The sequence below is a fragment of the Neodiprion lecontei genome, chromosome 6, assembly GCF_021901455.1.
Source record: "Neodiprion lecontei isolate iyNeoLeco1 chromosome 6, iyNeoLeco1.1, whole genome shotgun sequence".
NCBI lineage: Eukaryota > Metazoa > Arthropoda > Insecta > Hymenoptera > Diprionidae > Neodiprion > Neodiprion lecontei.
In genome coordinates, this window is record NC_060265.1 from 11,367,101 (window position 1) to 11,424,064 (window position 56,964).

Genomic DNA, 56,964 nt, shown 5'->3' on the forward strand with positions numbered 1-56,964 from the left:
CAGTCTTGAACAGCACGCCGCATTGCCGTGCACCACTCGGATGTTTTCACGAAAATTTTGCTCATTACCGAGGCTAGATGTTACACATTGTTACCGACTATCAATTTACAATGAAAACTTGTAAATTTTTTCTGGTTTTCTCTACTTCTTCTGCATTTTGAACTACATCTCTCTGTATTATAATTGATTATCGTGTGAATTATTGATGCTGCTGATATAGAATAAATCCCAGACAATTATTTTTATTGGAATTCCAAGATTTCTTAAAATTAATTCCATTATAAAAAGTATATGTTTTAGGGGGCTCGCCCTCTACATCCCCACCAGGGCCTGCAGTCCTGTACTCGCTCCCATACGTTAACTACCGCCGACCTACGTCCGTGTATTACTTTTATGCGGTATTTGGATTTCCTCTTCTTTTTTTTGAAGTCAATATTGTGAACATAGTTGAGTCTGAAAATTCTATATGTAACCCAGTAATAAAAGTTGATTATTCCCTTGTTACATAATGTACTGTGACAGTGTTACATCAACTCCATGTAATAATCTGTAGAGGTATAATTGTTATTATTTATCATTGCAAATATCAGGAGACGTTTATCATGTATACATCCTTTATTATAGCAATGCCTGTATTAATTGATACGACGTACCACATACATACATATGTGCGATATATAGTGATAATAATATAATTAAAAAGAATAATAAGCATAATCGTAAAACGTAGTAATGGTAATAATAATAGTAATAATAATCATAAGAATGATAGTTGCCTATAAATAGGTTCCATTGGTCAATACATACAGTATGTATATATGTATACATACCTAGCAATAAATAATACAAAAAAAGTATATATCTATATAAAAAATTGTAAATGCGTATATAATTATGTATATAATATTGATAACATTACCTATGTATGTATAGACTAATATGATGTATATTTATATATGTATAGCAAAATTTACAAATGAATACATCTAGAAATTTAATCTTGTCGGGAGACACTGTCGATTGTGTTGATCTTTATGGTAACCTTGTTACTCAGAACAGCAGCCAACCTTTCGACATTGCTTTGCGTTATAATCGCTGGATTTTCAGCACCGAATCTAGTCGGGGATGCCGCGTTGTTCGATACCGGTCTTGCAGTAGCGTTCTCCTGGAGATCAAATATAATAATTTATGTATTGCATTTTTGAATTTTCCGCTGTTTCATAACAATAAATACAAACTCATTCTAGAACAGAGTCTAGCTATAGGGTAGAGTCTTATTAATTTTAAAACTACATCGTACTTCGAACTTACGACGTAAAGTAAACTTCAGCTAATCATCAAGATTTCCAATATGATGGTAAATCGTACCCAAGATAAGTAAAAATTGAACTTTCTAAAACGAGAATGTTGAAGTAAAAATTTTTCTCGTAGTACAGTTTCCCTTTTGATGCATATGGGAAAATCTTCGTATTAGTTTCTCGAAAGCAAATTTTAAACGTACAGGGATTCGAGACAAGTTGACTTTTCTCATTCCATTCTTACTAAAAACATAGTCCGAATAAATTTCGAAGAAAACTTATATCACAACTTAATCAAAGCAGGTATACCCTGATTGATGGAACTAACCAATGAAGATAAAAAAAGAAATGCGAATTGCTTCCTAGTTTCTAAAAATTCAACAAGTGTAATACATATACGTGTCGTCATACCGGTAGGTCTGAATTTACGCGTGTCAGACTTTCACGACACATTCCCATCTCATTGTTGAGATAAAAATCAAAATTTCGTTAGCTTTGCCCCTGCAGCGGTAAAGAGGTATAATTTAAAAACGTGTAAGTACTTTCTCGCTTGCTACAATGAGCTGAAAATCCCTAACGCGTTTCGTACTAATGAATCAAAATGCTGTATTCCCAAGGCTTGGGGCGTAGTTTCTATCTACTCCGTAAATTACTACACAGCCTGTTGCATCGACACGGAACTGAAAAGTAAACTGTATCAAATTCTTCTCGCAAGCATGCACATTGTACACACTTACTGGTAATCTCGCGGATTAAATTCTCGGTAATTGGAACTTGGTTGAAGATGAACATTAAATTTAATATCCAACGAGCTCTGAAAAGCAGTACAGAGCTAAAATAAAATTACAAATGTGTCTAACAACAGCCATTTCGGATTAGCGCCTGGGTTCAAATCTACCTGATGAATATCCTAAAGAACAATATTTTTCTCTGTAATGCGAACCTGGAACTAACGGACTTTATTTTACGTCAAATATTTTTATAGAAACATTAATTGTTTCATTCGAATGTGCGACAAATATTTTCACACTTCCATGGATTCAATTTGCGGAAATCACTCATACGTCTGTGTTATATGTACTGCAAAAAAAAAGAGTTTGTTTGACTCGTGACTACTAACATCGTCGTAATAATCAGTGTATAAGGAACATGTCTCGCTAATTACCCCGTCAGTCTTTTTTCTTAAATTCGACCTCTGCAGCGTGGCCGCCAATTCGTTTTGAAGACGCGATGCTACCGGCGCCGAATCCGTCGTTTCAACCCCCTTGGCTATCGGCGTCGGCGTCGGAGTACCCGTCGGCGGTTGGCCCCCCAAAAAGTCCAATTTCGACGGTGCCTTCGCCTCGCCCGAGTAAGCACCTATCCTGATGGCAACTTTCCCCTTGCCGACGACGGTGTTGACCGGTGCTGCTGCCCCGTTCGGCATGCTAGGCGCCATCGGCACCGTCGGCTGTTGCTGCTTTTTCGTATCCCCGCTGCCCGTTGGACTTCCGGTTCGTCGAGCGCTGCTGTCTAATTCATCCCGGGATGCCGGGAAGTAGGTTGACGGTGGTTTCGGCGTCGCGACGCTCTGCGGCTCCTTCAATTTGAACGACTCTATGCTCTGCATTTCCACAGCGTCGTCACTCGCGTTTGTTTTTGGTTTTTGAGCTGTTACTCCGCGAGGTGGCGGCGGCGGCGGCGTCGGGGCGCCGGGGTTTTGGCGTCGCACTACGCCGTTGACACGACGTTCCTGCGTAATCGACAGAGAGATCAAAGTTGGTTAATTAGCTGCTAGCCTTATTATACCGTGCATACGTCGTTGAGGAAACTTTTGAATCGTTTCAGGCGATTTCAGAGACGCTGTTTATCGGTTTTACGATTAAGTACACATATTATGGAATATCAATATGTGGTTCGATGTAGAATTTGATGATTCATCTACTATCTGTTAACGTTGAGCATGTTATTGCCTTCGTATCGAAACTGAGAAATATTTGATTTTGGGAAAGATTAATAATTATGTAATGCCTCGCACTCGTTATCATTTAAAGACAATCGCGTATATTATACATGTAGAATACAATATGAACATTCTATGACTGAAAACCACAGAATTACATCGAATGAATTCACTTCTATTCCCTGTAAGCTATTAGACAAATTTTCATTACAATTCGCAAGGAAAGATCCGTTATACATACTCTGGCATAACGAAGAGGAATTTTGAACTGAATATTATTGGTTTAGTTCGAGAACATCGTTATTTTAACATGTTGTTACTCAATTTTAGCTGTCGCTAATCAACGATGTGATCGGTAGAATCGCTTTTACTTTACACTGCCCTTGGCTGCGAGAAGTGACTTCACTTATCACAGGTTCCAACTTTAGCTTTGATTTATTTCGAAATATTAATGGATGAATGCTGCAAGAGAACGTGAGATTTCGAAAAAGTTTTCTGTACATGTACGATGAAATACTGAATAATAATTCGAGTTGAGGTTAAGGATTCCTAGAAAAAATATCTATATTGGAAAAAATATTATAATCGTAGCCTATAAAAATTATTGCTTTGTCGTAAAATTTCGATAATACGTTGGAGATTTGAACCTACGAGCCTACGTATCGATAAACAATCGATAAGATGGGTAAATTAGACATTTGACTCACATTGTAAGGCGTAACTGTGACTAAAACCGATGATTTTCTCGACGGTTCCCCGTTTTTGCTCATCCTCGTACGAAGTAATGTTCCCAACTTTGCAGGCTTATCATTTAAGTAAGACCAGTCGTTTGTTCTCAGTGCGGTATTCATTTGTTTTAACGTCTGTTTGCACTACTTATCTGTATGTACACATTCACCTGTACGTTCTGCGCTTCGCTCTACAAACCAGCAGCCGCTTATACATACACGCACGGACACACACGTTTATTAGCCAAGGCTTGTTTTTCCTCCCAATAAATTACCAATGATCTCTATATAGCTTATTTCACTCTGCGAAGCTTCGTCCGTTTCATAACCACATTATAGGCCCAAAGCTTCGAATGACGCACGAGATTTCATATAATTTGATTAAACTATGTGGCTATAACTTTTTTCCAACGGAGTACCGGTATCGCGTTATTTGTAGTTTGTTACGTTTCCAGGAAATCATCAATTCCGCGGTTATTAAAGCGTGCGTAAACCGCCGCATTAATACATGTATGTACTTACATATACTCTGTATATAATATACGTCGTATTGCGCACCGCCAGTTAAGGTACAGATGTAATATCTAGGCTAGATACGGTCAATGCTTATTCCGGTCGATGAATGAAATTCTTTCCCTGGCTTGCGATGTTATAAGAAAAGAATCGGTATACTGTTATCTTAACTTGTAACATTTTCTTTATAAGTTACCTAAAGCCGGCTAGACGCGCTATTGTTGTAGGTGTATGTACAACTTAATCTTCCTATTCTAAACATAGGCCACATAATGCCGTACACTGCGAAACATCATTATGCAATTTCACTTTACGTCATGTAATAATTGTTCATTATCTAACAAACGACAGACAATATAACGAAGTTTCATCGCGCGTGACAAACGCAAGACGCGTGTTGAAGTTCCGATATATCATGTAGTTCTTTCACACTTATTATCTATGTATACCGAAGTTCAATTATATGATCGAAAAAAGTTGGTTCAAGATAAAAATAAATTGAGAAATGTATCATTGAAGTTGTCCAATCGCGATACGTATAACGCATCTGCACACAAGTGTACGTACAGGTAATAAAAGTTTTTTAATCATACTAAAAACTCGTTGGCTGTATTAATAATATTGTTGTGAGCGTTTAAATTTCACGCACCGTAGTAAATCACTTTCAATCCTACCGCGGAAACAAATTTTATCGTCAGTAAGTACAAGATCACTTGTAATTGTGGAAATAATATTCGGGGAAAGCGAATGATGGAAACCTGTTTTGTTTTTATTGTTCAATCACGAAAATCCGACCAAAAATTATCGTTCTCGTTTTATTGCCGTTGTAGGCTCTGTATTAACTATTCGCTCGAATCTTCATCTTCGCTTGGGTATAATATCGTGACTATATAACCACTGTTGCTTGAATGAGTGAACACAGGCGACTGAGCCTCGCGTACCTGCGTGTCTTTAGCCACGGATATAATGCTACATTTCCTCAGAGTGGGTAAGTACGCTTCTTGACTCGGTTGGTTCCGCAATACAACTGACAATGTGCTTGCTAGGAACACGAACACGAACGCAATCGATTGCACTCTTCGGTGTTTCACGGGTAACAATCGTCATACCGCGTTCTGCATCTCACTCGAATGCAGCGGCTTGGCATAACACGCTTTGCCCGCATTCGATGTGAATTCTGAACACATAATTCCTTCGGACGTTTATCGCAGGTGTAAATTTCTGTGCGTGTGTGCGTCGTCCGAGCACACGAAAGAGCGATATAACACGCGCGTGCTTATCGCAAATCCGTGAATACAAGGTATACGTAAGAGTGTATGCGCAATCTATATACACTTCCAAGATCGCTTGTTATACTTTGAAAATTACGGATTATATACGTGTGCACATTCCGATTTTATCTCAAAATGTTCATAATCTCGCTCGAAACGCTTGCCGCAAAAATGCCGTACTGATTTATAAATATAGTGCCCTCAGATATGCTATCGGAAATATGTACTGCACCATTCGACCACGCATATAAAAAGGAGCTAGTAAAAATTTAAAAAAGATAATTATTGCTGTACTTGAGGTTTGGTGATTTCCCGCGATGTTGTATTAACATGTGTCTTCTATGAAATCGCTTGTTCGACGTAGATAAGATTTGTTGGATTCATGTTTCCGTATTCCCCAGTCCGAAAATTTTCCGTGCCATTTTTACTGACTCGGTGAGAATTTTTATCTAATCATACAATCTAAAAAACGTATTGTATCGTTGAACAGAGTTCTTTCATTGAAAGAAGAGGAGAAGAGATGAGAAATAAATTGTACAAAAAAATTGTTTGGTTATTTCTGATAAACTATACGGATTTAGAGGTGTAAACGTATCTTTTTCGAAATTTTATACAACACTCAGACGATCGCGGAAGTTAATTTATTACCGAAACTGTTTTGATGAACTAAGCTAAAAGATCAGACCACATCATTGGTAACCTCTGTGAGAGGTTTCAGAGGATTCAACATCATGTATTTTAATTAATGGCATACTTTTAACCGCAGAGAAGATTACACAGCTTAGGAATTTCTGTTAATTTTGAAAATATTACGGAAAACCCGTGTTACAATTAACAAGTCCATTAATTTCAAATTACAGGCTAATGTTGCTTCAGAGTAAGAATGAGTGAAAGATCAATCTTTCATCACGAACTCGTAAATTGATCGACACCGAAAATAAAGTACCTAAAGACTTGAAGAATAGTACTAATAATAATGATTGCAGGCGCTTGCGTGCGTATGTATACAACGCATATCTTTTATCCATAATCACACTTAAATGATATCACACGTTGTACACTTGTGAATTTGAATGAAAAAATTCTATCAGGTATCACGAGACACGACAAGAGAAGCAGCGGCATTGCTCAGGCAATAAAACATTTACTGTTAAATTGATGTAAAGTGATAAAGATCGTTAGATAGCACACATAATTTGGCGGCTGAATATACGATTATGCATGCTAATCGAATGACGCATTTGCTTCAAGCATCATACAAGCAGTGACGAATAATCACGTCGATAATGATCGACATTAGGTACACACAATTTCACGAAATACATTTGTAAAGATATTAAACTGGTGCAACATCTACAAATAATGTACAGATGTGCGAATATGGAAATCCAAAGGATCCTCTGTAGATAATTTGGAATTACGTATAATTTGCATATCAAACGAGACGTCTCACTTTCTTGCATTCTGTTATACGTAAAATTACTTGTTAATAACAATGGTGGCGGTTGAAAAATTACCTGTTCCGAAGTTTCGGCAGCCGGAGTCGAAACGTTGTTCGGTGCAGCAGCTGCCTGCTCGTCAGCGCCGTTGGCTTCTCCGTTCCGTTTACAGTTGAACATTCTTTGGTGGGCGCGTTTGAACTCCTCCATCAACTACGAAGTGTCGAATAAAGTGTAACTGAATCGATGTTTCGTTGGGTTAGGCAAGCTTCAGAATTATATGCTCTGTTACAGGTGTTTCGGAACTCGGAAAGGCATGCTTCGTTATCGCTTATTATTTACGGCTAACACACTACGCCAAATCACCATTATTCATTCACAGTTGACTAACTTCGGGCATTGTGCCTATATCTGAACCACGTGAAACGCGACGAAGATCCGATCCGATGTCCGGGAAGTCATTTTTACCGGTTCAGAATTGTACGTATTCCGTATTCACACGTTGGGACGGTTCAAGCCAAAAATAAAACTTCATTGTACCAGTTAACGAGATTCTCAAATTATACTGACTCGCGTCCTTTCAAAATGCCCCGTCAATTTTAAATTAATACAGAACGATGTTTGGAGAAAAGTCACGGTATTTTTCTTACTAGATAGAAAAATATTTTTGTAAGTTTTGGTTGAAATGGCGAACTGTTCCAGATGAAAATTTGGTTTCAGTGAACTTGGAAGTCGGTTGAGAAATAAGTAGCAAAAATTTCAGATTCACTTGCTCTCCAACTTTTTCCCGTCAAAAATGTATTTGATTCGGAGAATTTAACAGGTTCTCATGTTATTGAGATATTATATTAACCCTCCCTTTCAGTAACAAAAGCCACTATAGTGGTGCGTGGTTTTTTTTTTTTGTCGTTTTTTTATATTTCATGCAAAATCCTGAATTTTTTTCCAGTTTCAGGTAGAAAAATACTTAAACTTTGGAATAATTAGGAATTTTTTTTTAATCCATAATTACTTACAATTTTTATAAATAAGCATATGAAACAAAAGTATTCTTGTGAATGTAATTTGTTAGCGAAGAAATTTGACAATAAACGTATACTAAAAACGCTTGGAATTCATTGGTTTACAAACAAAGATCTCAGAATGGCCATTAGATTTACAAAATTTAATGCGTAGGGGCAGTTTTAACCCTCCTAATGGGTGCGTATAGATACTATCAAGGATTGCACTTATTCTAGGCCTACAATCGTACTGTCTCAAAATAAATGTTCATATAAATCTCATTTAAGAACGCTACCCAAAAGAATATTGACAATTCACCCAGTTTTCACCCCATTGTCGGGGTTGTTTTTAATTTTAATAAATTTTTGACATTGGATTCGTATTCAGTGTCGGAAAATACATAGGAAACGTATAATTGCACTTCCGTGCCAAAAAAAAAAAACTAAATCGCGTGACTGAAAGGGTTAAATTAAAATTTGGAGGTCAAGTATTGGTATAATCGTGACAATTTTTCGCAATTGGGTGTAAGTTCAAATATAAAAGTTTGTGCGGAATTTTCTGGATTTCGTTATCGTTTTTTTTTGCTATTATCTGATTTCAGTGAAAGAACAAGATTTTGAAAAAGAGCCGAAGATTAAAAGAACGACGAAGAATAATTAAAATGTCATTATAAAAACTTGCGCGTGCATTTTACTCAGGTAAATCGGAATAATATCGCTTATTTTTCTAAGGAGGCTACAAATTACACCTAGAATTCTGGGATACCTGAAATATTTGCAACATTTGATATTTTCTCGCGAAAACTCGCGGAATTACATATATTGCGCACAAGTTACTCGGCGTTGAGTCGCGAGTAAGAGGTTTATATAACTTAGTTTCAAAAGTTTTCCATCGGTCCGTAAACGTCTGTAATTCATGTAGTGTAAGTCAACGGATTCGCGACCAATACAAATAAAAAAAATTGCTATCAGTTTTCATAAGAAAAATTCAGATGAAATCGTAGCTTAATTGGCTGGAAATATTTATCAATCTGTACTGATCTGTATGTTCTTCGTTACGAAAATGACAATAATAACGAAGTACTTACCTTATCATGAGTGATTTTCTGTTCGTGAGCCGGTGAAATTTTAGACGGTTCCACCAGCCGCGAATTTCGCACCTCTTGTGCTTTCGACTTGTCTTGTGTGGCCCTCGCTTTCTGTAATACATAACAATATACGTATATTACATCACTACGGCTAAACATGCGAAGTCGTCGGATTGTTTATAAGAGTTTGCTGGAGCAGCGACTACGGTTAAGAATGCGTCGCCTATAAAACTGCGCCAAAAAGCATTAAAACGTAAAATTCGTGAGGCGAATAACGAAATATTATCTTAACGCAAGGTGGAATGGAAAAACCTTGAATTCAAAGTAAAAACGCGCAGTTTTCGACAGCCTTAGAGGAAGAAACTGTAAAAATGATTCGTAAACAAGTTTGTTGGTAAACATCAATTTTATACAAATTATCTGAGCCAGATGATTACTGTTTACTCATTAAACTTCTCTGCAGCAACAAAAAAGAAAATCGTAAGTGTGTATATAAACTTAGGTAATTGTTTTCGTCCATCAAAAAAACGTTAACCTTCTCGAAAATATATGTTGGCGATTTGTAGAAATGTGAAAAAGCTTGAATTGAACTTCGGATTTGTATTCTTTACACGTACTTTACCCGATGCCGGATATATATCACTATCTTGTGTGAAGAATAATTTTTCATCAACATGACTAGCTTGAAATTCGAGAATAACGTCAGTGCGAAGTTATGTAATTTCTATACCGTTGGGGCTAATTATCTCGTATACTTCGATTACGTCACGCATTGTGTGCATACAATAGAGAATAATAAGTGACCTCACTGTCAGAATTTTTCACCCGGTAAATACTCGAATGAATGCATCCGTATGCAAAGATTGACCAGGTCTCATCATTACTATTATATACTAAACTTGACAAAAACCAGTCAGACTGATTCCTATGTACGTATAGATGAGACGTATGGCTATATTGTCCGTTTGTATCAGATGCTTTACCTGGAAGTTGATGTGAGTGTATTTATTCTTGTAAGTTTAGAGTAGGTACAGTATATATAATTATATATATATATATCATGCGAATAAGCATCTGCTAATGTTTATTAACAGCATATGCCTCGCGAAGGTCAGTGTCAGTCTCAGTATGTTTTACATAGCAATTGCATTATGGTCAAAGCAGCCTGTTGCCGACCAAAGGCTTGTATCAAAGTGTATAAATGAATTATACGTGTACTTATATTATATTCGAACCCTGTGCAGATATATGAATTTAGAAACGGGAGAAGCTGAACACCTTATTGTAATATGGTATCGAAAATACGAATTATCAATAAACTGTTACTTCTTTGAAATGAATGAAATTTTTCGGGCGTATCGGGGAAACTAGATATTTTATCAAGGTACGTTAAACTTCATGCAATAATAGAAATAATAAGTAAAGTGCTCTAAATTGTCTAAAAAAATGTTGAACTCCCTGTTTATAAATTTACCATAAGTTCCAGATACTCGGCGAAGATATATATGCGAGTTTTTAGGATGTTTTTTTTTGCGAAGAATTATGAAACGAATCAAACAGGCTTCTGAAATTTATTCAAATTCCCGAGTTAACAACTTTCCAAGAAGATAAATTCTCTTGCAATAGGACTTTTTTAACTGTCATGATTTTAGCAAATCATTGCTTGGAATACCAGCTGCATGCTATTTCCGTTAGTAAATCGTGACTATTAAAACATAGAAATTCTATAAAACTATTGAATTCTCAATGCACTCCTGGGAACAATAAAGAGGTTCAAACTATAATCGGTAGCATCAATCAACCACATGTACCTATACGAATATTTTCATGCGCAAATATAGAAATTTCTTATTGCTAAGTTAATGGAATGTTCGTAACGAACAAACAGTTGTTAAAAAAAGAAGCTCATGAAACCTGACGACTATTCATGATTTATACGTGTACCTGTGCTCGCCTCTGTAGTTCTTGGGCAATTGCAGAGCTCAGATCGATGTTGGCGGCTGCGGCAGGGAAGGGAGGTGCGACAGGTGGTGCGGGGATGTTGTTCGGTGGTTCCGGATCGTCAAGGAGTTTTCTGGCCGATACGGATACGTAGGAGGACGACGAGGCCGGCTCACACGTCGACGAGGACGAAGACGTCGAGGCGGAATCCTTGCCGCAGGATGACTCTAAGCTAGATTCAGTCTCGGTTGAGCCGGTGCTTCCCATGGACATGGTGCTCCCCATCTGACCGCCAACGGCACTCATCGGTGGTTTCGAATCTGTAAAGAAAAACGTTTAATAAAAGTCTTCCCTGAGGATTCTCTGGCATAAAAACATAGGCACGTACTCGTATTATGGGGCGAGCATCAATTTTTAGATATAAATTTTACAGGTGGAACGCTTCGGTCAGGAAAACAATTTCTGAACACATTTTATTGATATCTTATTAATTTCCGGGTGTTGCGTCTCTTATTGTATAACTATTGTTCCTTGTCACATTACAAAATAGTACAATACTGATCAGGGTTCAAAATCGGATTCGAGAGCTTGTGATCGTTGATAATTTTTGATTGATTTCATTCAGTTTCATCCTATATTGCATCATTCGTAACAGATGTTAACATTTTATACGTACCGGCGTACTGTCCAGCTGGCCATTTGCAGGAACCAGGTGGTGGCATACAAGGTGGTGGTGGGGGACAAATGGCGTGGTGCACCTCGACAGTTGTTATAGTTTTGGTTTCCGTTTCTTTCTGCTTTTGAATGAACTGCAACTCAGCCAAGCGGCTGCCTTCCCGAAGATCATCCTGCGATTGAAAAACAAATGGTCAATGAAAATTGTTCAATGCGCTCAAGTTTCAATTGCTTGTGGGAAAACTTGGAGCTTTCGAAGTAATATGTATTTATCATTTTATAAATAATAATTATATGGACCGATTCACGAACTTTTAGCGAGCTGTTTAGGGTAAAAATTAAGATTTGACTGAAATTTGGATACGTTATTGTGTACACTGAGATGTAAAAAAGGTGAAACTTATAGGTCTCTATACTTTACAGTTTACGAGAAATAAGTTGATTAATTCCATCACGTTTTTGAATTGGACTTTTGTGCCCAAATTTTTAGCAGTTCTTGCCGTCAGCAAAAATTTGACTTAATATATTTTTATGTGAAAAAGTCTGATATTTTGGAATATGGAACCCAGTTTAAAGTAGAGGCTCATGTAGTGCCAATAAATAAGTTTTTTTTTGACATTTCGAGTCCTGTACAAATGCAATATATACAAGGGTCCAAAAAACAAATTGTTTTAATTTCTCTATCTCGTGCAGTAGACACGTTTTCGAGTGCATCTTGAAGTCATCAAAGTTGCATGATAATGGTATCATGATTATGATAATGTAAGTATTACGGGAGTGTAGAATGTATTCAGGAAATTCGAGATCCCTGGGATATTTATACCGATTCATCCGTAATAATAACCTTATTTTCGATCCACTTGAAAAAAAATCAGGATCTACTTCTACTTGTATACTTTATCACACAAAAAATTATAAACAACTTTTTCCGGTGTTCACGTGCATAATAGGATTCATAATACAAAAAAAATTGTTCTTAGCACATCCCAAAGATCTAAGTTATTCGGAAAAATCTAATATTGTTCCACAAAAATACATTGGGCGAGAAAAGGATGTGCTAAATGTCTTCAGGTCAAAAATCGTAATTTTTTGATGAAAAGTCAAACTTCAAATTCAGACCGTCGTCATTTTGTTGAAAAAAATATCGGTTCATATCGAAGAGGATAATCATCCACGAAAAGTGGCTCCAAACTTGAAGTAAATCAGTTTAAGGCGTCTGTAAGGTATCATTGGTATTGCAAAACATATTACCGAGCAAAAAGGTTAACGTTTTTGTCGAAATCAAGTTTGGTCCCCATATTTTTGAATTCAACAAACTTTGAATTGAACGTCGAATTGAACAATCGGCTGTTAAAATATAAATTCCCAAAATTCGTAAGCCACCCAACACAATTTACCCACTTTTTCAACCTTCGATACACGTACATATCCCGAAATACGTGTTATCGCCTTCGAACACCCTGCTTAACAGTACAATAATTCAAACGACTTGCCTTCGGTTCATGGTAGCCTCCAGCTACCGGGTCATATAAGGGACTGCGGACCCCATTGGCATCCATGCCATCCGGTCGCCGCCCTTCGACCTCGCCATCTGCCTCGAAGTAATGCGACTCGTACCCACCTCGGGATACGGCGACCGGATCATAGAGTGGTTCCTCATCCTCGTAGTCGCCTGCTCGATACCCCAAATGTGGTCCTTTTCCTAGGTAAGGACTGGGGTCACCCTGGCGCTGATTTACGCGAATGACCGTCGTGTTGTTCGGCTTCCGAGTCCACTCCGCCATCTATGTGTTATAAGACATTACTCAGGGGGCATGCTCTCATCGTCAAATACTTTGACACTACGATTTTGAAAACTTAACCGAAAGCTATCTCCATATCGGAAATGTGTAATCTATGAGCTTGAAGAAATAGCATTAATTTGGAAAACTGCGGCGCTAGTTATCGATATAGCACCGTAAAAAGTACACAGACTATGGAGACAAGATCGGCTGGAATCGGCGTTTTGTAAAAATAATTTCAACTTTTTTTCCGTAAGTTCATTTCTTTTTTTGGAGCGAAACATCAGCTGTTCGATGGATAGAGAGATCAACCAGTAGTAATTTTTGTAAACGAAGTAGGCGTTAGTTCGCTCTGAATACCAAAATGTGCAATCCGTACGGTAAACATAAAAAAAAAAAAAAATGTCGTCTAGGTATGAAACCGTGTACATTATCCTTATCCTCCCCGCAAGCCGCGTAAAGAATAAGTTGTGATGAAAGGTAGTAAGTTGCAGATGAGGAGAGAGAAAGTACATCAACTCTGTGATTAAGAGCTGATAAACAAGTAACCTAGTGGCCTGTATGAAATTACTTTCGGAAGACATTGACCATCCAACTTGTGTTTGGGCGCAGTTGATTACAGCTGTTAGCGAAGCTCTGCTGATGCACATGTAACGCAATGTCGAAAATATTCAGCTACGTAATTACAATAATTACAGAAAGAGGAATCGCTTCGGTAGAGTTCACCGCACCGAACTCTGAGATTCCGGTTTTGTCAATGATGAAATCAAGGTTGGTTCTCTTACCTGATCTATGTGTCTCCATGATCCCGAAGAGCTGCAGCTTTCGGTCGACGAAGCCAAAGGACAACATGTTCTGTCACTATATTAAAAAACGCAAGAAGTTATAAGTAGCGAATAGCAAATACCGCCGTGATAATTGCAGAGAAAATAACCATACAGCTACACTTACAGGTGGATACGTTGGGCAACAATTCAGTGACCATGAAAAGCAAATGATAAAAAAGATGCGTGTAGTGAATGTAGTGGATTAACGTATAAAACCTCATCGAAATTTTTAAGCCTTTTATTATTAGATACGAACGAGACTGTACTCGATACGTTAAGGATAATTTCGACCACGAATGGCCTAAGGGCGCTTTCACATCGGCCAGTCCCACGTCTCCGGGTAAGAGAGGCTAAGGAGGAGGACGTGGTTCTTGAACTCTGGGGATCGTAAGACTCGACAAGGTAATATCTATCGAAAAGTTCGCTGGCCTCGAGTCGCTCGTCTCGAAAATACAAATAAACAAATTTCCTGATGTCTTGATCTAAGCTATGCGATATTCTTCGAGCCCGGAGACCAGATCACCGTCTAGTAACTAATACCGAATAATTCTTGGCCAACATCCTGTAGGAAATTTATTATTCCGTCGATGCTTATGCTTATGCGTCTCGAAACCAAAATCGATTGCCAGCAAAGGTGTTTTTTTTTTTTTTTCAACATTCTTACGTGCATCCGTCTACTATGCGTTGCAGTTATTCCGAAAGAAAACATAAGTAATAAGAGAAAGAGTTTTAAAGAGGGATAAGTGCAGGAAAGTGCACCGCGCGGCATTTTTCTACACGTTAATATTGTGAAAATTGGCTTCATTGAGTTGATTGCTACACGTGTTGCGTGACGCTCTACCGTAGAGAATTTCCAACGGTTTGATGCCTGTATTAATAAATTTGCCTAAGGTACCGTTCGAGAAATTTCATTCCGCGGTCTTCAAGTAGCTTCTACACCAATTCCACGCTTAAGAATGCCGTAGTAAACTCAGCGAGCATTCTGATTTAAAACACCCGGTTAAGAACAGTTTCGAATTCATTAAAATACACAAAAATGTGATGCCTTGTAAAAGCGAAAATAAGAACTTATTTAAATTGGTATTCAAAAATGCCTACGACACAAAAAATTCTGTCTGATCGCGAATCACTGTCCAGTATTCATCCAAACCGGTGAAGCTAGATTTTCCAATAAATATCGAGTGGATTTGAGTTAAATTTGAGTTAAATTTTAGTTTTGGTTTCAATAAAGTTTATCGTTTTCGGCAGGTAAATTATGGACAGAGTATATATTAATACGCTCCATGATGTACCAATCCGACTCATGAATTTGCCGAATTGATAGAAAAAAAATCTACGCGATAACGAGCAGGGGGAGAAAGGGTCCGTCAAAACCTAAGGGGCGGTCACGAGGGGGGAAGGGGGCTTGAATATGGGTTAAGAATGGATCACGTGCTTAATGGACGCCCCTCAAAGTGAATGATATGAAAGATGGAATTGAAAAAAATGTCATAAAAATCTGTTAATAGGGTAGTCTTTAATTTCAGGGCAAATGTTGCCGGATTCTTCATTTAAATTTTTCTGAATCGATCGAAATACGCGCTAAAATTCAGCATAAAAATTGTTTCCCTACGCTGTAAACACATGGAACGATACGTGAGAAACGCGTTGGCAAAAAACAACAACGATTTCAAGACAAGTGATAAAATATGCCTCTTAGATGAAAAGTTAAACTCGTTTCGAAGCGAGGTTTTTCGAAACGACGGATCTTCGCGGCTGTGCCGCGCGCCTGAAAACGCCTTTGTATGCCCGAGGGAACGACTAATCAAGGTAAAGTTAATTCTTCCATAAATCCATACCCCTTGCCGTCGATATCCGCCCACTGAACTTCCCTGGAGCCGGTCCTGGGTCGCGTTGGATTCCTCGTGCAGGGTCCCTGGTTCTGCGGATAGACGTGGCGACCCGGGATCGGCGCTTGCGGCGGCGGCGGCCCCTGCAAAGCCGGTGGCAAAGAACTGGATTCGAGGAGACTGGAGTTGCCGGAATCGTAGCCGTTCGATCCCCGGAAAATCGCTTCTCCCGGGTCCGGCGTGAAGTAGGTCGGACGATTAACGACGAGGTCCAGGACTCCGGAGCCCCGCATAACTTCGACGGCCTTCTCGAAGGGCACGTCCGTGAGACGGTGTCCGTTGCACTTTACTATCACATCGCCGGGCCTCAGACCCGCCGCTCTTGCGGCGCCCCCTTCTCTCGTGCCCTGTGCAATCGTGGAGAATATGAGAAATTTGGAAAAGATTACGAATGTTGGATAATCGTCGAGTAAAACAGGCAACAAGTCGACCAACTTGACAGTATCAGTCCGCGAAGTTATCTGTCCCCCTTTCTGGCTGGGATATGAATTCTTACGAGTACAAAGTATTAAGTACTTGACGTAGTAACTTAACGGGACGTTAATAAAACAAACATCACCGTGCTGCAGAAGCATTTTGAAGGAGTTGAATATTCAAACTATTAACTTCCTGATGTTATAATTACTGTTTACGAATTTCTGACAATCCTAATTTGAGAATATAACAAGTTGTTCTGAAAATGCTTCGTACTTTGAGATTATTGCTTTCACAATGAAAAAAAAAAAAGGAAGATCCACCAACTTTGTTTACCATTCGATCAATTCTATAAAAGCTAAATGACGGAAATACCGACATCGGTTTATTCTTTTCCGAGTTCTTGTCGGACAGGAATTCACATTTTTGCAAACAACTCGGGCATTGTTCACAAAATTTAGCCAGTCTTAAGTCGGAAAGAACTGCATTTATTGCGATTTATTGAAATCAATAAAAATCCTTTCATTCGTTCGTAAGGGGTTATACGCAGATAGGATTTTTGAAATATCCATTTTTTTTTTTAAATTCATTTTCGTAATACACATATATATTCAAGTATATACACAGACGATTTCATGGTGATCCGACAAATATTCTTAAACTTACTCGCACATTTGCAAAGACGCCCTAAAGCGTTTTACAGTGCCTTTGAAAATTTGAACGCGTTTTCTAAACTATGTTTCCAAAGTCGGTGAGCAAGATCTCTTGGAAACAGCTGAACCAATCAGTCTCAAATTCTTACACAATCTTTATGAATACATTTTTCAGTCCTTGATCGAAGGATTTTTCTCACCTATAAATATTTTCCAATTTATAAACAAATTAAGGTGAAATTTTTTAAGGAAAATCGAATTTTTGTTTTGAGGAGCCGCCGTTCTGTTAAAAATTAGTGTTTGCTTATTCCTTCGACTAAAGACCGTACAATAACTTATATTAACTAAATCTTTTTCGTTTTTTCATTTGTTTTCATATCTTGCTCACCGCAAGACATCTTTTCTTAGAGGTGCTTCCGGAGATCGGCTATAGCAGCTGTAAATATCATTATTTTTACAAATAAAAAATATCGAAATGAACTTCAATATTACCCCAGTATGTGTATAAATTTTTGTATTAATAAATTATATTATATAATAAATAAGAAATGTCTCTTCATGAAAAGTCTTTGAAAAATAGCTTTTTTCGGGCTGCGTATAACCCCTGAAAATGTGTTTCACAAAAAATTAATTCCATTGTTGTTGGCATCCAAAAGTCGAGAAGTGGGAAGTTGAAAACGTGTTTTCGGAAAACTTGTAGTTTTGGCTGATTTTTTTCTACGTGGACATTAGGGTTATAAACTGTTCGATATAGATACGGCATTGCAATAAAAAAAAATGATCACTGGTCACTGAAATCGGTAACTAATTTACATACTTCAGAAACAGCATGAATTTTATTCGTGAAGCAACCGGGACAAAGTGCAATCCTTAATTGAAACATAATAATTTATTTACAGAGAAATAACAAAGCTGCAACAAACGTGGCTGGCATTACTTGTACTGCTGATCAAAATTATTGGACATGTGAAAAATGAGTTTGACCAGACATGAAAATGATAGAACTTCATATTTTATACTATTGGCATCAGGCTTCAGGATTTTTTTTCTTTCATTCAACAAAATGGAGAACAAATTGAAATGAGGTTTTTACATTTTGTGTTAAGGTCAGATTCGACTATTTTTTACAGAAGGATCTCCGATATAATATTTTTAGTGCAAAATTTCGTATCCAGATTTAGCCTCATTCTTGATCAATCGCAGTTGAAGTGCAAAAAATGTAGTTTTCAGGAAATGGATTTAAAAAAAAGATCGACTGAATTTACTGAGAACTGCTTCACGTGTGCAATAAGGCTGTATTCGTAAATATATGCATTTTATGATTTTTTTTTGTAGAATTAGTATCGCTAAAGAACGATTTTCTTTTACATTCTGCTTATGTCTAAAATATTATGTAGTACATTACATATATTAAAAATTTTATACGAATCCGAGACACGAGTTAATTGATTTGTAAATTTGAACCAGTCATCAGAGGAAATACCTTATATTTATTATAACACTCCACGATATGATTCATGTTTGAATAACAAGTAAGAAAATTCTCACGAATTCAATTCGTAAAATCACTTCTCAGTACTGAAATTGCACATACAAAATACGACCATTCGATTTCCGTATACTTTGAATCACCAAATGCGTAAGCAGTATTACGAAATTCGAAAATTCCCATCATAGACTGTTTAAAAAATTCCCCTCATCGCCTACAGGAGAAATGCATTTTGTTTGACGAGAGACCTGTTCGGTGTGTCGTAATTGATCATTTCTTCAGAATGCATTCTACACGTCGAATCTGATTCGATTTACTCACCGCTTTATTCACTAAATACGATTGTCAAATTACTATCCTTGACGAATGATTCGAAAAATTATGGACAATGAAAAAATAAGAAAACTGATCCCCCTATACGTATAACTATATAAGTGTAATCAATAAACTTTCGCGATTAGCAATACCTAGTAGTTTATTACTTTGCACTTCACGTTACCTGGACCGTGAGGCCGGGGTTGGGTCCTCTGCAAACACCGCATCCGAGACGGCCCTTGGATCCCACCAGGACTCGTACTCGAATCTCTGTGCTCAGCGGAAGGATGGTCGAACCGTTCTCGCATTGCTGTTGTACCATGTGCCACGTGACTGGGTCGTTCGGATTGCTACATTGAACAGTTTTTAAATTCATTTTACGATCAAGAAGAAGTAGGCACGGCTGATTGTGTAGGTGAAAATAAATTCGCGGCTCGTGTGAAGTGACGTGAAAAATATCGTACATGGTAAAAAAATTTGTCAGAAGAGTTTGACAAGTTAACCGTTCTTGAAGAATTTTTTTTTTTCCCAGAAGAAATTGTCAGAATTTACAGAATTCTTGGATCATTTTTGACAGTACTTCAGTTTCGAATTTCGATGAACTTCTGTTTCACTTCCTTTAAAGTGGTGTTAAATCTAAACTATTATCGAGTCGAGTGACAGAAATGGGTAAAAATTTCTTCGAATAAAAATTAATCAGCAAACGTTTTTTAAATTTTGTTGGAGAATTGTTTTTTTTTTTTTTAGAAAGCAATCGAAATACAATTAATCACGATCAAAAAGAAAAGCAATTCAAGGCGAAACCCAGTAACCGTTTTTTTTTTTTTGCGTATTTATCTCCAATTTTGAAATAATTATTCGAAAAAAAATTAACGGAGATTAAGATTGTAAAAATATTGGGAATGAATTTTAATTGCACAATCGCTTTCTTCGTCCGTTTGAATCAAAATATTGCATTTCCGTTTTGAGAAAAAAATTTGGAAATTCATTGTCACGAAGACATTGGTGTATCCATGAAAAAATTCCACCATTCATGAAAAATCGTAGCAATTAAGTTAGTTTGCCATGAAAACTACCGATGCAGATATTTTCCAAAGTCTTTGAAGATATTTTTCTTCTTAAACTTTGCATTTCGAGAAAACAACACGAAACTATTTCACTTACTTGATGTCAGAAAAATTGCTAAAATAATGACTATCAAAAAATAAACAATCCGTTACAAATTTCGGCGAAAAATTCTGTTGTGAAATTATCCTACTGTTACTAAAGAAAAAAAAATGAAAATTTTCAAAGAAGATATTTTTGCCAAAATCGTGTTAACCGAGAAAATTCATACCTGATAAATTTCAGGCAAGTATTTGATAAGGTTTGATGCAATAGTGTGAGTCTCAAATTTTTCGTAGTACGATTGTAACGTTAAAAGTTACTCACTCTTTGACTGGTATCATCCCAACGCCTGTAAAATATAGAAATAACAAAAATGAAGATGAGAACGAATTAGAAAGCGGAATAGAATTACGTACGATGTAATATCCATTGTCAAGATAGGTTTAATAACAGATATAATATACGCACGTCCACGACGCGAATAATTTCATCTTTGACTGCAGATATTCGTGCGAAGAAGAGAACTATGATTTTCCGTTCCAAAGAAATAGAAACTTTCAACTGCGATAGATTGTATACTCACTTCTAATTTTCAGTACTAGAACCTGCTGTGTTCGGGCGAGAAGCGCGACCTCCTGATGGACAGCATCTTCCACCGGGTATCCGTTCACTCTTATTATCTGGTCACCAACCTGAGAACAAACCCGGTTCCACTAAGCAATTATAAGTAGATAGGCGCGCGTCATCCTTTGAAAGCAAACTCGTATACGTAACACCGAAAGGCAACTTCCGGATGGCTGAAGCCTAGCCACTTACACAGAACAGTAATCTTACTTCGCAGCAGCGTTCTGACTAAAATTACAGCTCCTGTTATTGTACTTGGTTGTTCCATTGGGGAAAAGAGGAGGAGAAGAAAAATTATATCGTCACTCTCGGCTAAAGGTTTGACCACATTAAGCTCACCTCGAGGCCAAGATCAAAAACTGGACATAACATGAATTATAAAAATTCAATCGTTCTGAAACTCGTTCCTAGTCGGTAATTGATGCTCAGTAACGTTCGGTCGATAGATTGAATCTTTTCCAATTGAATAAGTGATCACAACATGGCTGCCCCGATATTTCAAACATTTTTCAAACTTCACTGAACAGTGCGCGTTAACTCTATGAGTAATAGGTGGAAAATTGCGACCTTCTTAGAAATTTGACGTACCAAAGGTCTCCAGTTCCGTGCAATCTACAGACTCAATATTTAGAGAGGCGGTAAAACGAGAAGGCTTAAACTTAAGGTATTTGGTTACCGTCATCATTTTTACCGTGGATTGAGGATGTCAGGATTGGATAACCCGTATTCGATGTGCAAGTAAAAACTTGAAAATTTGGAACTCTTGTACAAAAATTTTCCCCTCATTACGTTAGTCTGATTTTAAATTGCATCTCTTTACAAGTATAATTAAGGATGGACGAAGTTTCTTGGAGCACAGCACAGATCGCCAATATTTAGATAAATTACAAAAAAAGAAAAAAAAAACAACGATGGTAGGTATTATAATAATCTGAATGTGGGTAAGATTACAGGCGCCAAAAAAAGTTAATTATCAAATGTACACAATTTTGTGATCCGACATAATTAGTGATCAGCAATGTGTAAATCGATTTTGGCTTTCTGTAATTTCTATTTAACAATTTTGAATGATATATTTCACATGAATAATCAGTTCGCGAAATAAATGAAACCTTGAAGAGGTTGGTTCACCAGGAATCGATCATGTTTGGTAATTTTATTATAAGATAGTCATACATTAAGCGTTCATTAAAATATTATACTCGTAAGCTACGAAGATTTCTTTTAAAATACGAAAAGAGGAAGTTCTAGAATTAGTTAAAAACGATAGCTTGGGTGTCAATGCGATTCAAATCGATTCAAAATAACGAAAAACGTAGTACGTTCATTCGATTTTACTCAACAATGCAGACTCACTTGATTCTAAATGTGATTTCCTATATAGTCCCTGAAATTTGAGTTCTTTTATCACGTTACCATATTTAAATATATAAATTGTTGGTCATAATCAACAGTTGGCAATATTGAATTGACTACGGAAAAAAAACAAAATCTGTTTAAGTAGATTTGTAGAAAATACGACTTGATCTGAATAAAATGGGCCATATCGTAGAGTTAAATGAAACGAATCTGTTATATTGTCGACCATCTTGAGACGATTCGAAATGAAGTATCGTTATCTAAGGTCATCTTTATAATTCCATTGTTTTCTGTTTTTCAGTACTTTCAAACATATTCTTCGCAGCTTACGAATATAATGGTTCGATTAGACGCCAATGTACGATTATATCGTAATGAAAATAGTGAAAATTATTGATTTTCGGCCAACCAACCTCCTTAAAGCAATTTCTGAAGTCTTATTACGAGCTTCTCTTCAAGGAATTTGAATCATTTTCTCACCCTGAGGCCATTTCTGTGTGCTTCACCGCCAGGCTGCACTTCGCTGACGTAAAATCCTGCGGCATGTTCCCGGCCACCACGCAGTGAAAATCCGAAACCTGAAGAACCGCGTTTTCTGAGACGGACGCTTCTCGTGACGCCAACCACTGCGACTCGCCCCCCGGAACCTGTTCCAGTTCCGGTTCCGCTGCTGGAAGTGCTGGCCGAGCCGCTGCTGCCCCTGTGGTATAAATGATGGAAATTGATATTATCAGGTCAGATTTACATACATGTAAGAGGCGGCCGACGATATTTTCAACCTGCATTCTACGCCTCGTGATGCTGACGAAACCACGAAATTTGTCGTGTCTTTTGTTTTTGTTTTTTTTTTTTTCTATGACACAAAGTCGTTTCAGACATACATGTAGCCTCGTTATTTACACATTTATTTATTATATCCTGAGACCGATGTACCGTCTCTTTCGTATATGCATCTATAGTTGTATTCCATTCATTACGCGGAAACTAAGATCTCTCGTAAATCGAGTCCGTATGATACGTAAATTTTGACCTTAATTACGTTTAGAAAATGATCAACAATCTCTCCGTCGAATTTAATAACGGATGTTTTGGCTAAGCATATTCTATCAACAGAGAAGCATAAAACAGATACACAAAAAAGTGCGTCCGCATATGTTATATACCTATGCCTATGTGTGTAATACAGACTTGTAAAATGCAAATGCTGGAAATAAAGTTAAATTATGATTCCAGAAATGTCCCCTTAACATAGTAGAAACGTATTACATATAATTTCGATTTCGTGGTATCAATGTTGAGTTATCAAGCACTTGAGAGAAATCATATATTTCGTTCAATCTATTGCTTACTGTTCGTTTCTACGTTCGTTTTTTACATTTGACCACGTGATATTGCTCATTCTGTTCGTGAATAGAAACTCTGCTGTTTAACTGATACAGATTTGTAAAATTCTTTCCCACACCATTGACGATGTAAAATGATTTTTTATACGAACAAGAAAAATCAGTTGTACCAAATGCCAAATAAATCATCGCTATCTATAATCTATTCACGCGTGTACAAAAATCTTCTGTTAGTTAATATTTCAATAAAACTAATTGACCTTGCTTAAAAAAGTTTGACCACAATGGACATTTCCTAAAAAATGTTAATCCGGTTGACATTGACTGCATTTTTTAAACGTGCATAATGTTTCAGCAATTATCACCGTTTCAAGATTTCGTCGTGACAAACTGTACAATGACCCGAAACTCGGTTGAATAGAACGAAACTACCAATTTGAATTTAGGTTGAATTTTATTCCATTTAAAATTTCAATTTTATATTAAAACAGCACCGAGTTAGTAATCACGAGGAATACGTAGTCAATTGTACCGTTTATAACGCTATTTTTTTTCTAGACGGGTGACGTAATTATCGTAACGATTAAAGAGGCTGGTTGAGTAAAAATCGATACTTCTTAATAATCTGACTATAAGATAGTCGTACATCGAGTGTTTATCAAATTATTATATTCCCAAATAATGGAGCTCTGTAAAGAATACGAAGATAGAAAATAATGGGATTATAAAAAAAAGTTTAGACATCGATGCTTTATTTCGAATCTCTTCAAAATGTTTAAAAATCTAGCAGGTTCGTTCGATTTCCCTCTAGGATTACTTTGTTTATTCGTCAAGTTAATTTGGGGAAAAGTCTTCTGAATAAAAAGACCCATCGTAGAATGAAATCGAACGAATATAGTCGATTTTTAACAATTTTGAAACGTTTTGAAATGAAATAACGACATTCTATTGTTTAACATTTTCGTATTTTCCAAAGAAAGATAGTTTCTGCATGGCTTACGAATGTAACAATTTGACAAATACTCAATGTACGACCACATCGTAATAAAATGAACAAAAAGTATCGATGTTTTTGGCCTACCAGCCTTCCCAATCCTTTCGAAGCTGCGATAAAAGGACTGCGAAGCTGCACACGCAGCTTTAAAACTACAGTTTGGTACTATGATAAAGCAGATTCTTGAATTACCGACGCCGGACGCCCGGTGCAGTCGGCGGATCGTATCGTCGCGTCGTGTCGCGAACTCGAAACGAGAGAGTATCAAACCTACGCACACTTTCGCTTAATGCAAGCTTTCAAAAGCGCAGAGAGATATGTATGTACACTGGGGGACAATGAATCTGAGACGGCTAATTTTTTACACTAGACAGTTACGTTGGCAACACAAAGAAACCTACAGCGCCACAGTCGGCCGAGCGCGAAACAAATTCAATCTCAACAAACATAACATAACACAATCGAATCTAACCTTCGAATACCGCCGGTATAATGACTTGTTAGATTGAGACGTATTCTAAGGTTTGATTCGACGATCATGGGTTATGCTATGTTTATTGAGATTGAGTTAGTTTCGCGCTCGGCCGACTGTGGCGCTGTAGGTTTCTCTGTGTTGCCAACGTAACTGTCTAGTGTAAAAAATTAACCGTCTCAGATTCATTGTCCCCAAGTGTACATACATGCATTATACACGTCGGATACCCGCCCAACTTCACTCGGTTTCTGCCTGGCGGAAATTATGTGCCCTCCTCCTGCTGCACAGCTCGTGGCGACAAGGAATTTCCAACCGGTCAAATTGAAAGAGAATCCACATGCAGGCAATATATACACGCACATACATGCCTAGTTACTAGATTCACTCGCGATGAAATTTACGACCGCATCGCGGCATCATCGTTATCGGAAAAAACCGGTATGTTAATTAGGACAGTTTCTGCAAATCACCCACCGCTGGAATTTGCCCGAGTTTGCAATGGTGGGAAAACTGTTGAAGGCGAATGAAAAACCTTTGAATTGAATCAACCGCTCTGCGCAACAAACTGTTTATGTTTAACGACGACGCGGTTATTGTGCACTCTGTAGTTATAATCGTCTTATTGCTGTACGCACACAACACCGCGTTGACTGAGTTTCTCAGGCAATATATTCATGATTTCCCATCGTCTAATTTATCTAAATGACCTAATGAGTTGTTATAATAATTTTTGCCCTATCTTTTATTTTTGACTCTTCAGAAATTCAGGACTCTGTTTCGCACGGTATGGCAGGACTTAAGCACTTACACGTCACCCATTCTGCGATACAATTAACTGGTTATTCAGGTTTAACTAAAATTAATCATTGAAATCGATCAATCTTCAACACTGCGTATTTATTGTTTGCCAACAAACATTTTCTTTTCAATCAGTGGAACTCAAATGAAAAGAAAAACCACCTTGGATTCTGTCTCGCATCAGAGCCGTGAGCATTCGACGAAAAATTCATGCCTGCACTGGCAGTTAGTTCCTTGGTTGGTTTGTGGAGGCAAGTTGAATATATTCAAATACCTAAATTCCTCAAGGCCGTTAAATAACTGCTCCTGATAATTGGGAAAAGATACATTCAATAAATATACATCGAAATCGGTTAGATTTCAAGAATTGTGATTAATGTATGCAAATTTTGCAAATGTTCGAATATTGAAAAATGTCATCATTGTCATAAATGTCTTTAAAGCCCCTAAAATTTAGACTAATGGTCTACAATCCATTTTTCACTGCACTTGTCAAACATATCACTGCGGTCAACTCCGAAATTTTTAATATTAAACTTTTGATTATACACAGGTGGTAATATGCAGCAAAGGTTTCTTCTTCCGTCTGGAGTATTTGAAAATCGTTACAGGCTCTCCCCGAGAGGAACAAAATGCGAAATGTTTCGTCAAACAGATGGCGCATGACTCGCAGTCAGTTTCACTTTGAGTACCGCAGCGTCAGGACGAAGAATCGATTACTGTGCAAATTGTGATTAGCATGTAAGTTCCAGCTATCTTTGCATCGGTTCCTTCACGAAAAGTTGCCGGAGTGAAAAATCAATCTGTTATGCTATAGTTAAAGGCACCAGAAAAGCAAGGTCGAAAATCGGGCAAAAGCCTTGTCGAATCCGTCTATCCGATCCAAAGGGAAGGGCTCGTGATATCGAAATTCAAGTAGATGCATTTCGACTGTTGTTCACAAGGAAATAATAAAGCGTTTGACTGCAGAAATCGAAGGCTCACAAACTTGTCACCATTTTACAGATGCAGATGAAATTAATCCGTAAATAAATTTTCTCATTTTGTCTGGCGTATTGAAGTTTGGCTTTGGCTTCTTATATGCCTAAAGGAAGTGAACTTATTGTTTTGTTCTATCTACGCGCTACTATTCCAAAGTAATAAATCCGCCAACTAATAAAACCGAAATCGTCGTGAAGTACAAAAAAATGGTATGGACAGTTTTGACCAATTGTGCCACAATTACTAAGTCGCGCGAGCAATTTTGTAACTTTTTATTTTCCAATGAAAAGTATTCAAAAAATACTCGAAATTCCTGTTTTTTCCCCTTACCACAGTACAGAAGTGTCCATTTGTAAAGAAAATTTTATTTTTATGATTTGATTTGCTGAGTGCTGTTTTATTCGACAGTTCAAGCTGTTGCATACGTAGGTACATGTGAAATTATTTTAACCACGTACCGCTTGTCAGGTGAACAGTAATTAAGAAACAGCATATATAGGCAGGCATGACACGTGTACGCACCATGAGTAAAATTCGTATGCCTAATATTCAGTTCTTACGCTTTTTTGTCTGAGGTGTAATCATGACTAAACAATTCTTCCTATCATTTAGATGAATGTAAAATAGTGCTCGATAATTAATACGTACTGAAAATGATCGTGTATAAGCTGAAACAGAATTTGAAGTGTGTCAACGGCAGCCATATTTTTTTTCTAACTTTTGAAGTTGACGGTCAAGTGTCTCATTGTTATAAAAAAAATAATTCATTCCATCAGCTGAGTTTACAGACGATATCAATGATTTTAGCTCTGAAAACTTCGCCGCGAGAGTAAATTTGCCATCGCAGTTACAGATCATAATTCACAACAAATGTACCTGCATATGATAACAATTCTACTTCCCCATTTTTCCTCCAAGCACGAATGATAAATTAACAGTAGAAGCTATTCAATGCGATAATGATTTATCTACACCTGAAAGCGATTAGCTTCAGATTCTCAGCTGATTAGTGATCAATGCACTTTCCCTTGTCGTTATACCTGTATTGTACATCAGATATAGATGATACTATCGAAGCTGACGTATAATTTTACAGGTATTTAAAGTTCACCAAAAACAGTGAGACGAAGATAAATACTGAGTTTATGGAGAATTCCACAAGGGATACTCACTCTTGTTAAAAATATTCGATTTTATGTAATAAGCTGTACCTATAAGTATCTTGGTTATAAGCTGTACACGTAGTTTGCTTATATGTAGCTTATAAGATCATCTGCACGCCTATTAGTTCCGAGTTGTAATTATTCTCTCCCATTCCCGTCTACAACTAAAGTACGGTGAAGTACGGTGAACGAAAATTACTGTAACCTGCAGTATTAAAAATGTCAAAAAATGGAAGTGGAACTGTACAGTGAACAAAAAGGAGAGAGGAGTTCTTGATTAACGATCATCTTTTCTTGTAAGTTTAGTATATGTATACAATATACGTATAAACATTTATATAATCACACGTGTGTGTGCATAACGAGAGGCAGAATGACCAGGCGATTAGTAATATAACTTTCACCTGTTGTGTAGTTTTTTAAAAATATGTGGAACGTAATTTGACCGGAAATTGAGACAGACAAATCAAATAATTCCCTTTTCTATTTTCAATCCTGAAACATACGTTTGATTACCTGCACTTCAACTTTTGCAAAAATTTCGTGCTCTTTCAATACGTCCGCGCCGATTTAGATGATAGATGAGATATTTCCATTTTTGAAGGTAAAAAAATTTAATGACCGATTGAACGAGAGTTTTAAACATTTCTTTGTCCTACAGCATAATTAGAATTTACCGATTGTAGATTTTACAGCATGTCTTCCAAGTTTGCGTAGAAGACGGAGCAGTTTAAAATTCCATTTGACCTTGCTGCGACGTCATAATGATGCAGCAAACCGAAGGCGGTTGGAAAGCATGACGGCGACATACGGAAAATTACAAATTTCGCAGTAGAAAATGAGACCATCTCACAGGTAGCAGTGTATGGTGAAACTTTTTACCATGCTATAAAATATTTTATGCTTTACAAATCATCGGAGACATTCAGTCCGCAATTCACGATCAGACTTGTGCAACGAGACAGTTTCGGAAATCTATTTTCTGTATCTACCCGACAAATGTTGCAAAGAAATGACAGACATGTCATGTGCGTATGGAATTTTAACGAATTCCCATCAGCAACCAAGTGTGAAAGATTGCGCAAAGAAACAATTATTCCTTCGACATGTCAAAACGTAACTTTCACCTGCTACTAATCGATGACAATGAACTCGCATGCCAAAGCGGAAGTCATAAGGTACATCGACAAATTTAATTATACACGGATGAGTAGAGACAATACGAGACAACGTGCGAAATATCGACGGGTAAAAGCGTTCATTTTAATTCAACGAATTGTTATACATCGCGCGGTAGAAAGGAATAACAAAGTAAAACATAAGCGTAGGTACTTTGCGGAATCATATTCCGGCATAACATGCTTGTTATTTCGAATAAGGAGTTAGCACACAGGTACTCTGTAATATTTGTGTTGGGTCTACGTGCGAACGTTTTCACGCACAGCTTACAATAAATTTAAGCACTCGAGGTTCGGGCGCACAAATTGTAAGTATGAAATGCGAGGTGATTGTTTTTGCTGTTTACAGTTTATTGCTACGAGTGAAATCTCATCTCACTTGCACGGGCGGCAAGGCATCTTGGGTTATGGCCGCAGAGCCTGCAGGATCATTCTCTAGTAGATCTTGATGCAGAGATGGAAAGTCGGAGGGAGTTGGCATTGTGTGCTGTACACTATGCACGAATTATTGCGCCGGCCGCGATACTTCGCGCCTCGGTTTTATCTATTTCTACTTTTCCATACCCGCTGCCATGACTCGCGAGTATATGAAACGGTGCAGGAAATGAAAGCGAAGCTGCATTAGCGTTCCACGTAGAATTAAACAAACACAAAAATACAACTGACCGAATTTACGATGACGTTGATTTCCTTGGTGCTCGCTCGCTGTACTTATTTCGAAGATATTTTACATAACGCGAGTATAATTTACCCGTTATTACACGTATCTTTTCCATGTATATACAAAGTACAAAGGTATAGTGAGTCTGCGAACGCGCATGCGCAGAGCACTGAAAAGACCATTTTAAGTTCTAGGAGTCAAAAGTGGTCTTTTCTACACCGCGCGCATGCGCCGTCGCGAACAATTCTGTTATTACGCGACCCTAACCTCAATTTCGTGCTTCGTGAAAAAACGCGTAATATACTCTTGTTATGTAACGAATCGTATGCAACGAGGAGATAACGGCCTTTTCATCTCGCGTATTTGCAATATTCGTTTTTGGCTCATCTACGACTCATGTTGCAAACTTACGCTCGGCCCGAAAAGAACGTTTTTACCTCCATGTTACACAATATACTATTCTTGCGCCCCGCACTACCGGTGAAAGAGAGATTCACTTTAATTTTCGCTAATTACATTGACTGCTGCGGAACTCATGCCGAGTCATTGACGTTGCATTTTTTCGGCCATCCGATTCGATCCAGTCGAATCGCAACCACTTTTTATGCTTGTGTTACAAAGACTGAGCGGTGCATTAATCGCTTTCCGCAAAACGATCGGGTCATTGTTCCCGAACTATCATCGCTCTTTCCGACATGCCTAATTTGCAATGGGATACCGCATGCAGCCGTGGCATTGACGATGCAATTCACTCGCTCTAAGACCCGAACTGCCTTCAATCGGGATACGAACTCGTTACTTTCGCCTGAGAGAGAAAATAGATACCAACTTTGGTGACATGGTAAATTTCCCTTTTTTTTTAAAGAGACGTCGAGGATGTCAGACTGACGCATATTACCCGTTTCCGAGTCCAATTATCGTTCGCGAGCTCGTCACTTCTCCTTGCTTTTCCACATTCTCAACTTTCAAAATCCTCAACGCGTGAACTTTTCACTCTTGCAATATCGTTTCGAAACACTGACCATTTAAATTATAATCGCTTTATAAAACAAACCCAAGTGTGTATTTAATTTCAATTGGTACGAATAAAGAATTGCTCGCAAAATTGATACAACATTTGTGAGCACTTGAGCACTTTGAGATTATCAGCTCACAGATAATTTCCCAGATAACAACCCAAAATATAAGAGAACGAAAACTTTACCCAGCTTACAACTTTTGCAAATAAATTTTATAAATTGGATGGAAACTCGCGGCCTCTAAAGCGAGATTTGATTCCGATACGCCTGGCTGACACCGGCTTTGAGATCAGACTCTTCAGATCTGTACCTTGCTCTATAGATCTTTTCGTCACGCGTGGTCGGTTCGATTCATGCTCGTGCGACGTTCTTCGCTTCGGTATTTCCAGTAACCTGAAGCGACGATGCCGCGTGCGAATTGTCAAATAATGATTCTGTGTTCTGGAGTATTGTATAATGTTTTCTCGAGTTAAAACGTACTCGTCACCTTGCATTCACGCTTACGATTTAGAGATTTAAAATGACTGAAAATGCTGCAAGGCGAATGATTTGAAACAATGTGAAGTTAATTTTTTTAATGATATTTTATAAGTTACACAGATTTCTCATTTTTCCGCAAATAATGCAACTTTTCATCTTTGCCTACTTCTTGCCTAACGTACACGGAGAGAAAAATCTGAAAAAAATTACCCTGCTTTTACTATAATCGTGATGTAAAAGACACGAAATGCAGTTTTTACCGTGCCTCATCAGAAAAATGCGTCGTCACAATTTAAATTTGGTGCTGCCGAAATACATAGTTTTTAAGCAAGGTAGTAATATTTTTCATAAAAACCCATAATTTCTGTAACATGCATCAATAAAAACTGCAATAGGTGTCTTTTACATCACGATTAGTAACAGCAGGGTAATTTTTCTCAGATTTTGCTCTCCGTGTATAATCATTAATTCTGCGCTAGTGATTTATTGCCGCCTTTGAAACAAGAAACCTGCAGCATAAATCGATTTTCAGTTCATCAGAAAACGTTGAACCGAGAGAGCAGATTACTTCGGGGAATTGCATTGTCACTGACGTTGCAAATTAAACTCCGACTTTTTCTATATATAGCTATAATAACTAAACTTGTAATTATTCGCCTCGGAACAAACTTATCGCATGACATTGGCGCTAAGAATTATAATACCGATGTAACGCTTTCCCACGAAAGCATTTCCGAGTGGACCGGGAATTACGTAAAACTCATTGACATTCATTCCTACAAAATTGCTGTAGCATCTCTCAAAGAGCAAATCTTCATTACGATCTTGAAGATTTTTGTATGCTAATTTTTACAGTGAACTTCGGTTTAATGTGTCTTTGAACTTGAAGTTGAACTCACAATTATAACGAGAAACGTATAATTGGCCTTATTTTCATCCTCGTCCGAAGAGTTCTTATTTCATTGAGATTGATATAAAAGTCACGCAAACCGACTAACAGAGCTTTTTTTAACCCCGTTGCAAACTAAATTTTCCATTTGTAGAAAGACACTTTTGTCATATTTTTGGACAGATTTGAATCTGAAAATGTATCGCTTAAGGTTATAATTCAGTTCAAAATCTTTGTTACATTCTCTGCAGCCGGATCACTTATAGGTTACCAGAAAAAGCTAAATGAAATTTTTACAGCGATGGTCAACATCGGTGTTTAAAAAACCTATAAAGAATACTCAGATTCATTTCCGATAATTATTGGTTGTTGATCTGTACCGTAAGATTTTACTTATCTATTACGTGGAAATGATTTACCACGACCCTGGCGTGAATTGTTCCTCTCTACTGCTCGATGAAACTTTTCCGAAGGATCCCGACGATTTTTTAACGTCAAAAGTCGCGGCTCCTTTCTATTATTTATCTCAACTTCCACGTATATCTACGGACATTGTCGAAGAATGGATTGGATTTTTGCAGAAAGTAGTTGAACCGCATATTGGCAGAAGGCAGTCAACTGTGATTCGATCAATTGATGGTCGCAACTTATCCGCTATTTCCGATCTAACGAACTATGCGGCTCGAATGCTTAACTCAAAGACGTTAAAACCCTGGGAGCAAATCTTAATACGTTCATCTTGTTTTTTTCGATACACGTTCGGAGGCATTTCGACTTCCTTTTCCGGCGAAACTTGTTTATATTATACGTTGCGCAAGTCTGTGGGATAGCTGTGGCGCGTGAAAAGGTCTTCAGACATTCTGATCATTGTTACAGCTTATATTCACTTGGAGATTTAGCACAAGCGTTTAGCTCCCGCAATCCGATTAAATATTGTCGGTATGCCGCGATTTATAGAACTCTTCATCGTTCCGGATTGCCTAGATTCATCATCCTGCCTTTCTCGCCATTCCCTTAGCAACATAGGTATGTGTTTGTGCTTCGATTGAACGTGAAACTACGAGAATCTCGAATACATTTTTCATGAAGTCGATTTTTGTTTTATTGTAAGATGAAACTCTTTAGCAACATTCACATGTAAAATTGGATCAAATTACTTATATTTGCATAAAATATAAAGTTAGACAATTAGAGAATTCGATTGCCTGTTATTGCAGTTTTGACATTCGAAGGAAGAACACTTCTATGATCACAGCAAAAAGGGCTCGTCAAACCGCAGTGTACACCTGTAAGACAGCATCTGTAAACTGCGACTTTAGTATTCTTTATTGACTCCTCCATGGTGGCTTTCCTTCCAGTAAAAACTTCACGACCTGCTTCCCGTACTGCCCGCGGCAAGATCGGTGTAAAACTCACGGCCCCAACTTTTCGCTCGTTCCATTTCATTTCAAACATTCTGCGTTATATACTTACGAATACTGGGACAAAAAAAGAAAAAAAAAATTGCAATTCCGTTCGTAAACGTCACACGAGCAGAAAGAATTCCCCAAAAAATATTTATACCACAGCGTTTTTTGTCTTATATATTTTTTTTATTCAATCGGTCGATAGCCAATTTTCGAACACAATTAGCTGCAGCAAGACCAAAACCACAGAAATATGAGTTCACTTTTTTTCTCGCGAATCTCGAAAGTTGGGTTAAATTTAGAAAAGCGTTATGTCTCGACTGATACTAATCTTGAATTTCTCGTGCTCTAATTAGCTACAGAGTATGTATGAGTAATCTAACTAATTATGTATTAAAATACCAGTTTCATACTATATTGGAACTGCTATTTTAGGAGATTCGCTAAAAATCATTACCGAAGGATAAACTTTTTGCTGTAATTAACGTAAATTATGCTGATTTATTTAACGTGGTACTTGATATTTTCGACAACATTGTCACCAACTCTAATAAATATATGGCACAAGTAAATATTTTGTGCCGATACTGTTGAATATTCAAAGTATGGCAAGATTAACAGGAAAGTATAGTCGAAATAGGTTATATATACGATGCAATTAGTCAGGGACTAAAATATACATAATACAGTAAAACTGACTAATAAATGTAGGATAACTTACACGTGACACAGTTATGTTCTTTATTCGTTTTGTATTTGTTTTTAATCATCGTTTAATGGGAAATTACTCAAATTCGTCCCAATGGATCTAATTTAATTGATTAATTTATTACGGTAAGTGCATTTGAAATAGATATATGCATTGTCAGGGTCGATTTGGTGACTGAAAACACGTTAGCTTTCCTCAATTAAAAAGGACTATTTAGTAACGAGCATAAAGACTATCACGATCGGGACTATTAAAAAACCATTTCAATCCGAATCCCTTAGAATAGTTAATAAAAATATCTTTATAACTGAAATCAATTATACCCCTTAGTCAAAACGGCTCGGAAGTTTACGAAAGCTCGTGTTCCGCACCATAGAAACTGTGAAAAGATGAATAACTATTCCTTAAGATGGAAAGTAAAAAATCTGTAGACGTCTTACATGAATCATCGAGTAATACTACTTGCTTATCGTTAGCGATCAGGACTCGCGACCTACGAAGATAGTCGAACGCGACTTCGTGAGCACTTCGACGAAGTGAAAACAATCGGAATCCCATGTAGCCGTATATAAAGAGGTCGTCCGAGCCATAACAACCGGAGGCACGTTCGCGTTAGTTTGTTGGACATGCAGTGATAGCTGCCCACCAATAGTATAGTTCTAACTATGCCGACCACGTGATCGGTACGAAACGGTCAACGGATTGCTCATGCGGCTAATCGTAAGTAATTGATTGGTGATCGCCTTCGCAACTCCCTGGATGGGGATCCGCCTTGGCATCCACACATCCACATACGCATATATGCCTCGGACTTGACGGACTTCGATATATAAACCCCATCGCAATATCATCGACGCCTGAAATTGCGCACGCAGTGTGATATACTTTGCCTGCTTCTATCTCTGGGATGCGTGCGGGCACATACGTTTATAGAAAGAATGAAAGACGCTAATGCGTGCCATGTGCCCGGCTGCTGGTAGTACCTTCAGGGGGCCAAGTGTGTCAGCAGGTCGGTGACTTCCTTAACGACTGACTGACAGGACGGACACACATCGAGTTAATCGTAAGCCGAAGACCGACTTACATGAGAGTTCTGTCCCGGTCCAGAACCACGGATATAGATTCCTCCTTTCCTTTCCTCTCCACTCGACCCGCCGGTCTAGCCTCAGGAATCAAGCTTGGTACTGGTTATCGGAATTCTACAGATGCAGGCGATACAAAGTCTCGAAGTGGGCTTGTACTGATATGCGGAAACACGGTAATGGGTGAAAATTTTCAACGACCAATTGGGTCTCTTGACCCATTTTATCAAGCAATCATTTTGTGATTCAAATTACGAATGGAGAACGGTAAAACTTCCTCGTATGTCCATTTTGGGATAAGGAAATTCGGCAATTGGAAACCAACAAAGTGCTTCAAGTTTTATGCTACCTCACCACTAAACTGCCAAGACTTGATCCGACTGTGTGATTATTAAATTAGTGGAAATGAACCTTACAGTTTCCAGTAAAATCTATCCCACCTAATTCTTGACAAAATAGAACCTGTTGTGAGATCAAGATGGTAGACCATCATGGAACAGCAGGTTTCATTCCATTCGCGTGTAAAAACTATGTCTAGGCTTTCAAGGTTTTCGATTATGAATCCGTACTATTGTATGACTAGTTTTTCCTACCAACGAGATTATAATAATATACCTTTTTGCAGCGAACTATGTCCGGGCGGTACGGTGCCTCATTTCAGTACGAACCGCTCGATTTAACATGTTTGAATATTTCGTTACACTCTACGGTGTTTTTTCGGCTAAACAAATCCCAGGAATTTGCATGCTAGACATCTATCTCCGATAGATTAAAGGCACCTTTTATATTTTGCACATTATCGTCGCTTCGGAAACTCTTAACATTTCTGCTTGACTGCTTCCATTGGCTTTAGAGACGAGCCAGCCGGCAGATTCTTCACAACTAATACTCGCCGAAATGCGATACATTTCGAATTGGATTTTGATTCAGCTCTGAATTCCATGCCGTATCAACTCTGCTTTCAAGGTATCGTTCCTTCGCTCGAATTTCTTTTTCATTACAGTTTTGAGCGCACCGTGACAACGTGTTCCTATGTTTATACGGTAATTAAAATTGACCGTAAAGTGAGCATAAAGTCGTTATAAAGAACTTCACACTTGTGTATATAATACGAAACGAAATCACAGGCCTACTTATTGTGTTGGGCCCACTTCCTACAGAGTGAAAAGAAATCTCTTTACATTGCTACGCACACAGCTGTAAGATGAGTGGAACGTTAGTTCCGAGTGGAAGCTAATATCTCGCGGCTGATTTGACTCAGTTTACAAGTTGCAGCTGAATCGTTCTAGAACCTCACTCGATTGTTCCAACGAGTCGGAAACTGTTTTCCCATCTTTTTGCTCTTCACGCTCTCTTGCGAATCTTTTTGCAGCACGAAAATATTCCTACGTTGGCTGTACCGTATGTAAACTTTTTGCTGACGATGCAATGTTTGATACTTATAATGGGACGTACCGCGTTGCATGGCCCCGAAATTAAACATGGGAAAGAACGAACGGTTTTTTGCCCTCCAAAATCCCCCTGCGTGATATTCGAAACAGGTTTATTACACGGAGCGATCTTGGCCTGATGATACCTTGATTATCCAAAAACCTCAAAAATCGTCGACGTTTCACTTTCGCGACCCAATTTACATCCCCGCATTAAGACGCAGAATTTTAGGCGTGGCTGAGCAATATTACGATAGAAATCGCTTTCGGTTCATCGTTCATAAAAAAAATGCAAAGTCAGGCTCATTATTTTCTCACACGAAGTTATATACGATGCAAAGATGAAATATGTCGAAACAAACTCTTACGATTAAATACGACTCATCCGGAGTAGTATTTTTTCTCGTACAACCATGAAATGAGATCCCAACGATATCTTGGACCGTTGGGATATGTTCAATCCAAATTGGATGACATCAATCTCATATAGTAATTACACCGGCGATGACTTTCGCATCAGGCCCCGCCTCAACCGTTTAATATTCTTGCGGTCTTTCACTAAATTTCTACAGTATATTTGAACGTAACAGAAGTCGTGCGTCTTGTGCGTGAAACGAGATACAGATCGACGCATGCATTATGTGTATTTCATGCATATGCATTGTAGAGACGCCGTCGTGACTGGGCCATTATAAGTCGGAGCGCAAGTCGTACAAGTTGTCTGTAATGTCTGCATGACACGTGTATAACTTGGGCGTTATTATAAGTCTTACCTGTTGAATATCAAGTGCGTTTTGTACGTATACATATATACATGTACATATGCATACATACATACATATGTATATACATATACATATATATATATATATATAAATGTACACATATACGGACCTTCGGTAGGTCCTTCACGAGGCGACACCGTTATACCCTACTTTAATTACACACGTTGAATAATTTTCATGCCATGTCCATGATCGCAGTGGGTATAAGGTGATGTTTGAAATTCCCGCTGAACAATGTTCCCGCTTCGATTACCGCGAAGGATCGAGTCCGGGCGACCTTCACCCTGACCAGGACGGTCAAGCCTCGCCACGAAGGATGCTGCTCGGGATATTCACCACGTGCAGCTTCCGCTTTCGCGTTCCCAAGTTTTACACTGGATGAAAGGTTGAGCAAACATCCCGCGTAGCTGCTTGCTTGTCAGGGCCTTGGGCATTGTATCGACTGTTTAACTACTGCGTATGGTTAACAGTGGAAATTTCAATACGGATTTACCAAGAACTTGAGAAAAATGTAAATTTGCACCGAACAATTCGGCGATGACGGAAAAACGAGCTCAGAGTCAACGGCGTGTCAACTTGAATAATACCTGCGTATGTCCTCTGAACTTCCAAATTCAAGCAGAGGTGACAGACATCAAATACACCTTGCAAGAACCAATGAAATGCTAATTTCAGTCAACGCATAAGCGACGCAAAGACGATTCATATTTGCGCTCCAGTGTTTCTTCACGAATGTAAATCGACGCGGATTTCACTGTTATGCCGCTGCGATTATCACACGACGTTCCAAAAATCATTAGCACACCCGTGGTTAGCGTATGTTCGACGGTTGACTTGACACATATATCTTCGATTCGCTAAAAAATAGTTGACTCAATTCCTTGGCAGCCCTAATTAGTCGAAAACCGATAAAATTCGCAGCTACCGAACATAGCTTACATGAAACTTTGTCACTTCGGCATATTTTTATCTAGATATTTGCAAGTCAAGCTACCGGTTTTGTTTCGTCTTTATCCGTGAACTGTTTTAAACATTTAGCAAGTCGAAATTCGTAACCAGGTTTCACAGTCTTGAACAATTTCGAAAACCTTATGGGATATGATTTTTTTTAATCCTTTTTCTTGTTATTCATTTTTCAAATTTTTAAACTATTTCTAGATTTTGTTACTGCGGTATGAATCTTAAATTCCTGCACACTACTACTGTTTCTATTGCGACTGCCAATCTGCTTTACTCTTCTCCTTACTCCCTTGTTTACAAAGAAAATTGTAATAAATAAAGTTTATTATTATTATTATTATTAAATTATTGTGATATTATAAAAGTGAAATGTTTCATTGCTACCTATTCTAATTTTTTTCAACCGTCAAAAAACAATAAATCATCACTGACTTCGTTAGTTTCTGTTCATACTATCCAATTGTGTTTCTGGCACAAGTGTGAACCTCATTACAAGTTTAATGAAACGAGTGACTCCGATAGACCCGATTTGCATATTTTTACTCGCTAGAAAAATATCCCATACATTGAGTATGCGACAAATCGAACTGGTGCCAGCGGTTGGTTGCGAAAATGAAAAATTCCCTTCGTTATCCAGCAGGTGAAAGTGTTGTGAGGTAAAATTTCACTCGGAATACTTTCTTCGTGTATTAAATCGTAACTGTATATACATCGAGGGAAGCTTTACTGCAATGGTGCTTTTGAGTGACTGTTAGAAATTCAATTCCCGGACCAGCATTGCGCGTTTTTTTTTTCTTTTTTGTTGAGAGTATCGCCATTGCTGGAGAATTTTCGAATCCCTGAAGAAACTGAGCGTAGTGTTACGTAAAAGTAAATATTTCGTACGATACTCGTACAGTTAATACGGTTGCGGTTAGCTAATCGGAAATCTCTGTGTGGGTGTATTGGCTACACGACTACAAACCATGGAAACAGGTGACGTTTACGTAATTTGATATCAACCTGTTGTTTCAATGAAAGTATTAGCCCGCCGGGGCGTGATGTCAATGAGAGAGAAAACAGAGGTAAAAATATCGAGTAGACGTGCGTGACCCGATTCATTGCAGGTAACAAGTGTTCCCAGCTGAGCACTACCTTAAATACGTTCGGTTGACAGAGTTGTTTTTAACCCGGGATTTTTCATTTTATTTATACCAGAATCCCCGGTTGGAACTTATTTGCATATGTGCGTATGTACCGATATGTCTTATGTTCCACTTTCTTTTCACGTAATTTGATATCAGAAATACTTTATATACCATGTATCACGTCTAGCTGCGGGTAGACAAGTTGTACGGATATGTGTTTTTCGTTCGGATACGTTTTTGATCGACTTGCGGATACGCGAATTTAGATATCAGGAAGAAGCGTAAGGCAAGTAAAATTTTACGTCAACGATTGATCGGTAAGAGGCCATATTAGTAATTGTAATATAATATCGTGTGTATTCGGTAAAACGGGAGTTTTAATCTTTACGATCGTGTTAATTACTTATTGAAGGTATTGCGCTTCGAAATACGCGATTTTCTTACTGTAATTGCTAATTAGTTGATGGCAGGCCATCGACGTAAGGTGGCACCTTATACAAATCACGCGCCGCATACCGAAAGTATGTCAAGTTTCTTTTATTTAGGTTATAGACTCTTACCAGAATCTGTATAAAAATCAATTAAACTCTTTGACATCATAATAATTTTACGGATATGGATTATCTAATTTATCTTCTCGAGTTTACTAATTCTTCAACATAACTTATATAATCAAATTATATCACTTTTAGCTCGAAGCTGCGAGTCTAGGTTAAAAAATAGTCGAAACGTACCTGTGTTCAAGCGACGATCTCAAGATTTTTCAAAAAATTGTAACTTTGTGTGCAGTGCGTGCAAACAAACTCATCAAAATATTTTTTAACATGTCCAAGGACGGGTCATTTTGCCCGTGTGACTCACGGTTGTATCTAAATCAGCGCAAACGCATCACCCTGAACTAATTGTAATTAACTTTGTTTTTTTATTGCCCAAGATTGTAACAAGTCCACACGTTTCTTATCTAAAGGTATAAATAGCATGCATAATTCTAGCTCCTACGACTAAGGTGTACGCATGTAACGTTTTGTTACTTGAACAAATTGAACTTATTTTATAAAATCAGTTCTCAACTATCATTGAGAGAATTCACATTTCAAAGTTTTCAAATAGATACTTTATATTGAAACAAAATTGAAATTACAAGGTTTTTATTTCCTTATCGCAACTGCAAAACTGAACATAAATCCAAAATTGAAGGTACAATGAAATGTTTAGTTCGGACAAATGACCGGAACTTCAATGTTAGTCGTGGTTAAGAATTGGATATTTTAACAATTTTGAAAAAATCGTATCAATAGTTTGCTTGAACCGCGCAATTGTGGCCGTATAAAAAAAAAAATACAGATACAGTTGAGTGATTCACAGCTTGAAACGTGCCCTCTTCTACGGAGATGTCTTTTCTTTTCATATATATATACATATATATATATATACTAAACGATGAATGAAAACTCACGGACCGTCTCGACTCGATAGCTTCGAAGTCGAAGCTGAACGCGAGCCTCGGAAGCGCCTGGAAAGTTGTGGAAAGAAACCAGCTACGAGCTAGGTCAACGTACAAGAAACTGTCACGAGCGTTCATTGACGTTTAGAAATAAAAATAATTCGGTCTGCGTTATCCGTAAGCAGAAAGTCTCGATCGTGTGTTTTCGGTATCGTTCCAGAGTAATTTTCCGAAATTAAAGTACCCGCTGCTCAGAATTCGCGGTAGACGATCATGCACCTACGTCTAGTTCTCATTGACCGATCACCACAAAGCCGGCTTTGAGGTGTTACCTGCAGGTTAGAAATTTGTTAACCCTGGTTTTGAAGGATGGATTTTACGGCCGTCGTCCGGCGGAGGTGTCAATTAGTAACTGTTTGCGCAAGCAGACCATTTCTAAAGTCGACTCAGGTTGGTTCACTAACCTCCTGGGAGAGACAGGCTGCCCAAAACATACCGTAACCATCACTCCCAGTCAGCGTATTTGCCGTTGCTGCTGCTACTGCATACGAAACGTGGGCGAGTTTCTATCGACGTTCAGTGAAATACTAATACCGAACGTAATTTGGAATTACATTCATCGGCGGTAATTAATTAGCGTTTCTCCAATTTTCCAACTCACAATCAATATACATTATAGTTGTTTTGAAGAATTTCAATCACTAGCGGTGGGATCTACTGGTTGTTTCATTCTTTCCACACAATTAGAATTCTGGTGGCAAATTCTTCACTAAAAATGAATAATGTAGTAAAGCCAACTATGTGTTATTGGATCAAATAACGTGTGCAGGTTGAGTCAAATGAACTGGAATCGTTGTTAAAGGAATTTCTTTTTTTTTTCAGCGAGCAAATTGCGTCCGCCATAATATTCAACTATACTACTGATGGATTTACTTACTAGAAAGTATTATACAAATTATAAGTCTGTCCGAGTCTCTAGATTTTGAGTGTTCAAAAAGTAGGTTCGGTTCCTGAAGAGCCACGCCCAAACGGTACCAGTTTCAATAATGAGAATCTAATAAGCGATTACAGTTACAGGAAATGAACAAGCGACAATTTTTCATGCAGATGATCTGGTTATTGCGACCTTGATCATAAGTTGAATCGATCGTTGAATACAGAAAATTTTTATGCAGATTGTTTTACAAGTTTAGTGATTTGAAAAGTGATTCTTTCGGCATTTTCACCTTATTCGACTCAAATCGCAACTTGAGTCAAAAAACATTCTTGTATCTAGAAGCAATAGGCGGAGAAAATAATGGCAACATGCCTTGAACCGCATGTATACGTACTATGTGTGCAAATAATCGATAATCACATCTTACTTTAGTTTATACGACTTGACGTCATTAACTACTAAGAAATTAACGAAGCAGTACACAGCCATACAGATTTTCTCAACAGTTTTCGAACGATTCATATTTTTTATCAACAAACTTTCCTGCACATTGAATCAACCTGTTCGTCCACCTGAATTTTTTACTCTAGCAAATACACCCGTTTCGAATGGAACTGCATTGATTTCTTGAGTTCTCCATGCCCGTCCGTTTATAGAATACCACGGCATAAGTATCCGCCAGCAAGCTGAACTAACAATAAGCCGGATGTTTTGCGATCAGAAATTTCCGGTCCAGTGAAGACAGCCGTGGCGCTGAAAGGAATTTAAGCGAGTTCAAAAATCACGGAATGTTCTTCTTGCGAACTATTTTCGCGAGTCTCATAATTGGGCGTAGATTAATGCGTAGCTAAGTTCCACTAATAGAAGTTCCGCAGTAATTTCCTCTTCCAGTACTGCTAACCAAATCGGATATTGAATTAATCCAACACGCGACCCGGTCGATCGATACGGAACTGCGATTAAATCCCCCTGACTACGTAATCGTCTTTCGCTATCGCGCCGGGTGCATTACGACCTTCTACTGCGCCAGGAAATCAGTTAATACCGAATCTACTGATTAGAAAAATCGAACTGTTGGCCTAGCGAGGGAACAGTGAGAATGCGAATGCGTGAAGAGTGAATATTTTTATCTCAGAAAATCTACTTATTGTGGGCTAGTTAAAATTTCAAGCCTGAGAAATGTCCTTAAATGTCGAATATTAATCACAAACGTAGCACATACCGCAGGAGGGATTGATGTAACTCTGGCCTGATACTGCAATCTTTAATTATGCAACCATCTTCTTCGCACGGTTAAACTACCCGAGGTTTCTCACGCACTCGAATCCCAGCACCATGGCAGCGCTCTCTAGCATGTACTTGGCATTTCAAATTCCCCTTATTACACATCTTTACACACTTGTACAACTTGCGTACATTTGTGGTATACGGACTGCGTACATACCTACGTTATATATCCTCCTTTTACACTTTTCGCAAAAGCTTCGTAAATGACGCGAGTTTCAACCACGATTATAGGCATAATTTATGTACTTACGCATGTATTGCGGTACGCGTGTGCCTGATGAGAAAGTCGCATCTTTCAAATGGCATTTAGATGCACCTAGGCCGTTTTAGAAAAATCATATTCCTTCTCAGATCAGTCAAAATCTTCTTTCTCAGAAAATATTATCAGTTCTCAAAAAAACGTTTTGTATTGTCTAGTAGTATTCAGGCGTCAATTTTATTGATTCTTATCTTACGAATGATATCGAAGATTATTAAAAAATTCAAATTGCGTAACGTTAGCAACTGTCAAACCTTTCGAACATGATGAAAATTATCAAGATTTGACGAAGAATTTCACCGTACAGTGACTGTTCAACATATCGCGAACTCGATCAGCGCTCATTAAAATAACGCGAACCATGCTACAACAGACTATCGACGAATGTAAGTGAATGTGGTAATTTTTATATCACTTACAGGCTTATCGTAAATATATTTTCATGCAAATTCGACAAGTCTGACTATAATATACTGCGGAATAAAATTACGAGAAACATCGCAAAATGAAGTAACACGGTAGCGCAGAGGTACGATTTGACATCCGTGATCGAAAATTTATAAATCGTACGGTGATCTGCAAATTTGACCTAGCCCACAAGGCCGCATGTCTTCTCTCTGTATAGATTATTATCAATATACTTGAGTTTTAACCGTGCAGACTGCAAAGCCAGTTTCTGCTGCCGAGGGTGACTAACGGCTTGCGCGACAATAAATTATCTGGGAATTGCGTGCACGTCTAACTGGGAAACGCTGCTACAAGTACCATCTACCATGTAATTTACGACGTCGCCTTTGGAACCGCGCGCGAAGAACGCGCCGGCTACCAAAACTATCCGCGGCGCAAAGTTGGCGGGTAGGAAAATGTCCGTACGTCATGCATATTATATGTACGTTATACGTACGCTACGTACGTTGTTTGTACGCCCGGTATTCCAGAGGAAAACTTTCTTTCACCTGCGAGCCGAGTTCACATCACGTGCCCAGTCTCAACGCCCAAGAAAGGAACGCTCGGGTCCTTATACAACTGCTGTACGGCACCAGTCGTCTTAACTTAAGTAATCCCGATTACACCTTATGCCTCCAGGAATGCACTCGATTCTTGCATACGTTCTTTGTTAAATATAACGTGCGATGTTGGTCGAACGAAAATCGATGGTTTTTAGTAATTTTACGACGAGATGCAAGATTTACCGTGAATATTTATGATATTGTTCTATTCGTAAGCTTGAAACACACTTGAAGAATACAAAAATATAGAAATTACTGAAATCATAAACAAGAGCTTAGGTACCGATGCTTATTTTCAAATTACTTAAAAATAGGTCAAAATTGGATTTTTCTCTACGATGGCGCATTTTATTCAGAACGCTATTTTCTAGCGATCCGTGAGACATGTTTTTCCCAGTATTTCAGTTGTCAATTCAATAATGCCATTTCCTAATTGTAATCAGTATCACCACGGTATTGTAAAATTGATTTTTTGCGGTTGAGGTTTGCAACAAAATTCTCCTTCCGAAACAATACATTACAGATATGAGTATATGAATATGGTTTTAATGTGTCGAGTCTATATCTGCTTTCCATTTTTTGCTGTCACGTATACATATACTAAATATGTTCTTTTTTTTGTTTTTTATAATTCATAATTCGTTGTATTTTTTTTTTTCATTTTTTTTTTTTTTGCATTGTCGCTACTTTAATCTGTTTAGATAATATCTGTACATACAAAACCAGTTCATACCGATGGAAAGAGAAAGAAAGATATCGCCTAACATTGTTTTCACACCAATTATGCATGCTCCGGCGCAGTTCTCATTGTGACTTTATGTCACGCAGTACGAAAAGAAGTAAAACTACAAAATAACTAGAATTATACTAGTAGATATATTTTCTGACGATTTTAAAGTTTAGACTTTTTTGGTTCATAACTTTTTTTATAAACGTTGCAGCTATCGTCGGTTCTTGATTATAATTTGTGAGCGAAAATAGCGTTTCAATTTAAAAAAAAAAATTACATGAAAGGTATACGTGTTACGAATTTTTTATTACTATATTTCGATTCCAGAGTATCAAATCTATTATAATTACACGTAATAAAAAGAAGGAGAAAAAAAAAATGTTTACAGACCTATGTTATTTACCGACGTCTATTAAATTTTATTTACCGTAAGCCCTCTGAATGAAATGAGCCATAAATTTAAATACAAAACGAATCTATTAGATTTTAATTTCAACGTTTTCGAATGGATTTGAAATGAAGCATCGGTGTATCTAAACTTTTATTTTTAATTCCAGTATTTTATATTTTTCGATTTTTAAACACATCTTCGTAGCGTAATAATATAACGAATCAATAAATACTCAAAGCACGACCATCTCGTAATAAGATTAATAAAAAGTACGAATTTTAGGCCACCTTTAACCCGTACGTTCTAACCATATTTTTCAACCTGTAAGAAAAATCGGTGTACGCTTTACAGGTGCAGAATTTATGTCCAATTCACCGTCTATCCACCTGGAATTCACTTCGTAGAACTAATGTTTGTAATTGAAATAAAATTTTCAAATAAAAAACATTGAACGTTTGTGACAGAAAATGCTTGGCTCCGTTTATAACCAGCATCGAGGATGCTGGTATTATTTCTTTGAAAGAACACCTGGGCATACATGATACACGAGCGTGAATAGGAACATAAGTATACCCTTGTACCGCTGTACACTTTCACGGTGTATCTATTAGGCCTTTGTTAGTATCGCGTCTTCTTCGCCTCGGGGTACGCACTTTGGCATGGCATAGGCATATTATCCGAAGACACGGATGAACCGATGTAACAGTGAGTGAATAATTGCTATTACGCGAAAGTGTAATTTCATCTATACATACATATATATATATATGTATGTATATTTATATATATATATATATATATATATATATATATATATATATATATATATATATATATATATATATATATATATATATATATAATGCCGCGTTTTACGCCGTAAGTACCACCTACGCACCAAACCTTTATCGCCCGGGGAATTTACGTGAGCATATACGGGCAGGTATATGAAACTCCGACGCAGTAGTGATAACGAATGTATTTTAGATGGGCTGTGTTATGAAAAGGCAGTGGTGGAGGAGGAGGAGGAGGGACAGGCACGCAAAAGTGATAAACAAGTCGCTTACGTTACATGCCTGCAAAAGCAGAAGAACCAACCGTAGCAGCCGACGATTTCGAAAATTATTCCGTGGTTTGAAGTTCGGATAAAAAGTTGATATTCCGAATTATATATACCGTGCGAAATTTTGGAAAAAATTAGAAAGATCAAACCGACGCACGACGGTCAACGATCCAAAAATTATAAACTTGAGCTGTAAGGGGTTTTTGGCGTTTTTTACGAAGGGTTGAAAAATTTCTCATCAATCTCTGTAGAATGTTTTTTACCGATCTCTATCTGAATCTAAGATGTGGATCACCGATCGGAAATGCAGGGTGCGAAATTGTTTTCAGGAATGGCAAAAGGTGATTCCAAGTTGAACTTCACCTTCACAGCGACGTATTTTCCAATGACAAATCTACGAGGCATTCCAGTTTGAGATTACGTGTCTTACCTCATTGTATTGTGATCCGCAATACGTGCGGGAAGAAGTTCATTCGCAGTTTGACTAGGCCTCCAAGAATGTAACCTTAAGCGTGAAAATGATGAAGACTACGGTATTTTGGATCAAATCAGGCATAAAGTAGAATCGAGCTGCATTACCCGTGATCGTTTTTTTTTATCAGCGTACACGTATTATCCCTTTAACAGGGAAACTGTAAACATGTATGTACAGACATTTGTTGTACATCTACAAACAATAAAAATAGAATGACACATGAATGTACCGTCACAATGAGATGTGCGTCACACTGCTCGATAGACAGTTCAAAAAACATTCCAAACCACCGGATGTCGTATTCTCGAAATTGGACGTATAGAAACAGTATAATACATATACTACACCTTTGAATTGACTTCTTTTGCTTTGCCGATGATATAAGACGATAAGAACGTTTCGGTAACGATTGCTGAAAAGCTTTGAGTCGACGTTTTGCAATAAGGAAAGAATAACGAAATTAAAAACAGCAAATTGGCGATACGTGCGAGTATTTCAATAGGCTATCGTCTCATTTTCAAGGATAGGATATGATGGCATCAATCAGCGATGATTGAATACGATCCCCGATCACGTGGTTGAAGTTTTAGTGACGCTAACTTTACTAAACGCTGAACGAAAAATCACCATCGTGGTGCAATATCAGAATAACTTCGATGGATTTCAATTTACAAAACGTTGGTTTCTCAATGCTGTAGAATGGTTCATTTGATTTCAGATAACCCCAAAGTTGCGAAATTAAGAGATTTTCTAAAAATATGTACATCGTTACGGTAACGTTATGAACTTTAACCTCGTTTTCGACATATTCAGGAATATTGTCAGCATATTTATCAACGCGCCGAACTGAGAAAATGTTAGCAACATCTCCGTCCCATAAGTGCGAACCCTGATGATTTCGAGAACACTGTATGATTGTGCGAAATATTTGCATACTTTGTGAACCATGGTAACATACTGTTGTACGTAAGCATTCGAGAAGTTGTTTTTTTTTTTCATATTTACATTTGTACGCGACAATTGAGTATGTGTTAAAATATTCAAGATTTGATCGAGTTTTCTTGGAACTTTTCGGAAATACCGTACCGAAAAGGTAATCTGAAGTGTGACCGTGTCATTTCCATCGGCAAGAATTAGTGTTAAGTTGCATAGAGTTTAGACTGACAATGAGAAGAGTCAGTGAACCGTTTATAGAAGGCTAATCTAGCCAGCGTTGCACGAAGTATAGAAAAGTCGTGCAACGTGCCCCAAGGATGAGTTGCCGATCTAGGACTCTTCGCTCGGTTTCAAAAGTACGGCGACAAAAAGTCAGAGACTGTGAAAAAATGGGGGAAAAAATGGCGAATTTACTCCCGACGTCGCGTCGAGACGCTGCCAAGGGAAAGCGTTCTTGTTCGCTTAAACTCGGGAACTATCTGAACCCTGAAGAAGCCGCAAGCCAACATTTCTAGTTTGTTGATTCGAGCGTAGTCAGCCGTGTCGTCATTTGGCGACTAACGCTCGCAAGGAAAGTCTCTCGGATGGAATATTATCTCTGATATATGTATATATATATAACCAGTGCATATTCGTATTTTTTTCCAGAGACACATACAGGTTTTCTACTCTTTGAAATATGTCATTCTTCTTTTTAATTAGTCTTGAAGTCCTACTTTCGTTCCTGGATGGAAAAATACTGCAATCGTTATTTCTTACAATTACCTTAACGCGCCTCAACAATATTCCCAGCATGGATAAACGCCTTGAATTACAAGGAAGTTTAAAACTTGATTAGCAAAATGAAGAACCGAACAAGTAGAAAGATTCAAGCTGCATGATCGGCAATATTTGCAACCATTGTTACGGTTCAACGGTAATACTGTGGCTGACTAGGTCCTGGAATACATCGGACGGAGTATGATTACCGTGCATAAATAATATCCCACCTTGAAGATCGGCGTGTAAGATATTTAGCTATACTCGGCGTTATCTCTTTCGACCAGAAAGAGTAATTTGCGTTGGTAGTTTAAAGTTTGAGTAACATTCCTACACGAACGTAGCGGCAGTGTAAAGCGGCCCTAATACAGGGAGGTTTACCTTTTTCGAAACGTCTAAAAAATATGTGAAGTTTAGTACCGACAATGCAATTATCCGTATCTCTCAGAGATCGCATCTCTTCAAATAATTACAGAAACTCTCCGTGTACTAGCTACTTTGTTTTACCATCCGGAAATTATGTACCAATTGCATTATTATATGCTCTGCAGGATAGAGGAAATTGTTTATAACCAATTCCTTCGCCCAAACTTTACTTGCACAAGAAATTTTCTATCGCAAGATACGCGCGGCACAATCGCAAATTGGTAGGTATAAAATGTACGAGTCTTGTATTAGGAGAGTTGCAACCACGTTTGTCCACGATTCGCTATATGAGGATAAATAATGGTTTTCTATTGTTCTGTAATGAGGAGTAGGTTATAGCGATACTTGAAGAGCTTGTACACCTATTGTGAGGAGTCAGCTCGAATTGTCCTAAGAGCTGTCGCAACGTGAGGATTGCGGTGAACGTTTGATTACGCGCAATTAAGCAGCCGCCCTTTTTTCCACACGTATATCATCCTCTAAACGTTGCCAATCCTCACGTTTCGCACCCCTCAGAAAATATATCCCTCTCCTTCTTTCAAAGCTATATCGACATCCGCCTAGATAACAGGTAGCTGCTAGGCGTAGGACTGGATGAGGTAGCAAAAAAAAAAAAACGCACACGTGACTCATGGGATCTGCCCCTTTATTGATTCCGAAACGCCACCGAAACGGCGTGCAGATGGCGCCACTGTCGGGAACCCGCAATGGTCAACCACCCCACTTCTGGACACTGGGTATGAATGTTTCAAATATAACACGCAGTAAAACCGCGCGCGAGAAAATAATTTCTCTCGCTATCCCTCGCTAAAGCTTATGCCGTAAAAATTAATTAATCCATAACGCGGTTCACGCGCATTATAGTTATGGCTGCTAGGTTATGTATGTGCGCAGTAGGCAAAATAGCGGAATCCCTTTCTCCGGAGCATACATCATAACATCAAGCTAAGTACATACATACACATATACTTGAACAATTTTCATCGTTATAAAGTTGTAAAGTTTCTTTTCACCCTGTTCTTGCTTCGTTGTTTTGATCATTTTTTTTTTTTCTTCCATGTATTATCTTATATTTCATTCGACAGTTATTTTACAGGACTAAAAGTGCGAGTAATCAGAGCTGAAAGTAAGTAATGAGAATTGATGTGCAGAACTAGCTCACCGGTATCCTGCACCAGCAAACATTGCGAGAGGTCTTATCGCGCTGCGACAATAAATCGATTGAAACCGGTCTTGGACCGCTAGTATACAGCCATTCGGAATTTGCCTATTAAGAGCGTATAATTCCTGTTCTGCTGATAATTAATCTCCGACCGTCTTTACCCTGCCTGATTAATTATTACGCCTACCATCACGGTATCTACGAGAGGACTAAACGTCGGGAAAAAAAAACTCCAGACAATGCAGCGTACGCGCAGATAGTCCGATAAAAATCATCTATCTCCACCCACCGAAGATACGCAACAGAGTTGAACGGTATCATCCTTGTGCCGTAGTTATACCTATCAATTTTAGATCTATCTACTTACGCGCATCAGATGGCGAACGTGCAATTGAAAGTTTAGATGCCAATCGCAGCTATACGTGTGGTGACCAACGATAAGAAGGGAAGAAATTAGTCAGATCGTTCGTGATTCATCTTTTGCACTCAGGTTTCGTAAGTGATATTGCCCTGGCTACATCTGACAGATAGCGGTAAATTAGTCAATCCTTTGATTATAATTCGTGAGCCGCAGCTTGCATCGTTGCTATTCTAGTATATGGATCTATGTACGTATAATATACCTCAGTGTGGGTTACTCGTGGTGTATTGACCCTGCAAGAAAAATCTCTCGCTGAGATCGCTCGGAAGCATCCCACTTGAGTCAGAAATTACGTAGAATTAAGGTGACATTTTATACACACACTTTCTTCTCGTGAATGCAGGATGCGTTTCTCAGCAAATTGTACAAGGGGAACTGCAGCGTACATTTTGTGCAATCAAAGATAAATGGCACGCGATTTATAAAAAAAAATTGTATAAATTTTCTCTGGCGTTTGTTTAAAATTTATCTGCAATCGTATTGAAAGCGAATACGGAATCATAATCTCGAGAAAATGTTACTAATGACTTTACACCGTACTTTGGAATAAAATTTGCATTGGATGAAAAATTTAACATTTCTCCGGAACATGAAATTTCACAACCTCGACAAATTTCCAGAACAGTCTGCGTAATTGTTCAGACGCAATTATTACGGAAACGTGAAAATTCACTTACATAATTGAACTCGAGTACTCGTCTTCTAAATTCTCGGCAATGTCTTTCATAGTTACTCGGAAATTTCTCAGCTCTTCCTAGTTGAACAATGTTTTAAAGAAAAATAAACTAGGAGCAAATGAATGAGACGACATATCTGAATAATTATGAGAAACTTTTTCGCAATAACATCATACATATACGACGATGCCCAGTGATTTCTTTATAAGTCTATAAGTATGTAACATTTTCTACGGAAGTCGCGAACCGCATATATGTATATAAAGCTGTTATATAACATGTGAAATAACTTATATCTCTTCAATACATGTGGTTGTAAGTTTTTCACAAATTTTCAGCCAATTTGTAACTGCACCGCGAAATATGAAACGAGCTGCACGAATAAGGTCGAATTCTGTGGTAAATATTGACCATTGACACCCTGTGCATGGAATGATGATAATACCCCCCCATCGATTGTGATGCAAAGCCACGGGAGGCACCCTCCGTATTTTCATGGCAGCGAAATGCGTCATGCGGAAAATTCGGGTTCGCGAGCCTGTTTCATGCACGCCCGTACTACACACGGTTTGTCATCGTCATGTGTATCGACCGCCCCGAGAAGCATACGCTCCCATGACATCCTCCCTCCAACGAGTGAGTCCGTCTTCCACCGCCATGTGCACAATACGTAAAAATTTTAGGTACATAACGTGTCTCTATGTGTATCACTGATATACGGTGTATTGTCGATACGGGCCGTTGCTCCAACCATATTCCGAACGAACGAATAAGAAATTACACAATGTTGGTCGTCACCTGCGCCTCTCGACCGGACCACCTGTTTCGCCCAAAACTATAATTCTGACAATGAGGGAGTCTAAAACGAACCCGCGTTCGCTTTTTCGATTAGTCCTAGGATATCGCACACTTGGTTGTTTAGTGAGTGTTGTCAGTTCGACGAATAGGCCCCAACTGGTACTATCTGAGTGTAAGTCAATTTTTAGTAAAGATTGTTACATAGTCTCCAAAATTTAGTTATTCAAACACTAAGTGACAAAGTAACGACAATTAGCAACGGTTCCAAGTTCAGATTCAATGTATTTCGATCATTTAGCTGCGATGTACTTTCGCAAAGGTAGAAATTTTATTTTTGACAGTACGAAATCAGTCCAACTAAAATTGTAACATCCCAGTTGCCAGCGAATTATTTCTCAAAATCTAAGTTTCTTTTCTGCGGTCACAAACTCTAGAAACAGGGGTAGACCAAGTAAACTTACGATAATTTATACCGATTTATATTTTTCGAAACTGCTTATTCATTTATTTCTGTAGAACTATGGTTCGTCAGCCACTAGCGTATAATATAAGTTAAAACAACTTTTCCCTTTGTAAATCATTTACTCATTCTGTTTTTATTCTAATAAATCAATTTTCTCGTAAGATTACTGCAACGCAAATGTGTGTGTAATTTTCTCATTCCTCGAAGTTAATTCCTATACTGGTTACCTTAACGATGGTAATTGCTGACCGACTATGTCGTTTAGCATGCGAATTTAGACACCGTTGTGCATGCGGTATATTATAGACTCGCAAGCTAAACTACGGAAAATAAACATGCTCTCATTAACCATCAAGACAAGTTTCAACGCCAGCGGTGAAGCCGAGTCTGTGAATTAAAAACGAAAGAAGCTTGCAAAGATCCACTCGCAGAAAATTGTTAAGACAAAATTTTCGCTGCATGGCTATAATATGATGCTACTAGAAAGACGAGCATACTACTTCAGAGTTAAGAAAGCGACGAGCGATTGTTTCAGGTGCGGACGGTAAGCTAGCTGTGTACATCCTCTGATATTTTATCCATCTTTGCTGCAGTGCAGCCGCAGAAACGACATGGGTTTGCAAATTTCATATTCAACGTTTGTTTTTTTTTTTCTTATTCGCTACGATTACACAATAAGAGTTATAATTGCTGGAACGGGAGCAACGGCGGCAGCTGCAGCCGCGAAATAACTTGCTTCTGCAGGCTCGAAGCTGAATTATAATGTTGGGATTATAATGACTAATTGGCTGTAAGTATTATTAGCGATATTACAACTTTACCGACATTGCCTGCAACAGTGGTGCACGTTAACATCCAAAGAAATGCACTTCTGCTTTGTGCTACGTATACATGTGAGATTTATACGTGTGCAGGCAAATGCTCGCGAGCCTCTCGTGCCCGTGCGGATAGATTAAATTAGCACGCGTAATATATCCAACCAAGGTAAGACAGTGCGCAGGAGCGTTGTTGGCACCGGCACATTGCGCCTCGAGGATCAACGCACCGCGGATACATGACATACATATATACATGTATACATAGACACACCGGGCATCCCGAACGGCTGTGAAAAATTTTGCGCAAGTTTCACTGACTCGGCCCAAAATCCATACATACGTGCAGCAATCTGTACAATTTTTCTACAGAGCGAATAGACCTGTACGATAATATTTGCATAAATCTTGGCGCGGAATTCAAAAAATAATATAACATATATATATATATATATATGTATATATTATTTTTTGAATTCCGCGCCTATATATATGCATATATCTATATTACATATTTGTGCCCGACTTCAATAATATGAAAATTATATACAGTGAAGAGAAAAATTGTAAGCTCTGCAAGGACGGGTGAACTCAGGATAATTACCAAACGGAGTTTAAATTTCAAATGAAAACTTCGAAAATGATCATTCGGACTGATAATAATTATACAGTAAAATTCAAAGCTTTGTAAACGAGTCGGATCAATGAAAATGCTATCGACGTGTAATCATACCGATGTGCGAAGGCTGTAGACATGTTACTATCCATGGGGTGGTTCCATATATCGTGATCTTCCTGCTTCACGGGGTGCACACTGTTTTCCCTCCCTCCTTATGTTCCAGTTTTATTCAAAACACCGGTCTTAGGTAAAAATGAAAAAAAAAATATATATATATATATATTCCCAACTCGGATATACCGTAGCTGTAATCACTCGACAAAGTCCGATCCGAAACAAAATCCGCGCGCTGCACCGCGCCTCGTTTGAAAATGTAGTTTTCGACTCGGAAGGCGTGGAACGGGAGACCGCCGGTTGAAAAGTCGGTTATTCGTAGAGGCGGCAGACCGTCCGCGCCTATCGTCCACCTGAAATCGTCAACCTGAACAGACTGAAGTCCCGAAACAGCCCGTCCGCTCGTCAGTGTGGCTGCGGCGCCGCGGCGCAGTCGAGGACGACGATTCTCCGGAGGGGAGTCGGAGCGACTTGCTTGACTGCCAAGCCAACCGGGCCCAGCCGCCTCTTCCTTACCGACGGAGCGACCGGAACCCGACGAGATATTCCTCCCTCCACCGCTCTGCCACCCGGGCATTCCGCGATCGTATTCCTCTCCGTTTCTACCTGATACAAATTACCGATTGCCCATCAATCAACCCAGGTTTAGGTGCTCTCTGAGTTTCTGCGGAGTGACGTTCGTCGAGTTGTAATGCAGTTCGGATAGAGTTATTGGCGATCATATACGTATACGGGACAATTGTTTCCCATAATGCATTGCAGTTACGCTTTTCTTTTCTTGTCGGGGTATTTTTTTTTTTTTTTTGTTTTTTGACAATTACCAGCCAATCTCTCATGCGGCAAACGAAAACCATTTTTCATATTGAAACAACAGACTCACCGTCGAAACGTGTTGTTACATAAAATAAACTTGAGGGAGAAATAGAAACGTGGCTGTATTTTTTTTTCTGTCTTTGTTTGTCCAGGTACATGTAATTACGGTACATGTACGTAGTGCGGAAGATATTCTCTCCAGTTTTTGATTTTCAGTGTTCACGAAACTGGTTACCTCTGCGGACGAACAATTATATTGAAATTTAATGCCGCTGGAATGGTTACTGATCGTTCGATAGCGGTTTCGTCATATTTCATGCGACTAAAGTATCGCGAATCGTCAGTTATTCGGCGAGACTTCCGGTTCATTGGCCTCGTTAAAATTTCAGTCTGGGAGGCCATGAAACATGAATGAACTGGAATATGGATTAGTAGTTGTTAAAATTATCCTTAAATGTAACCCGAAAAAAACGAACGTACATCACAAATGTATATTCGATCATCTTGAATTATACATTCTATAGAGGCAATATTGCCGATATCGCGATATATACACAGCTAAACGACGAGTGCAGCGTATAGACTACCAACGTATACCTATATGCGCATTATGCACCTCGGCAACTATGCGCGGACAAACTTATTTTTTAGGCTGTACAGTGAACGCCCGCCTGCAATATCGACCCCGACCACAGCACCTATCTGCACCGACCTCCACTGTCTGTACTGTAGAGTGCAGCCACACACGCATACTTAGAGTTGGCTATAGTCGATGGAGTGCAGGGCTCGAGGTATGTGCGATGGCACGATGGCCTCGCCGAGGTCTGCACAACTCTAAATAGGGTAAATGAAAATTATATAGTGGATATACGCTCTGCATGCATAGTGCATGGGTGTACGTTTGCCGTCGTGCATGCAGTCAGATTATACGTGTCACGATCATTCAAACCATTTCACAGCGCATGGGCGTCTCACACTTTGCAGTATACAATTCCATCTGCAATTGCCACATACCTGTGCGGCGCTGTGGCGAAGAAAGCGATTAAGCGGGTGCATCATGCCCTGCTCGATTTTGACGTTGACGTGTATACCTTCGAATATCGAAGTCCGCGTATTTCAAACGCGAAAATCGACTTAACAGCCCCGTTCTATACGCAATTCTGAACAAAAATACCCCAAGAAATTTTCATTTTACGCAGAAATAAGGACATGGCGGGAATTCTACAAATTTACTGTTGCGATTTCCTAGAATTCATACCGTTTCTTTATTTTCGTGTACAATGTAATTTGGAAAAATGCAACGCAAATACACGATTTCACAGCGCAGATTGTGGGGCAAAACGCATTCGGTTTTCTTCGAGAATTACCATGGAAAGACCTGAAATAGTTGAATATTTAGGGCGTCGATGAAGAAGAGAAGAAACTTCAATGTTGCCCTTCTTTCGGAAAATGGCTAAGCGATATTGTATAAATTTTTTGCTTTTTCCGATCTGTTGAAAGAGAAACCAAGCAACAATATCTGCAACATTTT

At 38.3% G+C, this 56,964-nt stretch overlaps 1 protein-coding gene and 1 long non-coding RNA gene across 3 annotated transcripts; one reads left to right on the top strand and one right to left on the bottom strand.

The window, feature by feature from the left end:
• Window positions 1-600: 600 nt before the first annotated feature.
• On the bottom strand, window positions 601-55,010 carry LOC107225144. Of its 2 annotated transcripts, XM_046742847.1 has the most exons (15): window positions 54,807-55,010; window positions 54,621-54,748; window positions 22,835-23,054; window positions 20,955-21,063; window positions 20,696-20,720; window positions 19,449-19,614; window positions 16,343-16,740; window positions 14,463-14,538; window positions 13,390-13,680; window positions 11,898-12,069; window positions 11,225-11,541; window positions 9,281-9,391; window positions 7,270-7,404; window positions 2,464-3,030; window positions 601-1,165 (listed from the first exon to the last, which is right to left on the bottom strand). In XM_046742847.1, exons 2-15 carry the CDS (start codon window positions 54,653-54,655, stop codon window positions 995-997), a joined length of 2,793 nt encoding a protein of 930 aa, XP_046598803.1. In that variant the 5' UTR covers window positions 54,656-54,748; window positions 54,807-55,010; the 3' UTR covers window positions 601-994. The 2 variants fall into 2 exon arrangements, with proteins under 2 accessions (XP_046598803.1, XP_015520984.2); XM_015665498.2 differs by having other exon boundaries at window positions 54,621-55,010.
• LOC124294988 lies at window positions 26,522-27,248 on the top strand. Its single transcript, XR_006904891.1, has 2 exons — window positions 26,522-26,705; window positions 26,782-27,248. It is a non-coding gene; the product is annotated as an uncharacterized LOC124294988 (long non-coding RNA).
• Window positions 55,011-56,964: the final 1,954 nt, after the last annotated feature.

Bases quoted from the DNA above. Each gene is read 5' to 3' on its own strand.
- LOC107225144 (XM_046742847.1), bottom strand. From the start codon at position 54,655: ATGGATAGTAACATGTCTACAGCCTTCGCACATCG. The intron at 13,681-14,462 runs GTAAGAGAACCA...TATAACACATAG, and splicing joins CATGGAGACACATAGATCAG to ATGGCGGAGTGGACTCGGAA. The intron at 11,542-11,897 runs GTACGTATAAAA...TTTTCTTTACAG, and splicing joins GCCAGCTGGACAGTACGCCG to ATTCGAAACCACCGATGAGT.